General features: G+C 39.3%; 1 long non-coding RNA gene and 1 pseudogene across 1 annotated transcript; one reads left to right on the top strand and one right to left on the bottom strand.

Moving 5' to 3' along the window:
• Positions 1 to 29,840: 29,840 nt before the first annotated feature.
• Positions 29,841 to 29,958, bottom strand: LOC126870800 (5S ribosomal RNA; annotated as a pseudogene).
• Positions 29,959 to 40,303: 10,345 nt separating this feature from the next.
• LOC126870328 (uncharacterized) lies at positions 40,304 to 61,370 on the top strand. Its single transcript, XR_007691301.1, has 3 exons — positions 40,304 to 40,810; positions 43,856 to 43,970; positions 59,862 to 61,370. It is a non-coding gene; the product is annotated as an uncharacterized LOC126870328 (long non-coding RNA).
• The last annotated feature ends 10,719 nt before the right edge of the window (positions 61,371 to 72,089 follow it).

Here is a 72,089-nt window from a genome sequence, read left to right as displayed (position 1 = left end):
TTTTCGAAAAGTTCAAGAATTGAGTGCGGAAGATTTCCCGAGAAGAGAGAATTTTACAGATGGATGTCTCGCAAAATTTAGTGTAACTGTAATTTTCCTGCGAAAATATTATTTACGGACAAGGGCTCATTCAGTAAATATGGAACGGTGGATATGCAGAATGAACATTTCTCGGCAAGTGAAAATCCAGACGTGTTAAGAATCAAATCCGCAAACGTAATTTCTAGCAAATACTCGAATAGGAATTTTAAATGATAGAATCGTTGGCCCAGTTATTTTATTTTCCAAACTTTTGGAAAAATTTATAACAAAGGAACATAATTTCCCGAGACAGTAACGCAGATGACAGCTATGGAAAGCTGTCTTCTTTTGTCGCTAACTGATTATACCAACCTGTCTTCTGCCTTTAAAACCGATAATTTGAAATCACTTTTCTTGTACTATCGTGATACCTGTCACGTCAACGTTAAAAATCTTATATGGTCGAAATTTATGCTTGTCTACAAGGTCATGAAACGGATGAAAAAATTTTACCAACATTGACCTTGTTAAGTTCCATGGCTCGTGCGACTGAAGCGGATTTTGCTGCACGAAGGGATAATTCAAAATACTGTTTCATAAAATTAGTTAACCAAACTTCTGCTAAGGAAAGCATCGAGGAAAACTGGAAACTCATGTTTTGTTTCTAATATAACAGCGAAACAGTTTGACGCTGCGAAAACAAACCTGCCCTCAGGTGACCATTAACAATATAACAATTCCTAACAAGGATTCAGTCAGATACCTGGGCATGACTCTCGACAGGAGACTAACATGGAAACAACACAACATAGACCAATCGAAGCAACTCAAGGCTAAACTCAAAAAATTCTACTGGTTCGTTGGTCGACGTTCTAATCTAAGCACGCAGAACAAAATTACACTCTATCGGATTATACGGAATCCAACTATAGGGAACAGCAAGTAATTTCAAAATTGAAATAGTTTAACGCTTCCAGTCGAAAACTCTAAGGTCCCTAATAGATGCATCCTGGTATGTTACCAACGAAGCAATACATCGCCACTTCAAGATACCCACAGTCAGAGAAGAAATAACAAAATGTGGTAATAGATATATCATAATAGTCAACAACCACTGCGCCACGCCAGAGAAACTTACTCAAAATTCTCAATGCGAGAATTGATTGTAAAGTACTTGTAAATAAAAAGAAATTATCAAATAAGAAGGGACGTAAAGGTAGGAGACAGGTTGAAAGGCCCGTTGAGGTTAACGTCTCTACACAAACTTCCCCTCCAATAGTCTAGATTGGAAAAAGAAACGGGGACGTGAGAAACAAGTTTAAACAGCGTAACAAAAGGAAAACTGTGTCGCCGCTTGAGGACACGAAGGCCGATGGGATAAAAAGGGCGAAGAGAGGCGATCCTTCGTATGTGGAAGAGGGGCGAAGTTGACCCCAGGGATAGAGAAACCTACGACTCTGGAGGCGAATGGATTGTTCAAATAGGTAGAAAAGAAAAAAGACGGGTGAGAGAGAGGAGGAACAACGAGGAAAGGAGGCCACCGGTTAACGAAGGCTGGAGGGAAAGGTTGCCTAGAATTCGAAATAGGCCCTTTTGGTGAAAGTCCGGGAGGGTAAGGAATGTCTCCAGACCTATAAGGAGCCTATGGTAACGAAGGAGGTGCTGTGCGAGAGCACGGGCATTAAACGGACGAGGATATCCTCGTGAAACTGGAAGCGGGGGCATCAAAGGGGGTGACGTTGCCCTCAAGATAAAGAAAGTAACAGCGGACAGAGTTTTGTTTCCCCCCTCCAGTTGTGCTCTCCTGAACCCTGAGTCCGAGCTCTCATCTCCTTTTTGATACCTTCCACGTGTTTAGCTGATGAATGCATTGAAACCGGAAGGACGAACGAGCGAGGCGCGTGGGACATCGCCTCGTAAGAATAACTAGGAACAACTCGTAACGTATTGTGATCCAGACCTTGTAATATCGTGCGTGAGATTGAGATTTTCATCTACGATAAGACTTTAATACGGAAAGAAGCGTCTGCTGATACGACAGGAATATTAAGCCGTAACAAATAAACTCTTATACATTTTTTCTTTTCTTGTTTAACCATAAAGCAGTAACATTGTACGTACATCACATAATAAATCATTGAGACCTGCTTTTCCAAAATTGTAACATTGAATATAATTTATATTATATTCGATAACGAGATATTCTCACAAAACCGTCGGATGCCGGCATATTTATAATACTTCCGTTCTAAATTTACAAAGAATAATTTCATTGAAATTAACAGCTACTTGGCAAATTCCAAACGATCCATCGATACATCGTGAATAGAGAATTATCTGTGAAACATCTTTGACCCAGACGTAACACGGCGAACAAGTATTACATACATTGTTCCTGAAAACGATAACTGTAAACCTACCTGTGATAACTGTAAACCTGTAAATCTAATGGTGATTTTGTCTGCTTACGAGTAGTCCATTTTCATTCTGGTACGTTCAGAGTCTAAAAAATTCCCAATTTCTATTCTATCAGATTTCGTTTGTTAATGGAGGAATTTTACAGTTTTTATTATATTTTTTACGATTAATTTTATAACTATAATTTTATCTGACATATTAATTCTTATTGCGTTAAACGAATAAACGTTATGAAATTAATTATACGGAGAAAATTTTATAGTAATATTACGTCGAATGAAACAGGTCCATTCGCGATTTTAAAACTTTATACCTATTAAAATCCATCATTCCCTGCACTCTCTGCATTTTGTTCGCCAAATAAACCAAATTATTCGTAAAATATAAAGTTTCACGTTATTTCGTAATCGACATTCAAACTTCTTGAAACTCGACCCTCTAAAACAGTTTTTTTTTTCATAAAACGAGCAAATATTGCCTCGGTTCATCGATTTAATTTTCAGTTGCACCTCCCTATTTTCCTTTCTGTCGAAAACGAGTGTATTACCAGCCGCGCGTCTACATTTCGACGACCATGTTTTTCGAACGTACTGCAGAAGTCAAAGAAAAATGTCAAAGAAAAAGGAAAAGTAATACCGAGAAGTTTCTCACGTTCCTCTGGCTTTCGAGATCAAAAATGTTAATCGTGCGACCTGTATTCGATTTTATTGGAGATCGTGCACTCCATTAATTGTCCCTTTCGTCGAATCAGCAAAAGGAAATCTAACAAAGGATACGTTAATTACTGATTACAATTTTTTTCAGTTTTGTATCAAGAGAAAAGAGCACAATGCAGAGGACTGTATTTTATGGATGAGGTCAGGCCACGGATGTATCGATACCAGGGATTGCAGCTGTCAAGTGATTAATTGTCGGTGTATTAGTTACCGCTAGTACGTAACGGCGTCGATTAATTTCCGGTTCGACGCGCCTCTTCGATTGACGCCACACCGAAAAACAAGCTTTGGTATATTGATATTGGCGTCCCTTGAAACAGTAATTATCGAAGCTACGCAAATAATCGCCTGATCTTTGGAACATTTATTAAACGACCACGCTTCTGCGATTTTTCAACGGGAAATTTCAAGATACAAAGTTATTTTATGCCGATAGTAATTTTCGAATATTGTTCGAACGAGCGTAATTAAATATTTTATCTCGATTACGTTTTACTCGTTTTAAAAAGGTAATAAAAAAATTAAATGCGAATCCTAACAATAGGAAGACTAAAAATTTGATAAGTGAAAAATCCTTGAATTTTAAAATATCCAAAATAATTATTTTGCTTCGTGTTATTGGATTAGTGAGTTCTTAATGAGGATTATTAACTTTCGAAACTCAAATATTTCCTTTCCATTGTATGCAAACAATGAAAAGTATGAAGAAAGTTGCTTTTAATACACTTCTTTTCGTTCATTTCACCAGCAAAATTGAATAAGTCGAAAGATGTTTTTATTCTAGCAAAAAAATTTGCAAACGGAAGAGTAACTATTATAAATTGTATTGAATATTACTCTCGAATAATGTCCCAGAAATATCCCAATTTTTATTCGCTTCTTGTTCCTCGAAAACTCTTAAATTTACGATATCGTTCTTCGCTGTTGGAAATATAAACTCCGACAGTTCTAAAAATTGTTCTTTCTTCGAAAGTAGTACAATCAAACAGATGCAATAAAATTATATAGTTGAATTAAAAAACTAGCATGTTTCGTCTCGATCATATTATAAACTCCGTTAATCGACAAATCTTAACAGCGTGACAATTTCTGGAGAATCACCTTCTAAAGTGTCTCGTTTATCTCAGACAGCTCTGAAGAGAGAGATCTTTGAAAGATCGAAAAGAACCGCGCGATTTTCCGGATTTTGTCCCGAGTCAGAATAGGTTATGTTTGAATTCGAGGAAACGCTGTTGTTTTCGATAAATAATGTCCTTGGTAGCTTGCGTAATTTATTTAAATTGAGATTTCACTTCACACTTTCACAGTACAAAGTACAAAAATTAAGACGGTAATTATTTCTCTGTTACTTTATTTCGTCGAGCGCTAACGACGTTATAGGAATTAGCCAGACAGCATAAATTAAGATTTCTTTAAATTCTCATCCTTTCGATAAAAATTATTAAAAAGTGAAAGTTAAATTTTAGTTTAAGTAGCGTCTGAATTAAAAAACGACAATATTTGCCAATATTAATATCTGAAAAATAAATCAGATGGAACAAAAAATTAGTGATACTTTCATTAGAATTTTATTCGAATAATATTAAGCTAGAATTATCGATGGAATTTATTTGCACGTCCATCTCGTTGGAATGATTTATTTACGCGATGTATCGTCCCGGTAGAATGTTAAGAATAAGCACTGTACTTTACAATAATTCACGCGTTACCGCGTGCTGCACGTTACGTGGAATCTCCTTTCGGGAACACAAAAGAAGTTTGACACGAGCTCTAAAGTGTAATCGCCTTTTGTGAACGAAAGAACGGCGCGGTGTCGACGTTGAAGCGGTAAATTATCAAAAAGAGTAAAATAAGGTCAAAACGTAAAGTTTCCTGGGAAGAGCTGGGAAAAAACGACGAATTAAAAGAATTAAGGAGCAAAAAATATCTAAAGAGCCCTGGCTAATAGTACTTAACGAAATATCTCCTTAGAAATATTAATTTAACGTCTTAGAAAATTACTCACAGTAATCAACAGCAATTTAACAAGAGACTTGATTAATTGTTTAACATTTAACACTTTTTGCAGGTTCTAAATGAAATAATTAATAGTTTACTTTTAGATAATTACATTTTATTATAGTATATGTACCATAGCTGAATGTTCTTACAACATCCATTAAAAACGAACAATCGTCTTCAATTGCATAGGAAATTGCATATACATGAATTGCATGATAAAACTTACAAATAAATTTTCGGTTATCCAAAAAGAAAACAAATTTCTCGCTCATCAAAGTGCAACTAAATCTATTCAGGACTAATTATAATTACTTTCAGACGTTGCGCTCGTGTCAATATCTCCGGGTCTGAAACAGAATTTCTCTGCTACGTATCTGTTCCGTCGTATAATTCACAAATCGCTAACTAACTGCACTGTATTTATCTCTAATTGAATCTGTGTTGCATTTACATTAGCGATTGAGTTGCGAGAATTTCAAAGCTTACTGTTTGGCAACATTCGTGCCACTGTAATCGTTACTTCAATCTTGCCCTTTGACCCCAAATTTCACGTGGTTAAATGCGATCTTTGCCACAATTATTTCTAAGCATAGATACGTTCTACTATCTTTAATGAAACTAATTGCAACATTCTTACTTTTAGATATTTTTTCTACGAATATATACTTTACATCTGCAGAAATATATCTTAACATACCGAATTTTACCGAAGAGTTAATTATCAATATCAATATCCTTTCTCGTTTTGATATGTCTCAGTTCCCTTATTTTTTCTTAACTTCATCTTGTGTCTTTATACTCACTGACTCTTCGATCGAGAAACACTCACTACGATTTCTTCTTAGACTAAACATTTATTGTCTATGGCAAAGCTCGGCATAACAAACGTTTCGACTGCATTAAATGTTACAAGAAGTCGTTATGAAACCTGTACTCTAAACTCTAAACGAATCACCAGTCTGCAACAGAAACTCTGAGATACGTATCGCACCATTTTAGTTAACAACCGAAGATTAACGATTTGTTCTACCCAGAAGCATCCGGCTGGCCACAGTGAATAGTTTCAGGCATTTGTCCTTTCGCCGAATCTAGAAATAACATAAAAGGAGATGCACGAGTACAAGCTATTCCATCCAAGTTTGATCTGCAGCGGCACATGAGTCAGAGGACAATTCAAATCATGTTGTTGTTTTGCCTCGGAGTATCAAGATCGTTAGGACACACGTAATATAAGAATAAATAGACTCCGGGTAAAACAATGCCGCCGTTACGTGCAACCATCGAACAAAGACGGATTCGAATTTTTCGGCTCTCCCCCAACCAGTATAAATAAACGGACACGACCGCCAGCGAAGCGATAATTATACGAGTTATACGAATTATACCAGTTATCGATTAATATCTACGAGTTATCTGCGAACGATTATACACTGTCTTTGAGAATGCGTTTGTACCAGCGACTTTGGACATTATCTATATTTATTTATAATTTATTTAATTCATTTCAAATATATTTGACAGGTTGCAACAGTAAGTTCTCGTTGCCGTTTCATCAATCCTCTACAATTCCGCCACAAATTGGTGACATCCGACGTGATTTGGAACGAAGAAATGGCAACCGCTAACGAAGATAGCAAAGTCACAGCTAGTGTAGCAATCACTATGTCTCCTCTGCTACCTTCAAACATCACCGTGTGGTTCGCCTTATTAGAGACGCAACTTCGCACGGCGGACATCTCGTCGGACAAGATAAGATTCGCGACTCTTGGAAAATGTCTCGACGGTCGACTTCTACAACAAATTGAGGGCGTCATGACGGATCCTACAACCACGGGACGGTACGCGGAGTTAAAAGGCGAACTTATTCGTATTCTAACGGATACGGACAGTGCAAGGTTGAAGAAGTTGGTGGAAAGCGAAGAGATGGGGGATAGGAAGTCATCTGAATTTTATCACCACCTGAGAAAACTTGCTAACCCCTCCACGCCGGACGATTTCATCCTCACAGTGTGGAGGAATCGACTATCCGTTCGCATCAGGCGTATTTTGACCGCAGTAGATGACACGAACCAAAGAGGACGAAAATCTCATTTTTAGTGGACACTGGTGCCGACACATGCGTGTATCCGCGTAACAAGATACGCGGATCCGCGAATAAGGGCGACTATGAATTGTTTGCGACCAACGGAACGGGGATTGCGACGGTTAGGTTGGGGTTAGGATGGCACCATCACCGTGTCCCTCAACCTATCACTACGTCGATCTTTCAAGTGCCGTTTTGTCGTTGCCGATGTGCAAACGCCCATCATCGGTTTCGTCTTCCTGAGTCATTATGAGTTGCTCGTAGACCCACGAAACAAACGGTTCCTTAATACGATTACATAACTGTCGACAAAGGGATTCGCCGCCACCACCGACATAGCGTCAATCAAGACCATCGACGGAGAATCATCGTATCCCAATCTACTGACGGAATTCCCTGATTTGACGAAACCGCCCGTTTTCCGGAGAAGTTTTCTACGACACGGTGTGCAACACCATATCAGGGCGACGCGGGGGACCCCCCCCGTCACGCCAAACTACACCGCCTCGTCCCCGATCGACTCAATCTGGCCGGCTCAATTCGCCGCGAAGGCGAAATTCGAAGTCATGATAGAGCAAGGCGCGATGCAGCCATCGAGAGGCCCATGGGCATCACCCTTGCACATCGTTCTAAAGAAGGACGGATGGATTCGACCTTGTGGCGACTATCGGGCCCGCACCACTCCGGATAGATACACACCGCCGTACATAGAGGACTTCGCGCAGAATCTGTATGGTAGACGTATCTTTTCTAAAATCGATCTCGTTGACGCTTACCATCAAATTCCAATCGCGCCGGAGGACGTAGAAAAAACCGCGATCACAACATCTTTTGGCATTTTCGAAGCGACCAACATGACGTCAGAGAAACGTGTCAGAGATTCGTGGACGAAATCACGAGAGGCTTTGATTTCGTCTACGCATACATAGACGAGTTTTTAATCGCATCCGAAAACGAAGAACAACACCGCGAATACTGGCGGATTTTGTTTAAACGCCTTAACGAGTACGGGGTTGTAATATATATCGCGAAATGTGAATTCGACGTGAGCGAAATAAAATTCCTCGCCACTCCCGTAACGTCCGATGACTTCATCCTTACCATCTGGGAAGGCCGGCTGCCGGTTCACGTGCAGCATATTCTGGCCGCCGTGCAGGATAAGAGCCCCGAAACGCTGACCCGGATCGCCGGCAGCATTTACGAAATACACTCGGAACCAGGACAGGTTGTCGCGGTCAGCACAGACCGAATGACTGCGGTATCTAATCCACCTGCACAAAACGTCGGAGCTAGTGATTCTACCGCTGCTGCCATCAGCGCGTTGAGAGAGCAGACGATCCGGATGCAAGCGCAAATGAACGTGCTGCCCATGGATAATCGTCGACGACCGCGACCACGATCACGCTCTCGTACGAGATACCGCCGCTGTTCGAGATCCTGAAACACGCTGCGACAAGATGGTTTAGTTTTTACCACGCTACGTTTCGGGAACGCGCGAGAAAATGCAACTCACCGTGCAACTGGAAGCCGGGAAACGGCTGTAAACGCGGCAAACGACGACAGCTTGATGTTCCGCCGCATTTTCCTATTCGACAAAAACACGCGTATCTCGTATCTGGCAGACACAGGCGTCGACATTTGCATCTACCCGCGCAGCAGAATCCGAGGACATGCGAGATAAAGCGAGTACGAGTTGTTCGCGGCTAACGGGCACAAATCGCAACGTACGGGACCGTCGCGGTCCATCTTAACTTGTCCCTACGGCGTGCCTTTAAGTGGTATTTTATTGTGGCCGACGTCCAAACACCTATTATCGGTATGGATTTTCTAAGTCACTACGGCTCGTGGACCCACGTAATAAAAGACTTCTCGATACGACGACCTAGTTATCTTCGAAGGGATACACAGCCACGGTCAACGTTTCATCTATAAAAACCATCTGCGGTAATTCAGTGTATCATCAACTACTGGCGGAATTTCCCGGCCTCACTCGTCCGCCGAATTACGGGAACATCGAAACCACGCTAGGCCCGCCAGTTTACAAAATACACCGCCGCCTCGCACCGGATCGGCTCAAGCAGGTGAAAGTTGAATTTGAACTCATGATTGAGCAAGGCGTGGTGCGACCATCGAAAAGCCCGTGGGCGTCACCTCTGCACGTCGTACCGAAAAGGTACGGAAACCTGCGGCCATGCGGCGACTATCGTGCGTTAAACGCTCGCATGATACCTGATAGGTGGTACACGCCACCACACATAGAAGACTTCGCCCCCATCTTCTTCAAAAATTGATCTCGTTCGCGCTTACCACCAAATTCCAATTGTGCCGGAAGACGTGGAATAAACGGTAATTACAGCACCGTTCGGAAATTTCGAAGCGACCAATATGATGTTTGAAACGCCGTGCAAACGTGCCAGCGATTCGTCGACGACATCACCCGCGGTCTCGATTTCGTCTACGCGTACATAGACGACTTCCTTATCGCTTCAGAAGACGAAAACTAACCTCGCGAACATCTGTAAACAGTATTCAACCGCCTCAATGATTACGGTGTAGTCATTAATCCCTCGAAATGCGGATACAACGTGAACGCCGAAGGAATCAAGCCGCCGACTGAACGTGTCGAAGCGATAATCAGAATCCCGAAGCCCACGGATGTTAAACAATTACGCAGGTACTTCGGTATGGTTAACTTCTACCGACGTTTCATATCGGGGGCCGCAAAAATTTTACAACCGTTTCACGACCTGTTAAGAGGCGCGGAAAAGGGCAACGCGCCCATCGAGTGATCCAAACAGGCGGAAGACAGTTTCGAAGAATCAAAACGTGCCCTCGCGGACACCACGATGCTGGCGCATCCGATACCAGGTGCGCCCATCAGCCTTACGGTAGACACGCCCGACTATGCAGTAGGAGCCGTTTTACAACAGTACGTGAACAACAAATGACAGCCGCTAGGGTTTGCCACGAAATCTCTAAAACCCACGCAACAAAAACATGGCGCCTACGATCGCGAACTGCTCGCGATGTAAACCACCGTAAAACGCTTCCGACACGCCGTTGAGGGTAGAAACTTTATAATCTATACCGACCACAAACCCCTCATATACGTATTTCGACAAAAACTTAAAAAATGTTCGCCACGACAATTTCGCTATCTAGATTATATAGCACACTTTACAGCGGATATCCGGTACGTTAAAGGCGTAGAAAACGATGTAGCCGATACGCCATCTCGCATCGGGATAAGTATTGTCAGTCTTAGTTAACGGGTGCTTTCCTCGGCGTCAACTTACCCGGCACCCGGGTACCCCTAGGACCATAGGGGCTGGGATACGCCCAACCATCGCGCAAGGCACCCAGTGCTACCTTGATTAGCTAAGCCTGCAGGGGCTGTCGCTCGTTACAGGTCGAACGGGGCGATTGCAAGCCCTACTGTCTCACCAGGACGGTTCCAGAGCAGGCGGGACGCTGCTCACCCACTGAAGACCATTCGGGGCGAGCCATTACCCCTTCAATCGGCCCTCTTGCCAGCATCTTGGCCATCAATCACTGCCACCACGAGTCCAAACCCATAATTGGCCGAGCAGAGGGGTCGCTACTCCCTCCGGGCTTACACTCGACCCCCGTGGTACCATCCTAAGTCATTGGTGGGACTATCATGTGGATGTACCGCCACGTCACTGCCGGCCGGCGAGCTGCTAACCGTACTCGACAGATCCAGATGGGACTTACGTAAGCGGGGGCCTCAAGGTACAAGGTACCCGGGAACTTATCCCGACGGTCCCATCCTTGGCATCGGGATCGTGGGTGCGCTACTACCCAAGGCCACATACAGACAGCATAAACGAGCCTCTCGCTTACACTCCCGGCGACCTTCCCTGCGGTGTACATAGAGGACTCACGTAAGCGGGCCGCTGGTCCCGATGGTCCTCCCTGACTGCGGGAACGTGGGTTTACCAGCCCCCATAGACTTACATAAGCAAGTCCTCTCTGCGGAGCTCGCATCGGGACAACTGAAAACTCGGTAGATCACCGAACGTTAGCATCAGCTCAAGAAAGTGACAATGAACTACGCCAAATCCTCAACTCTGACTCTCGCGCACTGCGACTAGAGAAGATTCGTTTTTCCGAAAAGAATGTGGAAATATTTTGCGGCATTTCGACCAGAACCTTGCTGCCGTTCGTACCGAAACCGTTACGACGCAACGTATTTCAGTCGTTAGCCGGACTTTTCCATCCGGGGATACGAGCCACGCAAGAACTGGCCACAACGCGCTTTGTCTGGCCGTCCGTAAACAAAGATTGCCGTACGTGGACGCGACAATGCATACCGTGCCAACGCAGTAAAATCACCAGGTACGTATTTTCAGCACACGTAGACATTATCGTAATGCAGTATTCGGAGGGCTATCAATATTGTATAACGTGTATCGATCGTTTTTCGCATTGGCCCGAAGCCATTCCCATCGCTGACATGGAAGCGCCAACCGTTGCCTCGGCCCTCCTTTCAACTTGGATTTCTCGTTTCGGCGTTCTCTTAAAAATAACAACTGACCAAGGACGCCAATTCGAATCGCGTCTGTTTGAAGAGTTATGCCGGTTGCTCGGCGTAACCTACCTACGCACGTCGGCCTATCATCCCGCGTCTAATGGGATGGTACAACGCTTATATAGACAGCTTAAAGCGGCGATCAAGTACCACGACACGAGCAACTGGGTCGAAATTCTGCCGATCGTACAATTCGCCGATTATAACCGCGATACAGGAGCGCCTTAACGCAACGGCGGCCGAAATGATCTACGGCACCGGTATACGATTGCCGGCGAAGTTCTTTTTACTAATCAGCGGGCCAACTTCGAATTCGCGAACCTGCTAAGAGAGCGGATGGAGAAAGTCAGGCCATACCCGGTTACGCGTCATGGCGAAAAGAAAATTTTCGTTTTTAAAGATCTAAAATCATCGCTGTATGTTTTCTTGCGCCATGACGCGATAGGAGGCCCTTTACAGCCGCAGTACGACGGGCCGTTTAAAGTGTTAGGGAAGTGATACATTTACACTGTACATAAGAGTGTGTGTGTAAGGGTCAGAGGGCGTCCAGGTCTTAGTTGAGACAAAAGACTGCCGTTAGAAGATTCTGGATAGTCGGTTGACGACAAGCGTGCGTGCAAGACGTTCTTCAGAGTGTAATATAGATGTATAGCTGTTGTGTGTGAAATATAGTCAATTATTTGTATTTCCAAATCCTCGAATTTCCTTAACATAAAGTTGTAAAAAGGGATGAAAAAGATTATATTATAAAAGTAAATAATCGCGACGTAACGGTTTCCATAGACCGATTAAAACCCGCGTGTATAATACCGGACGACTTAGAGAAAAAAACGGCCGAAACTCGTAACATACGTATTCCGGTAGGACAAACGAACGCCCGCGACGAAAGCGGTGCAAATAATAATGATCGAACGACGGAAGAAAACACCAGGAATAGGTCCGTTAGGCGGTCTGGGCAAAGAGTCCGTTTTCCCGATTGGTTTCAGGCAGGTTTCGGTTGAGAGTCGTAAATTGTCGGACACAGGATGTATCGTATGTATCGAAAGTATGTATTTAACTTTTAAAATAGCGACTACCAAGAAAAACAGTGTAAATAATTTTTTGAACATAACCTAATAGAAACGTTATCACTGGAAGGGGGTGATGTAACGGCACATGAGTCAGAGGACGATGCGAATCGGGAGCGACTCATGTTGTTGTTTTGACTCGGAACATTGACACAGCCTTGACGCATGAAATGTAACGATAAATAAACTCCGGGCAAAACAATGTCACCGCTACGTGTAACCGTAGAACAAAGGCGAATTTGAATTTTTCGACTCTCCCCAACCAGTATAAATAAACGGACGCGATCGCGAGCGAATCAGTTATTAACAGTTATTAACGGAGTTATACGAGTTATCGAGTTATCTGCGAGCGATCATACACTGTCATTGCGAATACGTTTGTATGAGCGTCTCTCGACAGTATTTATATGTCGGAGATTAAAGGACACCGGAGCCTTCCTCCTGGAGCCTCGGAAAAAACCCATAAACTTGTAATTTTAATTATTAGCTTTAGCTTACAGTTATAACTAAACAATTTGTCGTCACTGGACCCAATCCTACCTGCTTGCGACTTACGATAATAAACTTGGGCTCAAGGCGACCATCAGCCGCCGAACGTAGCCGCGCTCAACGGGACGGGCGTTCCGTCCAACAAAGGCGCGAAGTTACAGTATGACCCTCATTAAAAGAAACACCCATAGAGGTATTTGATAGTAAAACATTCCAACGGTCCCTTCGGACAATGAATACCAGACGTGGAGGCACGTACACAGCACAAGTTCAGCCAGCCCGGTGACCCGCTATAAAACCGGGGTTTTTTTCGGCAATTAAGATTTTTGCAAACGGACAGGCAGCTTTTGTCCCAAATCGACCAATCGACAGCGACGCCGATCGGAGAAGCTGGCATACCTAGACACACTACCAGAGGTTGTTTCGGTGGTGACGTTGGGACGAACATTCATTCCTCCGGGAGATCTCATCGACGAAGGGACCAACACCGCTTGATCCGCGAGTAGTACACGTTCGAGTCAGTGTCAGTCTATCTCTCCTCCCGTTGACCGCGGATTCGTTACCGGACCTAAGACTCGCGGCGTTCACACTACGAGATATACACCGCTGCTATTGATTGCCGCGTCGGGAGTGTTCATTCGCGCGTGAGAAAACCGTATCCGCGCGCGCCTCCGCGACGATGGCCAACACCAAGGAAGCTCACAGCCCTGCTTGTGACCATTCTACGTCATATATTTATTAACTTATTTAATTATTTCAAATATATTTGACGGGTTGCAACAGGAATCTCTTGTTTCCACTTTATTAATCCTCTATACTATCCACCACAAAAACAACTAACTATTCGGAATAAAATATTCTTTATATATGTCGGAGATGAGAGAACACCAGGGCCGCCCCTCCGAAATTTCGGGAAAATTCATAAAAATTGTAATTAAACTATTTGCCGTTATTCTACCCAATTGTATTTATTTGAGATTTGTGACAATGAGCTTGAGCTCAAGGCGACAGTCAGTTGCCGAACGTAGCCGCGATCAACGGGACGAAAGCTCCGTCTAACAAAAGCACGGAGTAATAACATAGCCCGTATTAAAAGAAATACCCGTAGAGGTACTCGACAGTAAAAAAAAAAAAAAAGGTTCCAACGGTTTCCTCGGGCAAAATGATTACCAGATGTCGATGCATCTGCGCAGCATAAGTTCAGCTAGCCTGAGGACCCGCTTTAAACCTTAGGATTTTGTTAACTAAGGTTCTTCGAACGGACAAGCAGTCTTTGTTCCAAATTGACCAATTAACAGCAGCGTCAATTTCCCTCAGTTTTCAAATGAAGACATCTCTCCACTAATCCGAGAATGTCGTTCTCTTAGACACACCCATCATAGTTTTCATTGACAGCGCTACCGTGACGGAAAGTCACTTTCTCACCGGTACGCGCTCTTGTACGAGTTAACTAACGTCTTGCTGGGTAACCATTACATCTTAGACTTGGACGAAGAAACAAGCCTACTAACCCGTTGACCGTGGATGCGTTATCGAGTCTTAGACCAGAGTCACAAGTCCACATTTGTACCAATAAACATTAGCTACACCCGCGATGGTAAAGTAAGTAAAGGTTCATTGAACGCCCCAAAATTCCAACCTGACTCCGACATATACAATGTCTCAAGAGCGAAAAGAATCTCCATCTGAATTCCATTTCTATGGTTCTATTCATAGAAATATAAATTTACAGTTTACTTCCAATAATTCTTCTTGTTTTCCTCGAAAAGTTCAACTTCCACTTACATCTCCATAGACATCGGCAGTTGCTCCGATTTCGCTTTTCACAGATTCGCTATCTCAATTCACACTTTCGTCTTTACTTGCCTTATCGACGACTGACCGTTTTCTCGCGCAAATATTGGATCGAGAACGGTTAGTCGCGGCGTGGCAAGCGAAACGCATCGCATCTCCTCGATATTCGAAGAAATTGCTCGAGAATGGTTACGAAACAATCTGTCGATAGGGAACAAATGAAATTTCGTTGGTTGTGGTCGATTTGTAAATCTAGACGGAAACTTTGAACGTCGTGGTCGGCGGTCGAGGTCAACGATAAGCGGTAGTCGTTCTCCGATTGATAAGAAAACTCAGGGACAATTTGCTATGGCTGGTGATAGCGCTCCGTGACGGGAATAAATTGTAATTGAGGCTGGATGTACGACAGACAGACGGAGAAACGATGTTAATGGGCATAGGGACTGACAGGTTTGTCAATTTGCCTATCGCGACCGCGACCGCGTTACGTGACGTAAAATATTTCAGTTTCTAGAATCGGGTAGTAACACCAAAAATGGTGTTTATGACAGTCCTTTTGTTCACGAAATGTCAAAAGATTTGTGTTACGCCACGAGGCTTACCACAGGCTGTATTTTCTAACCGTCGCTCGCGGTCCTACAACGTCGCAGGCAGATCGTCTTATCTGCCCGCCGGATCATATACAATGTATCGACGAGAGCATAGTTGTCGCCAAGTAGCGAGCTCTAGAAACGTCGATTTTTGACCGTTACGTTTTTCACACAAGAAGAGGCATACGTGATCATAGGCGCGAGCGGTGGCGTGACCCGAGCATAGTGGGGGTCGTCTTCCAAATGAGACAAAAGAATAATCGAAGGGCGTTCAGTTCCTTCTGACGAGTCAAACGTGACACTTCGACAAACCTGACGAGCAAACGAATTTATCTAGAGATATCGCAAAGTCGAGTCAAATTTCTGTAACATCTTCGTCATATTATTGTAAAATATATTGTTCTATGTTAACCTGTTAATACAGTGTTACATTCATTAAACCACCTCTGTTATCCTAACCGAAACAGGGGAACGACTATTTCGCGGCGTCGATTAACATAATCGTAGCGAGAATTTACGCCTCTCGCTGACGCGATCTCCTAGCGACCGCGTCTCTCCGCGAACGGTCGTAACAATTTGCGAATTCATTAAAATGATCACTCTCATTTTCATAAGTTATAATGAAATTTATTCGGATTAAAGTAGAGTATATTAGGATTATTCGGTGACTATACCAAATCAGATTAATATAGATTAATGATACAAACTATAATACTTTTCCTACTACTTCTTCTATATTATTGATTACATTATAATAATAACTAGGGATTTTTAAAATAAGAAGTATTAAAATAGAAGTATTAGAACAGAAGTATATCGGAGATTTTTAAAAATTTGTTATGTAAAATTATTCTTTTAAGATGATTACAAATTTTTTGTCAACGAATCTGAACGAATATAGAAAATAAAGTGTGAAATGTTGTGTGTTTATTGAAAGGAATAAGAAAAAAGCTTGTTTAAAGAGAGACAGAGAGGAAGAGTCGTGTGAAATTTTAAAGACGTCATACAACATAAAAATGCTATCAATATTTTTATCAGCCCGAGATACAAGCAGGATGACCAGCGTGTATGGCTAACGCCATACGCGTTTTTTTTTGTTTAATTCTTTTCATTCACAATCTGTCTAATTTGGACATTTGGTAGGACATTTTTTAACTGTTTGATTATCATGTGGGTGGCTACCCCCAGCGGGATACCATCTTCGTGTTTGTTAGGTTGTGTCCTTTGTGAGGTTTGCTGGGTGTTTCCTTTTCAGTCTTCTATCCATGTTTGGGGTGTTGACCGTTTCCACAGCTAGCCGGTTTGGGTATGTTCCTATTCTTTCTTTGTATTTTCCTGCGTATCTGTTAATTTCCTCTTTGACCGTTGGTTACTTCTCTATTATTGGTTTTATGCGGTCGTATATTATTTTCTCTAGTATTTTGGAAAACACAGGAAGTAGTGATATTGGTCTGTAAGATGCGGTTTGATGTGGGTCTTTGCCTGGTTTACGTAACATTATAATCTGGCTAGTTTCCATAGTTTACGAAAGTATTGGATTCGTAGTATTGCATTGAATATTATTGTCATTAGTGTTATGGCTTTTGGCGGAAGGTTTTTCAAGATTTTACCACTGATTAGGTCGATTCCTGGTGCTTTATTATGTTTTGTTTTCTCGATTATGTTTCTAATTTCTTGTGCTATTGTTTTAGGTATGATGTAGTGTTTGTCAGTTGAGGTACTAGTGGTTTGCGCATCCTCGTCCGTATGGCATTTGGGGCTGCTATTGTTGATATTATGTGGTGTAAATGTGTTGGAAAGGTGGTTGGAAAATTCTTCAGCTTGCTCTTCGTTGCTTCTTGCCCATGTATTGTCTGCCTTTCTGATCGCTGGGACTAGTTTGGTTGGCTTCTTTATTTTCTTCGTGGCTTTCCATAGGGAGCAGTTGAAGTTCTCGTGTGCAGAGAGTGTCTCTATGAATTTTGTGAATTCGTTATTGTTGTGCTCTTTTATTTTGTTTTTTATTTCCTTTGCAAGTTTGTTTAGGTGTTTTTTGTTTTCTAGTGTTCTATGTTTTTGCAATTTTGCTTTCGCTTTTCTTTTTTCTCTAATGTTTTCAAGTATGTCTTGGCGGAATTATTTTTATTTGTCTGGTGGTTGGATCAGGTATAGTGGTTGCCCATGCTGCTTCTTGTATAGTTTCTGTCAATGTTGTTACTGCCTGTTCGATGTGTTCGGGTGTTTTCAATTGGATGTTGCAGTTGGTTTTGCTCTCGATTATTTCTTTAAAAGTTTGCCATTTGGAGGTTTTGTTGCATAGTGTCTCTGGATTGCTATAAAGTATTGGCTTGTTTCTGTATGCAATTATTATGGGTGTATGATCGGAGCTAAACTCGAGGCTGGGTGTTATTTTTAGTTTATTTGCGTTTAGTCCCTTTGTAACTGCAAACTTGAGTAGGTCAGATATTTTGCTGAGGTCTGTCGGCCAGTCTGTTTGTCTTCCTGTGGGTAATATATTGAGGTTCTTGTTTCTAGTGTATTTTTTCAGGGTTCTACCTCGAGATGTAGTAATTCTTGATCCCCATAGCGTGTGCTTTACATTGTAGTCTCCCGCTGCGATATACTTGTCATCTAAGTGTTGGAAGTACTCTTCCCACATTTGTGATGTAATTTTGTGTCGTGATGGTATATATATTGCTGGCAAATGGGAGTGGTTGCTGCTAGTTTGTACCGTACCGGTGGTTGCTTGGGTATATTCCTTTCTAAATTGGATGTGTAAGTGATGTTTGATATCGTTTCTTATTATTACCTGAGGGGTGTTCGGTATCATATATGGTGTAGTAAGGTATTTTCATGTAGCTTTTTGGACTGAAGTGTGTTTCTGAAACAAGTAATATGTCTATATTGTTGTTATATAGGAATGTTTTAATTTCTGGGGCCCATTGTTGTAGGCCGTTTGAGTTCCAGGCTGCTATTTTCAGCGTGCCCGTTTTTATTTTTTGCTTAGCATGTTTGTAAGAAGTTGTAACATGACTGTTATTTGTTGCGTTTGCTGTCTGAGAACTGCGTTTTGTTCGCTTATCATTTTTGTTAGCATTTCGATGTTTTTGATGGATTGTTTGAGCAGTTCCTTGATTTGTGTAGTGTCGTTGCTGTTATTATTCTGATTTTGGTTGTCTAAGGGTGGCGATTGGTTGACTACTTGCGCGTAGCTTCGGCTACCAACGGTGTTGATGTTACTGTGGTTATTGTGCATTACGTGCTGTAGATTTGGTGTTGTTTCAGTTTCTGTGCTATCCTGTTGCGCGTGAATGTTATTGTGTGTTCTGTTTCGAAGCGGCGGAGACAGTTTACATTGCAGTTGTTTTCTAACTACACAGCCTTTGTAACTGGCTGGGTGGTTTCCATTGCAGTTGTAGCATTTTGCTTCATTTATTTTTCCTATGTATGGACAGTTTATTGTTAGGTACTTTTGACGCACACCGAATTTCTGTTGCAGTAAATTTTTGTGTGTCCATATTGCTGGCACCGCATGCATTGCGGTATGTCTTTTTTATGTCTAGGTGGCTCCACTGTTACTATTGTGCTTAGAACTTTTTTAATTTCAAACATTTCTTTGTTATTATTTTTAGGTTCGAGTTCTATTAGAAATAGCAGTAATGCTTGTTTAGTATCATATCTCGTTATGTTGTTTATTGCTCTTACCTGGTGTCCGATTTTGGCTAGTTCCTCGCATATGTTGTTTGTATTTGTTTTTGGGTGTAATCCTCTGATTACTGCTTTGTAACTTTTATCAGTTTTGAGCTGGTAAATGTGATATCCGGCGTTTTTTCTTTTCGTGCTTTTGTCACTTTTCTAAAAGTTTCTGTGGTGTTAGTTTGTACTTTTACCTGGTCTAGTTTTAATTCTTTTATACTGTAATTTTCTTTTCCTGCCGTGTTGTTCAGTAGTTCAATGAGGGGGTCTACTATTTGGGCTTCTATGTAAGTTGATGGTGGTTTGGCGATGTGGGTTATTGGTTTTTCGGCTGAGTGTATTTTTTTCTCTTCTGGCAGTGCGCTGAAGGAGTTTCGGAGAGTGATTTCTTGTAGCCGTTGTTGCTTTTCTGCTTCTATAGCTTTCCTAATGTTTGTGTTTGGTGTTATTTTACGTTTTTTGTTGTAAATTGCGACCTTCCATCTTTCATCCTGGTGGGTTACTTCGTTGTTGATTTTATTCTCGTCATTATTTTGTAATGTTTCCATTTCTATTTCATTCATAGCTGAGCACTCCTGTTCTTCGTTTAGTGACTGACTTGGATTTGTTATATTTGTAACTTTGTTTATGAAATATGTTTTGCCTTTGCTTGTTATTTTTATTGGCGGTATTTGTTGTTGCATTTTGGATTTTCCACCATTTGGCGTTGGGTGTTGTCGTTCTTCTCTTACTTTTCCTCACTTGCCGCACTTTCACTGAAGCACTGTTTCACACGCCCGTTTAGCTCGGCTGCTCGGGCAGAACTGTGTGTACAAATTGCAGAGGAATTATTAGGTTGTCCGAAAAGTTTCTTTAGTTTTTTAAGGTGATAATATATGAACAACAACTTCTGTTTTATATTATTTTATTGAATTGGGTATGATCCATTTTGTTATATTTCTATTATTATGTTCATGCATAATTCAATAAACTAATATAAAACAAAAAAACATTTGATTGATTCCTTCAAGAATGATATGATAATTTCTTTAATAATGATGCGACGATTTGCTTAAAAATTCTTTAAAATTCAAGATGAAAGTCTTACTTGTTGACGATTACACCGCGATATTGCGTCTGCAAGAACGCCCATCAATATAACGATAAAATGAAATTCTTATACTTCATTATTGTCCTTACTCTCTTGATTTCCCTCTCTCCAGATAACTGCTTCTCTTACGAAAATTAAAGTTGGAATTAAAACTTTTGTTGGATGGACATCTGATATTTAACTGATTGTTACAACGAAATGAAACGTAATTAAGTTAGAAGAATTTTCGACGATTTCTAAGCTATCATGTGAATATCATAAGCAAGTCCATCGGAAATTATTTAAAAAGCAATAAATAAAAAAAGATCTAGTGCGTCGTCTTTTGTGCGTCCATGTACTTTACTTTTTCCTGGTCTCGTTATTCTTTTGCTGCACTTGTGTATATTGGAATTTTGGGAAAATACCTTAATACTTTAATTTAGATTTTACCATAGCCGCAATTAAGCAATTGTCGTTATTGAATCCGATTGTATTTGTTGGAGACTTGGAATAATGAGCTTGGGCTCGAGGCGACAGTAAGTCGCCGAACGTAGCCGCGGTCACGGGATGAACGCTTTGCCTAGCAAAGGTATGGAGTAATTCTATAGCTCTCCTTAAAGGAAATATTCGTGGCGACACGCGACAGTAAACATTCCAACGGTTTCTGTCCCGTGGCTCGCCACACGCAGACCCTATTCTTCGAGTAAGATGATTGCCAGATGTCGATGCGTCTCCGCAGTACATGTTCGGCTAGCCCGAGGGCCCGTTATAAATCTTAAGGTTTAGTTAACTAAAGTCCTTCAAACAGACAAACGGTCTTTGTCCCAACTACGGGAAGATAGGGGAGACATATTTTTCAACGAGCGCGGTCTCCCACTAGCAATTTTCCCTCGAGGGCGGCTAGCATCTTTTTCTAACCGCCGATATGGAGATTGACCAATTAGCAGCAACGTCAATTTCCCTTACTTTCTGAACGAAGGCTTTTCTCGACGAATCCGATGATCTCGTATCCTTAGACACACCCCATCATAATTTTTCCTCCGTGGCATCGTTGGGACGGAAAGGCATTCTCGTTCGCGATCTCATTGATGAAAGGAGTAACCCTTTACGACCAGTGAATATCACGCATCCGACTTAGATTTTGTGAGTACGTTCATCTATCATCCCGTCGACCGCGGATTCGTTATTGAACCTAGGATCATTGTCATTAGTCTCTCGAATATCTAATAACCACGGTTACTTGTCCGGTTCTATGGTATTTGCACTAGTCAATGTCTTCTCTATTGCATAACGACAACGTGTAACCCAAACGAAGATTCGTTTCACGCCCCTAACCCTAATTCTAATGTCCGCTCCGACATATATAATAATTTTAATTAAATTAAAATTATTATTAATAAATATAAATATAATAATAATAAAAAAGAAATTTTAAATATAAAATTTATTTCTAATAAATCACAAATATATCTTATAATCTTTCCTATAAATTTTTCTAATAAACCTTTTTCAAAATAAAATTCATAATAAATTATTTTATTTATTAATTGATTAATTATAAACTTATAAAAAAATTCTATTATAAAAAATCTTTTAATAAATATTTTTCTTTTTTTAAAAAAATTAACATTCAATATTAATACTGATAATATTAATCCTAATAAAATCATTTTAAATACAAAATATTTATAAATATAAATTAAATATTTAAATGATAAAAAAAAATTAAAAATAAATTTTCTTAAAATTAATATTATTATTAAAATTATTGATATAACTGTAATTATAATGCAATCTTCTCTTAAGTATATTAAATTTATTATATAATTATTTCTTATTATTATAAATATTGAACGAAAAGAATATGATACAGTAAAAATAGTTCCAAAAATTAAATTTACTATACTAAAAGTTCTTTTAATTCTTAAAAAATAATATTCAACAATTAAATCTTTAGAATAAAATCCCGCTAAAAATGGAAAACCACATAATATTATTAATGAAAATATCATTAATAATCCTTTTATAGGATATAAAAAAAAATATACCAGAATAAAAACGAAAATTTTGAATACCATTTATATAATGAATCAATCTTCCAACACATATAAATATTATAGATTTAAAAAACGCATGAATAAATAAATGTAAAAATGTCAAATCTGTTATTCCTAAAGAATAAATTCTCATTATAAAACCTAATTGTCTTAATGTTGATAAAGCACTAATTTTTTTAAAATCTATTTCAAAATTAGCTATAATTTCTGAAATTAATATTGTTACTCTTGAAATTATCAGAATAAATCTTTTATATTTTAAATCAATTATTATTTCATAATTAATTTCATACCTATATCATTTATTAATTTACCTACACCAATTAATATTAATTATTTATGAAATTTTGGATCAATACTTGGAATATTTTTAATAATTCAAATTATCTCAGGATTATTTTTATCAATACATTACTGTCCAAATATCAATATTGCATTTAATAGAATTTCAAATATTATAAAAGATATAAACTCAGGATGATTAATTCGATTAATTCATATAAACGGAGCATCATTTTATTTTTTCATTATATATTTACATATTGCACGAAATATATTTTATTATTCATTTAAATTATTTCAAGTTTAATCAATTGGAGATTCAATTTTATTTTTATCAATAGCAACAGCATTTCTTGGATATGTATTACCATGAGGTCAAATATCTTTTTGAGGAGCAATAGTTATTACTAATTTAATTTCAGCTATCCCATATATTGGACAATTTACAGTTGAATGAATCTGAGGTGGATTTTCAATTAATAATGATACATTAAACCGATTTTATTCATTTCATTTTATTTTTCCATTTATTATTTTAATAATAGTATTTATACATTTAATTATCCTTCATGTTACAGGATCATCAAACCCAATACACTCAAAACTAAATATTTATAAAATTAATTTTCATCCATATTTTTCAATTAAAGATTTAATTACAATCATTTTAACATTTATTTTATTTATATTAATTAACTTACAAATACATTACATCTTAGGTGATCCAGATAATTTTAAAATAGCAAATCCAATAATTACACCAATTCATATTAAACCTGAATGATATTTTTTATTTGCATATTCAATTCTACGAACAATTCCAAATAAACTAGGAGGAGTAATTATACTTTTTATATCAATTTTTATTTTATATTTAATTCCATTAATTAATTTAAATAATTTAAAAAATAATAAATTTTATTTTATAAATAAAATTTTTTATTGATGATTTATTAATATTTTTATTATACTTACTTGATTAGGAAAACAAATATTTGAATACCCATATACTAATTTAAATATATTACTTACATCATTATATTTTATATATTTAATTTTCTCATTTTTTATAAATAATATTTGAGATACATAGAGAAAATTAATTTTAACTTATTAACTACGAAAATAGGAATGGGGAAGTATGAAAGAAAGTAGGAAACTAAGAAGTATGTTTTCATGCGGTCATAAAATTTCCTCGGGTATAAAGCCAGGTATAATTCCTTAGGAAATTTTGAAAACATTTGGGGGAGGGGGTGCAAATCCTTGGAGGCGGAGCAAAAGACACTTTTGCAATGTCCGTCTATTGCGATTCTGTCCTGCTTCTGTCGTCCTGTTTCTTAAAAACTCTATAATTTTCACTGCTTTAATACTTTTCTTGAACTATCAATATTATATAGCAGTGTATTATATATCCAATTAATAATAATAGTAGGATACATTGAATTAATAATAAATTTAAATCAAGAATCTCAATATTAATATCAACAACTTTTTTAGGATTTTATTTTAATTTTATACAAATTTTTGAATATTATAATTCATTTTTCTGTATTAATGATAGAATTTTTGGATCTATTTTTTTTTTTATCTACCGGATTTCATGGTATTCACGTTCTTATTGGAACATTATTTCTATTATATTCTTTAATCCGAATAATAAAAAATCATTTTTCAATAATTCATCGTATTAATTTTGAATTTGCTATTTGATATTGACATTTGGTGATCTAATTTGATTATTCATTTATATATTTTATTACATCATCATAAATTAAATTAAATTTTAAATATATAGTATAATAAAATTACATTTAATTTCCAATTAAAAAATTTAATATTAAATTAATATACTTAATTAATATAATTTATTATTTATTAATTTTTATAATTTTAATAATTATTTTTTTATTAAATAAATTTTTATCAATATACAAAAAATTTAATATAGAACAAAATTTACCTTATGAATGTGGATTTAATCCAATTACAAAAATAAATATTCCATTTTCATTACCATTTTATTTAATTTCATTAACATTTCTAATTTTTGATGTAGAAATTGTTTTACTAATCCCTTTAATTTCATATATTAAAACATTAAATTTTCTATATTTATTTATTTTAATAATTTTTTTATTTTTTATGCTAATTTTTTCTTTATTAATAGAATGATCATGTAATTATTTAAATTGAATGTTTTAATTATATAACGATTTATAAAAATAAATCAATCTTTAAGTCGAAATTAAAAGTAAATTTTACTTCTCATATAAATTAAATTTATAAATTAAATAAAATAAATTTTAAATTGAAGCCAAATTAGAGGCATTTTATTGTTAATAAAATAATTGAATTTAACATACCAATTTATTAATACATATATATGTCGGGTTTTCATTAGAATTAGGGTTAGGGGCGTGAAACGAATCTTCGTTTGGGTTACACGTTGTCGTTATGCAATAGAGAAGACATTGACTAGTGCAAATACCATAGAACCGGACAAGTAACCGTGGTTATTAGATATTCGAGAGACTAATGACAATGATCCTAGGTTCAATAACGAATCCGCGGTCGACGGGATGATAGATGAACGTACTCACAAAATCTAAGTCGGATGCGTGATATTCACTGGTCGTAAAGGGTTACTCCTTTCATCAATGAGATCGCGAACGAGAATGCCTTTTCGTCCCAACGATGCCACGGAGGAAAAATTATGATGGGGTGTGTCTAAGGATACGAGATCATCGGATTCGTCGAGAAAAGCCTTCGTTCAGAAAGTAAGGGAAATTGACGTTGCTGCTAATTGGTCAATCTCCATATCGGCGGTTAGAAAAAGATGCTAGCCGCCCTCGAGGGAAAGTTGCTAGTGGGAGACCGCGCTCGTTGAAAAATATGTCTCCCCTATCTTCCCGTAGTTGGGGCAAAGACTGTTCGTCTGTTTGAAGGACTTTAGATAACTAGATCTTAGTGTTTATAACGGCCCTCGGGCTAGCTGATCACGTACTGTGGAGACGTGTCGGCATCTGGTATCCATCATACCCGAAGGATAGGATCTGCATGTGGGGAGCCACGGGACAGAAACCGTTGGAATGTTTACTGTCGCGTGTCGCCACGAATATTTCCTTTAAGGAGAGCTATAGAATTACTCCATACCTTTGTTAGACAAAGCGTTCATCCCGTGACCGCGGCTACGTTCGGCGATTGACTGTCGCCTCGAGCCCAAGCTCATTATCACAACTCTCGAACAATTACAATCGGATTGAATAACTACAATTGTTCAATTACAGCTATAGTAGACTCTAGGTTACAATGTTGCGGGATTATCCAAAATTTCAAAGGCTCCGGTGTTCTTTCATCTCCGACATATAAATAAGCGTAGCGACATAGAAGAGAGAGAGATAATTCCTTAGTTCAGAGTTCCTCAGTTCCCCAGTTCTTGTTAGTCTTGTTAATCGACGTGTTTGCATTTGTCAATTTGTAAATTATTGTAAATCTATCAAATTAAAATCTTGTAATTAATAAGAGTGAAAACGTATTGCGAACGATTCGAGTAACTTCGAGTATTTGAAATTTCAACGACAATTCTGACAATTTCCAATTAGAATATGAATAAACATTTTTTGTGAAGAATATTTGTCTAATAATATAATAGGATTAAGCGAACATTTATTTTCACCAACTTTAATCCTCTCCCGTGCCAGTACTCCTGCGCGTAGCAGGTCACCCGAAACGTGGAGTTTAATTGTCAATCGCATTAAATAACAGACAACACTACAATTTAATCTGAATTCAAAAATTAACGGCAACACAACCGAAACGAACCAAACAAAAACGTAACAATATTGATTTCTGATCCGGAGTCTAATAGTAAATTTGTCTTAGTTTTTAAATCTGGGGAGACTATTCTAGCGGTGGGAGTACTTGGAGTTTCGTTCATTTTTATTGAAACAATCCGGAGAGTCCAAATCTGAGTCCGATCCTTGGTGATTTTCTTTTGTCAATTCTTCTCGTATTTTCTTCTCTTTTTGATCCAGCAGGAAGGTTTTCCCACAGTATTTGGTGGTGGTTCCGTTGGTTTTACAGCCGGCTTTACATTCGCTCTGGTTTTTGTTGTAGATCGTGTAGTTGATTTTACGGGGATCGCTGCTCGTGTTTGTTTTACTGGCGTAGGTGCCGGCTTTCTTGCTACTGCCTGTACTCTCGGGCGATTCGGAATATCGTTCCTTCGTGGCTCGCCCCATTCTCCCGAAGGACGTGCCCGGTTTCCCGATTGTTCCGATGCATAGGGTACGATTATCCTAGCGTCTACTCTGGCTTTGAATGTATAACAATCTTTTATCAAATGCCCAGGTTTTTTTGCAATAATTGCATGTTAGCGCATTTTGTCTCGGAGCGTTTGGGCCATTTTGCGGCGGCGATATAGGTATTCGATCCTGGCGGTTGTTTCCGATGTTTTTACTATTGCTCGGGGGACGAACGTTGTTACGATTGTAATTGTTCGGAGGTGTCGGACGTTGGTATTGCGTTCTGTCGTTTGCTCGTTTTAATTCTCGCGTTGCTTTAACAGCTTGGCGATACGAGTTCTTCTAAAGAATGGTATCCCGCTATTTTTACTCGCAAATATACCTCGTTTGGGAGTCCCTTAACGAAGGCCTCCCTTGTGTCCCAATCTATTGTGTCTTGAACATCCTGAGATATAATACCGTAATCACATCTTTCTCCGTCCATTATTGCTAACCTAAGGTTTCTGACGCGATCTATATAGTCTAGTATGTCTTCCCCCGGTCGTTCCAATATTGTTCCTAATTCTCCCTTATATTCGTTAAGGGATTTCCCTGGGCCGAACATATCCTTTAATTTGTTCCCGAAATCGTCCAAACTGTTTAGCTGACTGTCCTCTACGGCGAGGTACCCGTGTCCGCGAAGCTTATTCATTAATAATTTTACCAATTGAGGCTCCTGATGCCGCGGAATCATGTTTCGTGCGCGCTCGCATGCTCTTAAAAATTGAAATACTGAGGGTCGATGTCTGTCGAATATTGGTACTGACTCGATCGCGTCTTTTAACTTAATTGGTTGGGGGCTACCGTCTGTCGGTATTGTCACCTGAGGAATTATCGGCAGTGATACGGGTGTCTCGATTTCCTTTTTTGTTTTGAGTGAACGCATGTCGTCTTGTAATTCATTGGTTTTTGTACTCATGTCGGCTCATTACTCGAAAATTTGCATCACATGCTCTTAGTTTTTTTGACAATGTCAAGAGCATGTTTTCGTTCAATGATTCTAATGGAGTTGCCATATTCTCTATTATATTTTGTCAATACCCGTAAGAACTTTAATCCTCTGTGGAGCGCATCCCACCGCTGCCACGAAAAAAATATTTGAATTGTTATTGTTACGTTTTCAATTGAGTTGTTGTTTTAGTTTTTCTTTTTTTTTTTATTCTTACTTTCTTGGGCCCGTTACTATAGTAATTTACAATTATATGTATATGTATGTATGTATATGTATGTATATGTATAAATATGTATATGTATATGTATTTATCCGTGTAAGTTGTCGATAATGATATTGTAGTCATCTAGGGGGACAGCGGGGCAAGTTATCTTTCCAAAAGCCAGAAAACTTTTTTCGGTTTCGGTAAGATCCATGTAAGCGTTTATACACTCAGTACTGGATGTCGCGGGTTGTATCTGTGACATATCTATATCGCACATTCGGCAATGCTTTGCTGTAGTTCGCTCCGGTACTCCACACAGCAAGTGTGTTGGCGTATCTTCGTGTAATTCTTGATCCTCCGGATCCAATCAGTCTTGACAAATAAAAACATATTGGAACTAGTAAGCAGAGCGGATTAGATGAACGCAACAACTGAATAACAATTCCTCGTAAGCATCCGGGTAGTCCGTAGGTAAGATTCCATCCGGAAGGTATAACAATTGGTTCTTCTGATTGTTAAATTCAACGCCCATTCTGTGTAACAGAACAAAGATATTTTATTATTAACATGTCTCGCTTTATTATGAAGTTTTTGTTGATTCATTTTGTCAGTGCGTCACAATGGGATTTTCCTTTCGGGGTATTGCCTTTATCTTTCAGTGTTTCATATATTCCTTCTAATTCGTCAATCATGGACGGGTTGATAGCTGATTACGATCCAGTTTTCCTTTCTCGTGACTGTTCGTTAACAGATTTTAACATTTTTGCTACTGTGTATTGTATTAATTGTCATTTATTATTTCTTCTTAATCCGTTCACCATGAGTAGTTAAGGGTTTAATAATTTATTATAAGGTTTTAATCCATGGTTTGTTTCTCGTGGCTGGTTACAACCCCTCTTCTTCTCGCGCTGAAATACTACTTGCAGTGAATAAAAAATGAACGAAAAAGGATAAACTAAATAAAAGAAAACAAAACAAGATATGCACTGGAACAGTCCGCATGGGAACCTCTGACGAAGATACCTCCGTATGCATCATTAAACGTTAATATCGAAATGACCAAAACCTATGTTCATAACAGTAAATCAAATCAAACACCGGAGGCAACAATCACATGGAAATAGTAATCAAAATCTACGTAATGATAATATACCAAATCAACAATCAAGATGCACAACCCGTCATCCGGAAGCCGACGCTACTCACCGCGTGTCAATGCAAGGGAGAAAAACAGCAAACAAAACATATCTTATTAAATAAAATATAAGAATATAGACAAAATCACTCCAATAAAATAACACCCGCTGGGAACACATTTAGGCATATATACACACATGAATAAATAAGGCACTGTTACCAAGTAAAGTCAAAATCTACACACGGAGCATCAGGATACATTTCAAGAAACCTATCTAAACACCATGAGAGTACTTCAGGACAAGTACCTCCGCTTGATCTGAGGAATGGTAGCGTAGGAAAGCCTCCAACACTTGATCAGGAATCTCCTCTGAGAAACGAACCTTCGCGCTGGCATCCGTATCAACCACCGCATGGGGGGGGGGGGGCGCGGCGGGCCCAGCGCGCTCTGCCAACGCCACACGGAATCCCAGGCGATCACCCATCCAAGTACTATCCGTGCCCGGCGCTGCTTGACTTTCGTGATCTAACGGGAACGAGTGCACTCAGCGCGGCCAGGGCATTGCCTACTTTCACTTGAACTGGAATGCATTTAACTATGTGTACTGCTTCTCCTGCGACCAAAGCCATGTGTCCTGGAGTTTTGGTTATTGCATACGCAAATTCATCAGGTAATATAGTTGCTAGACTTAATGCATTCTCTATTATTTTCTTTTCCGAGATGCATCTTAGTGTCAATATATCCTGATAGAGTGCCGTTATTTGTCTTCTGACAGTTTTTCTACGTAAATGAATTTTGAGTTAACGTATGCGAATATATCCAAATTTTTGACTGCTGTTTTACGTTTGGGTATAAATGTATTTCCTTTAGTCGTTTTTAGGAAAAAGAGCTTGGGGTGTTCTGTGGATAACAGGGTGTATCTGCACAAAGGCTGTTCTCCAGTCTTGGTTAGCACAAAGGTTATTTCTTGAGTCGCAAAGGCAAAACCCGGTAGCGTCGGGTTGCTATTGGTTTTTATTTCTTGAATTTTTGTGGCGATTCCTTCGTACAAGACGTCATATTGCTCGAACTTACATAGGAATAGTGGATGTGGCTGCCAATAGGTGTATCCATCTTCTGAATCCAAACAAGTTCCTTTATTAATAGCGCATTCATTGAACTATTCATTAGACTTATTCATTAGACTAGCACTATTCATTAAACTTATTTAACGAATAGTAAGTTTAATGAATAGTATGATTTACGAATAATAAGTTTAATGAATGCTATTAACAACGTTTTTGTGTTTAAACGAATCCACGGTCAACGGAATAACTCTTTACTAAGCGTAGACTAATCTTAGACGCAAAAATACGATTGTTGAAAATGCTCGATGTGTTACTCTCCAAGACAATCGCACGAATGCCAGCCTCGTGGAGATTTTTCTCGCTGTACGATTGCATTTGCTTTCTATACTCGTTTGGAAGCATCGAGAAAGTTCCAAACGCCGTTGCTAGGCAGTTTCTGCCTGAAGTTTGATACATACTCGTTGGAAACATCGAGAAAGTTCCAAACACCGTTGCTAGGCAGTTTCTACCTCGAGTTTGATTATTAATACAATGTATGTCCCATTGTATCGGCACCTCTGAGGCAACATCACACGTGGCTAGGCCCGCTCCCGAGGCCGCATGCCGCCACTACCACATTTCTCGGAAAACCCATACAACCACTCCAGACCTCCGTTAGGCAAAACGTCCATCCCGTGACCGTGGCTACGTTCGGCGACCAATTGTCACCTCGAACCCAATCTCGCTATCACAAATCTTGAACAATTACAGCTAGGATAAAATCTAGGCTAGAGTAGAGGATGTTCCCAAAATTTCCAAGAAAAGGCCTTTGGCTTTCCTTTCATCTTCGATATATATAAAAAAAGATAGGCGAATGAACAATACTTTATTCAAAAGGCGAAGTTACACTTCAGTAGCAAAATACAGACTGACTTACTTACTAAAGAACTGGGATCTTTGCCTGCTCACTATGATTCATATATCTCACGGGTGGGAGTTCGGTTACTGTCTATTCTCACCGCTATCGCATGACCAGGTGTTGTATGCATATCCTGAGGTCGGCGGATTCCTGGCTTCTGGGCGACGTTACAAACTGATCGATCCCCTGATTTCTGTTACGATAATAGGGGTGGTTCAATTGAGTTTACACTAAATTAACAGGTATAAATTAATGTTTATTTCAACAACTTCGTAAAGAGATAGTTACGCTGGTGCGTATGTACAAGTTAAGTAAACGATTGATTTAAGGGTAGAAACCCGATAAAGGTATGTTGACTATTCTAACGATGAAAAATAAGTAAAGTTCTGTGACGATGCTCTGTCGGAGGAAAGCTAGTGATAGGTGTGTCTAACCATCGGATTTGTTGATGATAATGTTGGTTAGGAGAGCGAGGACAGTAGACATTGCTTCTGATTGAAATTGAACTTCGTATAAGTTGATGGAAATTTTATTGTATAAATTCAACAGAGTGTCGGTTCAAAGTGTTACAACAGAATAATCTGTTGAGCGCTAATTTAGGAGGGTTTTTATATGGAGGTTTTAGTCCCTTTGGAGGGGCTGTTTTGTTATTATTTCGATAGCTATGGCATGCAGGATGTTTCGTCTACTTTATTACTGTTTCTGAGCGGGTGGCCTTTCTTGAGCGTGTGACACTTCCACCGGCATGTCGGTTGACGTCCACGGTTCGGCTAGCGAAAAAAGGAATAAATCGTAAAACTAAAGGATCGTTCAAAATTGACACTTTATACGTTCGTTCAAGTTTGTATAACGAGATTGCGATATTAATTACACTATGTTACGTAGATATTAGTCTATATTCATTATTTACTGAAACTGTAGTAAGACTGACTAAACTTCGATTTTGATGTTTTTTGCGTATGCCGTGCAAATCTATATTTTGAAAAATCTTTTCCTATCCATACAAGGACTGAACTTGCTTAATTTCCGAGATATTCGCGAAAAACTGCCGGTATCGCTTGAATGAATTCTGCCTATAGTTGTGCGTCCGTGCAACCTATGCGTAGGTTGCTACCGGATACAGTATTTTGTTCATAGTATATGTAGGTATGATAGGGGGAGATTGAAAGATTACGGGAGATTAAAAGATTACGGGAGATTGAAAGATTACGGGAGATTGAAAGATTACGGGAGATTGAAATATTATTTAACTGCCAGGTAAAGAGAGACGTCCGCTTGAACTCGCTGACTAAGCCCTCTTGTCTTCATGTAGGCATTCTCTGCAAACACACACATACATTCCTTTATGCAAAAACTGCCTAGGTCGAGTTCACCGTCAAGCCACAAAAACGCGTGTGCTCGGCAAAAACAGAATAAGCCGATGAACCACCAATCAACGAAATAAACTTGATCATTACAATAGACAATATAGAGGAAATTTATGTCGATTTTTCCCTAACAATAAATAATGTCAATGTTTGCGTACATTTATTGTACAATTACATTATTTATATAAATGTTCTTATGCTGTACAATTACATATATATCGAGTCAAAGTCCGAATCTGGGCCCGAGTCGTCCTCTTGGCGGAGGCTTGGGACAGGTAAGGATTCCTCACTGAAGCTATTCATTTTTTTACACTGAAGTTATTTTTATTGACACACACAAAAATGTTACAGAGTTGACACAGCTCACAATGATCACACGCTCGCGACATCTGTGACGTCGTTCGTGGAAAAATAGGTCTCTCCTGTCTTCCTGTAACTGGGACAAAGACTGTTTATCTGTTGAAGGATTTTAGGTAACTAGATATTAGTGTTTATAACGGTCCTCGGGCTAGCCGATCACGCACTGCGGAGACGCGTCGGCATCTGGTAAACATCCTGTCCGGAGAACAGGATCTGCGTGTGGCGAGCTACGGGATAGAAACCGTTGGAATGTTTACTGCCACGTGCCGCTACAAATCTTTCTTTTAAGGAGAGCTATAGAATTACTCCATACCTTTGTTAGGCAAAGCGTTCATCCCTTGACCGCGGCTACGTTCGGCGACTAATTGTCGCCTTGAGCCCAAGCTCATCATCACAAATCTCGAACAATTACAATCGGACTGGGTGACTACAATTGTTTAATTACAGCTATGGTAGATTCTAGATTACGGTGTTAAGGAATCTTTCCGAAATACCAAGGGGAAGGCTCCGATGACCTTTCATCTCTGACATATACTTTAGCCTGCCACGTGATTCTAACAACCTCGATTGAATTTATGTGCAAGTGCAAGTGCATTTTACGCAGTTTATCAATAGTTAGCGACTATCTCCACTCGAATAACTCTACCAGTGCTATACAACTCTCAGGGTGCATGCCGTGATCGCCCACTCCTTATAATAATATCAAACAATCCCATTATTTACATCTACAAATTTAAAGCCGTCGCAACAGAATACCCATCCACTAGGTAAACAAAACAAAATAATACACCCGCCAAGCACGAACGCTCTGTAGATTGTTATCATCTGTTCCATTCGTGCTTTATAGACTAAACACTCATTCGTTAGATATTTAATTATTAAATTCAAATTATAAACTGAATTTCAGCCACTGTCTAATAAATACTGCTCGCAAACCATCTATCATTTCTTAAATCAAATATAAGAATTGTTTATTTTATAAATTATGTTGTGTGTCTAAACACAGCCCACTCAAACATTGTATCGACCGCGTGACATCGATTGTCAACAAGTCCTATAAACTAAGATCTTTCAAATTTCTTTTGTTTTTGATAGACACAACCGCTAGCCGATGAGTTATTCCGGTATATTTGGCTTGTTCTTTGTTATTATACAATTACTGCCATTTTTTACGACTGACCTCCTTTCTCGTAGTGACACGACACTATGCTATATTTAATCAAAACTCATAATTGTAGCGATAAAATACTTCCTATCAATACAATATTATTTAATACAATAATATAAAATTTAAATATCCTGGTTTAGGGCTGTTAAAGGATATAGGTTTGGGTTTATTAATTAATCGATTCACGCAGATTCGATTTTCTCCAATATATTTGATCGCCTCGTACAACACGTCTTAACACACAGAATACACTCGGTCAATTAACACGTGGTCGACTTCTAAGACAAAAGAGCGTCGTTAGAAGTCGTACCAACTTAGCTTGTAGTAACTAGCGATCATGCCAACCTAACATTTCTCTACAAGGACGACATATCCAGTGAATTAACGGCGGCTGAACAATTGCATCTCCTTAAAATTAACGGGTAAATCTATAACATAAGTAACAAAATTATTATCTAATTTCAATCTAGTACCCAAAAACTGTTCAACATAAATTCACTATGCTCAAAGTGCATTCCCTTACAAATGATATCGATGTTTATGATATTTATTTGCTATATTATTGTTCATATTATTTGTTATAGGGCCAGACCACCGACCTCGGCCAGGACTATCCTGATTCGCCTTCAACATGGCCACAACCAACATAATATTAACTACGATAAAAAACCAAAATTAATAATTTGCCTCTAACTATCGCCGCTATAATACGACTGGCCTGTATACATATTAAATAATTTATAATAAATAACTTGTTTATAAATACACCTTGTCATATTTATCTACACTATCCTTCATCTTACGAACTACACCCACCTTGACCTACACATTATCGGTATTCCTTTATATTGTTCACAAACCGTTATAGCGCAATATTTCCAAATTCTATCATGTTTAATTCGGAAATATTATAATGGAACTTTCGGGCAGCCGACTATATCAGCCCAACTGTCTCGGGGTTCAAAGTAATTTCCTGTGCTCCCAGGTTTTTTCTTGTAACGCGGCTTGGCAAGTAGATAGTTGTCACTGTACGACACTATATAAAATAAATTAGAACCTACTCTAATGTAGCTACAGCTACAAACTCACATCGAAATACTCGAGGAACGGCCAAATAGATAGAAATAAACTGAAAATACGGGTAAATGCAACCTCACTATATTCACATTAAGGAAAGGTACCACATCTCTTATTATTCTCAACCACCACATCATACAGCAAATCAAAACAGTTAGATAATCAGGTCTTTGCCCGGACCATCTACATCCAGACAAATTTGTTTGGAAACAACACATAAATAAAGAAATCGAGCAAATCAGACTCAAAAGGAAGAAAATGTACTGACTCATTGTAGACATTCTACCAGTGAACAATTACCAAAAAATAAACTATCGCTACATAAAACAAGTTTACTATGAATGTTCGTAAAAACCAGAAATTCGTTCGAAGAATAGAAAAGCACTGATCTGGTATATGGTCAGTTATGACCATAGAATAGGTGCTAATGGGTCGATGTAGATTAGCGGTGAATTCGCATATAGTACAGATATACACATTTATATTATACAGAGTGTTTTTTCAAATTATTCTTTCGGATAACCATTGCGATGAAAACAGTTCTTCTTGTACAAAAGCAACAAAGCTTTTTCGTAAGGTGAAAATGCGTCGTTCAAAAGACAATTTTTTTCAAACGATGAAATTAAATGCAAATTTATCTTCATGCTTCATGGTGAATTTCACATTGTTAGATTTGTAACCAATCAGGCCAAAGAAAATGCTGATGCTCTGATTGTAAACACAGTCAATCGATTTTCTAATGAAAATAAATCCGTTATCATTGTCGAATAAGATATTAATTTGTTAATGTCATTATGACGATCGATCAGTTCGTCGAAAACGACAGGACCGAGGAAAAACTGAAGCAAGAAAGAGAAAAGGATAATCCGAACTTATTTAGTGATTAAGCTCAATTAAGCGGTTCAATGTAACAGAATCCTTTATTTTGTTCTTTATTTTTCAAAATACTCCTAATTTCACAAATAAATTTGAAAGACGTATAAAATAATTATATTTAAAATAATATAAATTGATAGTCTCGTGATTATCGCATTCTCAATTTAGTTTTCGATATATTTATCCGCGAATCGACGAACTTTAGTGCAAATAAAATTATTATCATGTAACTACTGTGGGGGAAAGGGGCCGCGCCTTCGACAAGCTTGAGAAGTGTTTATCCAGCGAATACTACACGCATGTAAATACACCGTAAATAAGCCGCAATAATTACAAAAGATGAGGTTAGAAAGGAGTTAAGAGTGAAAAATTTGAGTGCACTCGTAGGTTACACGCGAAATGATTAGCATAAAATAATAATTGTTCTATTTCGAAAAATAATATCAATTATCAATTCGTTCAGTATTTGTATAATTAACTTGTTTTTATTTCAAGGAAGCTATTAAAAAGACTAACCCTAACGCAATACATTGATGACATTTACATTTAATTGGTTTACAATAGACATTTCTTACAACCTATGCAGTTATGCACGGGACATTGAGTTAGCCCAATTCTCGTTTATATATACTATAAACAGAAGATAAGAGATAGATTTGTGGTGGACTTGGGCAACCAATACTGACCCATACGCTGCCTCAGCACACAACTATAGGCTGACTACACTATAGTACTATCGACAGTTATTTGCGAATATCTCGGATACTAATATATTCAATATAATAATATATTCGGATAATATATTTAAAACCCATCGAAATCGAAGAGGAAATAATTTTTTTCCACAAGTCCACTCATTATCATATGTTTATCTATGGTTTAATTCAGTACCTATATATATTCCTCTATACATATGTAAATAATAAATCTCTGAGATAGAAATACTCGTAGAGTTGCAAGCATTATAGATGTCCGACGTCCAATTAAAAAAAGTTTCACGCATCTCAATAAAAAATCAATAGATAACAACGTACTGCTCCCAATCTACATAGTCCAAGTATATTCTAATATTAGTAACTTACCAAAAATTAGCCGTCTGAATTACTTTAGGGTAAAATGGGGAAAAACCAGAAAAAATTACATGACGCAATGCCACAAATGCCAACTGTTATGTCATATCTCACAAAACTGTAACCTTAATTATCGGTGCGTAAAATATATTGAGTCGCATTGACCAGGCAAGTGCAAAATAAAAAAAGAAGACGCGGAAACAAAGACAAAATCAAACCTGCGACCCCTCCTATCCAACATAAGCTAAGTATTCGAAATAGTCATAAACAACCCCCTAGTTTCCTTCCGCACAAAAAACAACGTAATCCAACACAATCAAATCGGCTTCCGACACAAACATTCCACACTGTACGCAATAAATAAACTAACGTCAGACATCTGGTGGGCTCCCAATGCAAAGCAACGAGTAGCCGCCTGCCTTGAAAAAGCATTCGATATAGTAAAAATTTTCGGCCTTATATACAAAATATGTATTTCTTTGGGCAATAAACGTTATAATTAAAATTAAAAAAGCACTCGTTTTCGTTTGATCACGAAAGTTAAGCAACGCTAGGCACGAATGGTACTTAGATGGTTCACCGTTTGGGAACTGCGTGTGGTATTGGTTTTTTCATTTTTACAATTTTTTTTTTTTTTTTGCTTTCCTTAATAATCTATTTTTAATAATCTATAATATAAGCATCGAAAAAAAGAAATATTTTAGTACTACGCGACTATTGCCATACATTGTATCATTCTCATTTTTACATACATCTGTTTTTTTAATATTCTTTTTTTCTTGAATATTAAGAGCAAGTAACAAAACTACTTACTTCAGCCAACTCTCATACCACGTTGAGTGCACTCGTTCTCGTCCGATCTCACATCATCGTCATTAGCATCTCGAGTATCTAATTACTACGGCTACTTGTCAAATTCTGTAATAATCATATTTGCACTAGTAAATATCTTCTCTATTACATAACAACAATGATTAATCCAAATGAAGATTCGTTACACTCACCTAACCCTAATCATAATGTGAACGCGACATATATATGCTCGAAATAATATATATATTAAATATAGATACAAGCATACAAATAAATTAAAATAAACGTTCCAGCAAGTGTTTTAAGGAGACTGTGATTTGCCAAAGTTGATCTATCTTCGAATAAAAGGAGTTAGCATGATTTAGCTCACGATTAAAGCAATATGTGTTGACCGGTGTAGAATAAATTGTTGGTTCTAAGACATCTTAAAGGGACATTAAGAGAAAATTGCTGGTTTACATTAGAAGAAGAAATAATACCGTCTACTATTTTATTTACAGATAAGATGTCAAACATTATTCTCTTAATTTTATATAAAATATAAAAAAAGGATTTATATGTTTATGATACCAAACATACTTTTGCATGAATATAACGAAAACTAAGACCGAGCATTCGTATCTATAAGAAAATGTTGTTCAGAATCATGATCTCACGATATATTTCAAGGGCATCGAAATCGATGAGCAAGTAGCTCTTCGACAGGTTCACCTGCTCTAATAATGACATTTCATTAAATTTTTAAGACGTCGTATTAAGAAAACGAAAATTTGTTATGCCTATGAAGCGGAGATACACGTTGGCATAACACCGAAGTTATCTTTTTCAAAAAGCACTTTTTAGTTATGACTGATCAGAGAATATTTTCAATCGGAGAAAGGTTCATGCAAATTGAGCATTGAGCATGAGTCTGTACCATTCAGATTTCTATATAACATAACAATACTAAAAAATATGAAAGCAGAAGAACCGATTAAACACCGTATGAATTTGGACATTATTTTAGAAAATGAAAATCATCGAAATGTAGATAGAAGCGATATGCTTAATGAAATAAAAATATTTTGTGACATATACAGTAAAAATTTGTTGTATATAACAGCAATGCAATGTTCGAATATGATACATAAAATTAAGGATTTGTTTTCCAATTTTATGTTACTTTAAGAATATTACTAATTATTCCAATCGCTTCTGCAGGGCGTGCTTTCTCTAGATTAAAATTAATTAAAAATTATATACATACTACTATGTCTCAGGGAAGACTATCTAATTGATTATTTAATTTGAATAAGTTATGTGAAAATTGAAATTACGAAGATATAATTATTGATTTTGCACGAAACAAAGCGAGAATAATAAACTTTATGAAATAATTGTACCTCACTAAGTTTCAAAATAATAAACATTTCAGATACGGGTATTTTTGTTAATATGTACTCAATCATCGAGTCATTATTTTGTTATTATTATTACTAAAAACTTTATAATTAGAATAGGAATAAATTTTCGTCAAAGAAAGTTATGAGCTACAGAGGTACATGTCTTTTCTGTTTCTAATTTGTAATGCTATACATGTGTATAATAATATTATTTTGTCAGAGCGAGACTTTTAAATATAATGTATGTAAATATGTAATTTTAAAAATAAGATTTTGTTTACAAAAACTGTTTGTTATAGGACTAGAAACATTCTCGAGGACGTAAGGTTCTAAACAAACGTTCTCCTTTCTTATTGAATGTCAGAGATAGGGATACCTGACACGAAATATCAAGGTCTAATATCGACAGTCAATAAGGAATAACGAATAAAATTTTATCAGCTATTAGATTTTCATACCTTATTCATTTTTCTTCCTTTAGGAAAGACATTTCTTCTTCCGTTTTTATTCAAAATTATTATTTGCAATTGATTTTAGAGAAAAACTTTCCATTAGTCTATTTGCAATAAAAAGATCCTTCCCTTATGAATCTTATGAATCGATTTGCAACTGACAACTAAATTGTAATGAAAGAACATAATGAACGATAAATCCAAATTCGTAATCTAGAATATTGTATAACTGTTACGTGTTTTGAATGTAGGTACACACACATGTAATATATTTTGCATATGCACACATTTATATATTTTATTTTATATACATTTACATATTTTAACATACTATTTACACATAAAATTTCGCATTATAATAATCGTTATATATAGTAATCGATATTAAAATAATTATTAAATATTTGTTTAATTAATCCTAAAATTGAAGTATAATTATGAAAATGTTAACAAAAGAATTACGTTTAGATTTCATAAGCATATCGCAAAGTGACCGATTTAACCAGCGATCGTACAGAGGTCCCACATGTAGTCCTGAAGTATAACCAATCAGCAAACAACGCTACCTCATCGTCGACATTATATCATGCTAGCGCATCATCATAGAGTTCAGTACTGTTTAATCTGTTGAGATAAATGTCATGTTGGTATGATCACTAGTTCCTACATGCGAAGTTGGTACGACTTCTAACGACGCCCTTTTGTTTTAGCTTCTGCCACGTGTTAATTATCTGAGAGTATCCGGTGTGTTCATATGGCTGTACATGGTGGTGAAATACAGAATATAAAAACTGAATCTGTGTGAATCAATTAAATATCGAACTCCAAAACCTATTTAATAACAGGGGTAGTGCAGTAACCGAAATGGAAATTATTCTACATGCAAAAGTAAGTCGTAATAACAAATACAGTTTTCTTCTTTTATATTTTTTGTATTTTTACTGCATTTTTGATTTTCATATACATAACCGTCTTTCATTAAAAGAAGAATTTAATTTCTGAAGGATTTTTCATACAAATTTGAATAATAACTGCTATTTTTGTTGTCTTATTTCAACCTTTGTCCTTGTTTGGGCTACTGTATCGCTTATTTCTTTTTAATGTTTGCATTGTTCATAGGCTGTGCTAATTTTGTGTAAGTAATTTAGAAATATATGAGGTCTTGCAAATCAAATAATTTGATGTAGGAAATTCTTGATTTTCATAAAATAGTTCTGAACTGCTATGACTGTGTGGAAACGAAGAAGTTCGGAAATGAAATATAGAGTAAGTAAACTTCTTCGCAATCGTATGTTGAGAGAATACGGTACATGTTTCATTTCTCCTTTCGTATGATCTTCTTGTAGACTAATCATGTTTCTTCTAATAATCTTTTATTTCACGTATCTGATTGGCCACAATTTTTTAAGAATAAATTTTTATAAATTTCTTTTTTGTTAAAGTTATTTTTTCTTTTTTAATTTATCTTTTATTACAGACTGTCACATTTCAATAAGAAAAGTTCTATTTATTTAATATTATTTATGTTTATTTCTACATAGAATTATTTATGGCATATTTATACTTAGGCTAAGTCTTTAAATTTGTTGGTTACTGCAAAACAAACATAACAAAGTATTTAAGTTGTTCTTAGATTATTATAATTTGTGAATTTGTCTGAATTGCTATTCTTCTATGATAAAATGATCTTAGCTTAATGCTGCTTTTGCTTTTTAATAAAATTTGTCAGTCCTTGTAACTATTTTTCTTTGTCAGAAAAAAAATCACCATCCTATTGTTGTTTTTTAATGAATTTTGTTGTAAATTCTTAATATTATCCAATATATTTTTCTTACACATATTATACATTTTGTTTTCATCTGTTTTGTATTTTATGCTATTTTCTGCATTCACTGATCGTTCCTGTCTCCCAGCTACTCTAACTATGATTATCCTTTTAGTTATTAATAGCAGTTTCATATGCAAGAAACTTTAATTATTTTTTTCTATATTTTTAGCATATTTATATACTTCGCTATAAGTAGATTATTCTATTCTTTCTTTCTTTTATCCAGCAAGTATTTGTGTTATTTCTTCTATTATTGTTCAGTTTAAATTTATTATTATTTCTGTACCATCGGCTTCATAACTCTATTTGAGTTTATTATGTGTGTATTACTTTTTGCAATGTTTTCCTGTCTAATTATGTGTTCTCCCATGTTTGCCAGTTTTAACATGTAGTTTATGCCTCATTTTATTATTTTGTGTTCCAAGACTATTCTTATTGCTTTTAATCACATAATCTGGCATTACATGGTATTTCAGTATGTATAATATTCTTTTTAGGAAATGTGTTTGTGTTTTATCTATTCTTGTTGAGTAGTGGAGAATCCATATTCTTATACCATATACCTACACTGTGTATGGTTGACTTTGTCTTTATGTCAGATTACCATTAAAGCATTAATTTCTGTCCATAACATGAATGTTTTCGCTATAATATAAGTTGGGTTATATATATTTTTCCCCTCGTACAAAATACCAAAAGTTGCCTTTGCCAAATCAATTTATATATTGATCACTACTTGTGAAACAATTGATCACTAAACTCAAAACTGTTATTTTTCGTTCTCATATTCATTTTCATATTCATGAAATAACATTAGAGGATATAAACAATGACCAGAAAAGAGTGATGCCCTGAAACAAAGTTTAATCTATTTATGTTCAATTTCATTTTGGGTTCTTCTACTTTATCTCTTATTTACAACCTTTTTATAATAATAGTTTTTCCTCTCTTTTCTTCTTTTAATTTTGTCTGACTCTTCTATTACCTCACTTTTTTTTGTTAGTTTGCTTCTTTCTTCTGCCCATTTTGCTTTGTTCGTCTGCTCATTTTCTTTTCCTTTCTCCTACCTTTTTCTATATTCTGGTATCTTTCTATTATAATATAAAATCTCTCTTAATTAATGATAAATTTTTCTTACCTTCTTTAATTTGTCTTTCATATTCTTTGTTCCCTTCAACATTATATGTACTTTCTGTAGGATTTAAGGTTTGATTTAAAATCATTTCTTCATTTCCTTTATTGTATAACTTATTTTCCTTGCTCCTACTTGTTGTTTGTTTTTTGTCTTCTACTGCTATTTTACACTTTGTAATTTATTTTAGTGACCTTTCTCTTGTGTTTCTTTCTTATTGTTATGGTTACCGCTGCCCTCTCGAGCTTCTTTTATTTTGCTATAGTTTCCTAACGTCTGTCTTACTTTTTCTTGATTTTTTACTAAATTCACTGTCAGAATTTGTATTTTCTTGTTTTCCTTTTATTACACTCTATATTGTTTCCTTAATGTCAATGGCATGAATTTTGCAATTTGGCCAATTGTGGAAATTTACAACTAAACATGAAAAGCAATTAAATAACTCCGGAAATCAATGTATCTGAAATTTTCTTTCAAACCTTACTTTTCATACCATATTCAAGTGTAATTGTGAAATCAATTTTAATTTTTATATCCTTATTTTGCATTATACATCATATATATATATAATTCTTTGTATCATAATAATATAAGGAAATGACATTTTGATAAATAAACTAAGGAAAATGACTACTATTTTTGATATTTATATATGAATATATATTATTTTGTCATGAAATTCAATGCACACCTCAATTTAAACAAAAAAAGAAAAAGATGTAGAATTTGTTACAAAAGCGGAAATTTTTCACATTTATGCTCCAGGCATGAAACCCATGATATTTTCTCTTCACTTTTTAATTATATTTCCAATTATTTCGATTTTTCTAAATGCCCTTTCACGCATTTTTGCACACGCTATCTTTCCCTTGTTACTATTTCTGTTAGAATGTTAAATTATCTGTTAAAATATTACATTGCCTGTTAAAATTTAAAAAATTGAAAAAAAAGTCTGTTAAAATTCATTTTTTAGGAAATTTGAAGAGTTCTCGTTGCCAGAAATTTAAGGTGAATGGATTTTGTGATATTCAGGCAAACTGACTCCCGAGTAAGATAAAACTTCATAAATTCTTTCCTATGGTGCTTTGGTAAGTTCGTTTCTTTATTCGCTTTTAATTATGGAATGCATTATACCATTTAAAGAAGGTGATAAACTCCATGTATGCGTTATGTTTTCTATGCGTTATTTAAAATTACAAATGAAAAGAATACGTTTCATTTTTGTTTTGTTATATACATATTTGTATTAATGGGATCATAATTCTTGGGATCATAAGATACCAATATTCTGTTTTGAATGAACCCAAAAAGAAAACAGTTTACCTCACGACGTTTATGAGGTTGAAATTCTGAAGGTAGGTCTCTTTTATCTTTTCTTGTGGTTCTTACAGCTGAGACCTTCGGATTTTAACTCGTAAACAAGTTCGCTTAATGTGCGATTTATAAATATTTACATAGAACTGTCCAGTCAATAAAGTTGTTTTCTTCCTGAAAGTACAAACTGGCACGGTCGAATTACGATTAAATTCTTAGCTCGCGTGCTAACGTCGAAATATCTGCACACGCGAGGTTTTTGAATAATTTCTATCGAATTCATTTTCTTTGAAGATTCTCCACCGGTACAATATTTTGGGACCAACATTTATATTTGATAAAATATTACCAACGCTACCGTATAACATGGCTAAGCGCAAAGCAAAGATAACTTTTATATTATCATTGTTTGAATTGTATGTATTGGGAGAAAGATTATTTATTTCCATTATTACCTTCTTCCCTAACCAATGCCTCATTTTCTTTCATAAATACAAATTTAATAGATCAGCAATAAAATATTGACGAGGGTTCAGATTTTGACCACAGCACTTAATTATATTCATCTAAAAAGCAAATACAAACAAAAGCAATTACAAACAAAAGTTCTGTTTCAGATGAACTTTGTGTAAAGTGACTTGGAATCCAGCTTTAACTGGTTTAAAACATGCATGGATTATACTCTTCGCTATTCCTAGGACATTTACAAATTATTGTGTTTGTCCTTCTCAAGTTAGAAATTCCACTTTTTGTGAAAACGCTATTGTAATTATCCGAAAACAGTTTATTTAACATTATTTGGCGTCCTTTAGCCTTGTGCCTATTCGTTTCTATACATGACCAACATATTCTTTCTTTTAAACAACAATGTCTTCGTATGGATTAATGTCTTTATGTGTTTCGCTATCTCCATCTCCAATACATGTACTATACTTGGCATGATGTTTCTTTCCTGATCTCATAAACATTTCTGTGATGACATAAGTTTCCACTTTATCAGCACTGATATGGTTTATAGTGCAATTATCTTTGTCACCTTCATACTAATCATTGTGCTGTTCTATGCCCGTTTTATTCTCCCATGCAACGCTGCAAGATTGGGAAACCTAGATTTTACAATTATATCAAGCACATTCTTACTGTGTTTCCCGAGGAGTGTAGCAAGCCCGAACGAAAAATTCAATTCTCTCATTTTCCTGGCGTTCTCTCTTCCGAAACGCTAACTTTTCTTCTGTCTTTTTCGGTAGCTCTCGAAATTGGACGATTAGATACCCGTAAGACAACAGAATGTAAATTTTCCGGACAGCCATAGTATCTATTGATAGCCGATCCCTGAAAAATATCCATTAGCCCACAAAATAAATTTATCTTTTCCATTCCGTTCTCTAAAAGTCGCCAACACAATCCTGCGATTTATTTCAGATGACTTTTGGTATGGATTGGCATTGCCAATTAGTGGAGATGAGTTGAAAAATTTCATCCGGTACTCACACTTACTTGCAATTTTGGAACCTAAGCCGCGGTTTCTGGTTCTAGAAGATTGAATTTTTCTTTTGCAATTCTTGCAAATAACACTAGTCGCTATCATCGAAAATACAGCAACAAAGTTCAAGATATATTAACTAAGATCACTTGCAAACACTTCATTGTTATCTCTATTTTACAATTTTTTAGTTGATACGCTTGTTATTCGGTTCAGCAACGTGTATCATTCGAGTTACAGTTGATGTACACGCAGAACGCCATATTAGACCTGATGCAATTTTCGTGAACCCATCTGCTGCTATATACGTACTGCAGCTAGTTCTCATTACGAACGTTATCGCTATAAGGTTCATTTCATATCAAGCATTCTGTGCAAAGCAACAGTAATGTGTAATGTTGCCAATATTGAATCGCTTCTTTAAGAGGAAGGCATTCGAGATAGATTGCTTTCATCTTTGATTCTGTTTGGTTTCAGTTTTCTTGAGAAGTACGCAATCGGGTGTAACATACCGTTATCTTGGGGTTGTTTTAAAACGGCTCCTAAACCATCACCATTTGCATCTGTATAAATGAATATTTCTTTGTTTTGCTCATATGTTGCTAGGGCCGGACTTGAACAGACATGTTCCTTGATCCTCTGAAATGACTTCTCACATTCTTCATTGCAGATGAATTTGACATTTTTCCTTAATAAGTTATGAAGTGGTTCCAGGAATTTGCAGGCATCTTCCATAAATTTATAATAAAAATTAATTTTCCCCATTAATTGTCTTACATTCTTTTTTGTTCTTTGGGCGTTCCAGTTCCCCCAAGCCAAGAAATGTTTTTTCGGCTTTCAGCCCTTTTTTTCTCTTTTCCAAATCGCTTTCTTCCTTCCTTTAAATTTTTTAATCCTTTTTTCTCTTTTTCTCTTTCTCTAGCTATCTGCACGATAGGCCAATCATGTCCACACATAGTTTGTTTCTACAATGTTTAATATAAAGAGAATGTCCCGCGAATGTGTACGACAACATATGCCCAGCGAAGTGCACTGGTACCGATTCTCTAAACTGATAGATTCGAACGGACTTGAAGTGACTTGACGACTAGGCAGATAGAAAGGAGCGCGGTATTATCGTTCGACGCTCTCTTAGAGTAGGCCGCGGGACGACCATGCAATTTCAAAAACTCGTCGTTCTGTCGATCACCCAATGCAATCCATGTCTTCATGACTTCAGCAGTGAGTGTTGGAGTAAGACGCCTTATCAGTGCATCGGTTGGCAAAACAGTTAAAAGACGCTTTATGAGAGATCCAAACATTCTGTTGATGGTGTGCATGAATATATAGGCTCCAAGACAGACGACAACGATACGAACTACAATAAGCTAAGTCTATGAAGGGAAGCTAAACGCTACGATTAAATTTTACAGATAACTCACACTTCATGGACATAACCGGAATAAGTTGCGATACGACGTAAGAGATCATATAATTAGTCTAATTAGAACAGTGCTAGTTAGTTAAACCATCAGTCCTCAACATTTATGCAAATTTCATGTACCCATGTTCTTGTTCGACCTGACTTTTACATTGTTCCGAGATGATTGTTACAGTGTTCCCTCTTTTCTTTGTTTTTTTCTTTACTCTTTCCTTTGCTTGGCAGATAGATTTGATTATTATTTGATTATATAAATATAAATGCTGAAGGCTTTGCATCCTTAGACATCACTGATAGCGTTCCTACGTCCTTAGAAGTGAATAGTAGCGTTTCTACCTCTTATGATAATAGGGCTTACTACACAATGTTGATCGCCTGTTGGTCTGTTGGATCCTCTTGTATTATTCTTTTATTTTATTATTGCTTAGTTCGTGCCTTTCGGCTTTGAATGAACTTTCGGTTTTACATCTCTTACATCTCTTTTCCACTCTATTCTATTGCACTACCTTGCTAATTTTACCTCTAAAAACTAAAAGTGGAAACTACAAATTAGCAACTAACGACTAAAAAACTATTGCAACTTTGGTCTTTAGCCTCCTTGCTGTGCATCCTTCCTGTCGTTTGCTCTTCTCTTCTCTGTTATTGCCTTCAGTTCTGTTAAACCTTCTCCAGTCTCATTTAGCGTTTTTCCTATGTCCTTTGGTCCTCCCGTTATTTCACATTCTTCTATTACATGCCTCAGGTCTTCTTTCCTTCTAGATAGTCTGCATCTTTATCTCCCTCTTCTTTCTAGTATTCCCTTGCTTTGGTCTCGTTTCCGCATCTGAATCTTGCCAGTATTTTTCTGTCCTTCCACTTCATCCTCCCTTCTAAGTATTTTGGTAATTTTTCTTTGGTTATGTTTCTGTAGTGTATATTATACTTGGATTCCTTTATCCTTTTCTCCCTCTCTTCTGCTTCTTCCTTTCTTCTTTCTTCTATAATTTGGTCTGCTGTCATCTTTTCTTATTCCTCTCCTGTTTCTATCTGTATCCTTCCCATTCTCACATCTTCTAGTCCCTTCTTTCTCTTTCTTGTTCTTTTCCCTTCATGGCCATGAGTTGGGATGTCGTGATAGGTGCGGAAGAAATACTCAGATGTATTCAACAATCAATATTTATTAACAGTAATATTCGATGAATACACTTGTACTAATCCCCATATTCCTCATTTTCTCCTCCAGTTTCTCTCTGTTTAGTCTGTCGAACGCCGCTCTTAGGCAGGTATATAATTTCCCTCTTTCTTCGCCTATGAGGTGGATAGGTCGTGATAGGTACTGAAGGAACATTTGGATATGTTTAACAACCAAGATATTTATTCACACTTATGAGGTGACAGTCCGTGAAGGTGACCGTCCGTGAAGGTGACCGTCCGTGAAGGTGCCCGCAAGAAAATACCCTTGATTTTCAACAATAACGTTTATTAGACTCTTAACAATTAACAACAAATAACGTTTAACCACGGTTTACGTTTAGCAACAATTAATAACAAGTAACGATTAAAACTGAACTCTCAAGAGTAGTTTTAACGACTCGTTTCTCTAATTGTGTTTGCTTCTCTTAACCTTTCGCACTTCGCGGCTCGGGGCAAAATGAATCTTTTTGGTTCAAAACCGAACAGATTCTTTCCTTTGTTGCCCCTCGATATCCCCACTACGCGCGCGTTTATCAGAAGTCCGCGACGGTTGCCACGTATGCATTCTACCGAATATTCGGCGAAAAAGTCGTAGGGATATCGATGGTACATTAGGCCTGTCGGCCTTACGCTTTGAAGGTATAGAGCTTTGTGCCGCGAAGCTGTTGGAAATTTCCGTGGTCGAGTGTCGCCACATCTAGCTGCTTGTCTGTGATGTGGTTTATTACATAAACCGTATCGGTCACTTCTCTTCCTTTTCTGAATCCGAATTGGCTCTCTCCGTTTCTTTTCAATCTCTGCCTTCAGTCGTTCGTCCAGTATCCCTGCATGATAGTGAGTGGTACCATCCGCTTGATGCTCCGATCGAACGGTAGCCGTCCGTATGATGCGTCTGCGCCGGGTTGGACCTTGATGATTCTGCCCAGTGGCCATTGCATTGGGGGAACGTTGTCTTCTCTGAGAATGACGATGGCGCCTTCTCGTATGTCGTGACTGCCCTTACTCCATTTGTTTCGGATGTTCAGCTCGTTCAGATACTCTCGATGCCAGTGGCGCCAGAAATGTTTGAGTTTTTGAATATGTTGCCAGCTGGAGAGACGATTGGATGGAGTGTCCCTGAAATCTCGTTCTCGGAAGCTTGTTAATGAATCACCGAAGTGACCGGGAGTAAGGACAAGAAGATCGTTTTGGTCTGATGATATTGGAGTCAGCGGACGGGAGTTGAGGATAGACTCGATTTCAATGATGAGTGTGTTGAAGTTTTCAAATGTTAAGAGCTCGTTACCTTTTTTTTTTTTTTTTTTCGTGGAGGAAACCTTCATACGCGCCCCGCGCCCTCCGGGGAGAGGGCGCTGGGTAGTGCCGGATTCGTACCGGCTAAAACCTCCACGGTGACCTGTCCTGACGCCTGAGTCGAGATGCACCCGGGATCTCTCCCGAATTACTACCGGTTACCCCCGGGCGTCTATCTCTCCTTTTTGTCGAAGGGAGGCGTCCTGCTCTTCTTGGACCGCTGGGGGGGGGGACCACGCCCCCTAGCGCCTCGCTCCTGCCGCGTCATCCTGGGGACCCCGTCCCCTGACGCCTCTTCCTGGTTCTTCGCGCTCCTACGGTGGCCGCGGCGGCGCCGGTGGCGGCGTCGCGCCCCTGCGGCGCGTTGTGTTTCTCGGGTGCTGCGATGTCCTGGACGGATCGCGAGCTCGCTCTCGGTTTCTTTCCGCCCGCTCCTTCGCCAGCATGACCTGCTCGCAGTAGGTGCGGATGGCGGCGAACTCCTGGCGCCCTCTGAGCATGGCCGCGACGACCACTTCGGGGGCTAAGCTCTCGCCGATTTCGAGCCGTAGGACGCGTCGTGGTTCCGCCCACGCCGGACAGAACTCCAGCGTGTGTTGCGCCGTGTCCTCCTCTTCCTCGCAGTGGTGACAGACGGACGTCGCCTCTCGCCGAATCCTTAGCAGGTACTCACCGAACACTCCGTGGCCGGTGAGCACCTGCATCATCCTGAAGGTCAGCGGCGCTCCGCCTCGATCCCTCCAGGCCTCCCAGTTGGGAAGCACGGCGCGAACGGCCCGGTGCGGCCGCACGGCGTCCTCCTGGATCAGCTGCGAGCGCCATCGTTCCCACGTCTCCTTCTTCGCCTCCTCCCGGATGTTCGGGGCCGGCTGGCTGGCGGTCGATGGCGTCGGGCCCCTCTGGTGTTCGTACACACGTTCGAGCGCCAGGGCTTGCAGCTCGAACGGGGGGATGCCGCCAGCACGGTCGCCGACGCGTACGATGTCGTCCTGTAGCCTCTCGCTATGCGGATAGCGGTCGTCCTCTGCAGCCTCCGCAGCAAGGTCAGGCTGCGGCGACTGGCCGTCAAGCTTCTGGCCCAGACGGGTGCCCCGTAGAGGACTCGGGACCAAACCACTCCCTCGTAGAGTCGGCGGATTCTCGATCCTGCTGCGCCGATGTTCGGTAGGAGGCCGCACAGGGCGTTGGCTGCGGCCGTCACCTTCGGGACCAGTTGCTCGAAGTGCGGTCCGAAGGTCCATCCGCTGTCGATCGTGAGACCCAGGTACTTCATCTGGCGTTTCACCGGGACCTCTTCTCCGCCGATGTTCACCGACTGTCCGGGAGGAGGTGTTCCTCTTCGTCGCTGGTCGAAGAACCACAGTGCCTCGGATTTGGCCAGCGACACCGTCAGGCCGAGCCTTCGAATGGCGCGCACCGCGCACGCCACGGCGTCCTCCGTGCGATTCGCCGTGTCGTGCCACCGCCGTCCCCCGGCCATGACCAGGGTGTCGTCGGCGTAGCACACCATGCCTGCTCCCGGGGCATCGGACATCGGAGGACGGAGTCGTAGGCCGTGATCCAGAGTATCGGTCCCAACACCGACTCCTGCGGAACGCCGCGCTCGATCCGTTTTCTTTCCTCCCCGTTCTTCCAGGCGTAGACGATGTATCTGTCGATCAGGTACGCCCGGATGATCCCTACCAGGTACGCCGGGACCTCGAAGTGTCGCAGGGCTTCCACGATCCTGACCCAGGGGATCGAGTTGAAGGCGTTGGTGACGTCGAGTGATACCGCTACTGCCACCCCTTCTCGAGAGACCTTGTCCTCGGCCATGGTCTTTACCCTCTTCACCGCGTCCAAGGTCGAGCGGCCGCGGCGGAATCCGTATTGGCTGTCGTGCCATCCGGGCGCCCTCTCGCTCATGTGAGCCTCCAGCCGGGCGGCGATGATCCTTTCGAGCATTTTTCCCACCTCGTCCAGCAGGCATATCGGCCTGTACGCGGACGGCGAGTCCGGCGGGCGGCCCTCTTTCCGCAGCAGAACCAGTTTAGCCGTCCGCCATGACCGGGGGTAGACGCCCTCCTCTAGGCATCTGGTGAACAGGTTTCGCAGGCGGGGAGCCATGGTGACGATCGTCTCCACCCACGCTCGGCCCGGTATTCCGTCCGGACCGGGTGCCACGTCGCGGGATGCCATCCTCCTGGCTGCTTCGAAGAGTTCTTCTTCGGTCACTCGCAGTTCTTCGCTCCATCCTGTTGCGGTCGTCGTCGCTGCCTCCTCGTCGTCGTCGTCGTCGTCGTCGTCGACAGAGGGGGAGGATGGCGCTGGTTGGCTCGTGTCCGTGTCCTCCAGCGGGAACAACGTCCCGATGACGTTGTCCAGCAACGCCGGATCCATGTTCGAGGTCAGTGGGGGCGCCAAGGGTCGTAGCTTCTTCGTAACTACTTTGTAGGGCCGTCCCCACTGGTCGGATTCGACCTCCTCGATCAGTTCCGCCCAACACCGAGCTTTCGCGGTTTTGATCTGCCGCTGAAGAGTGCGTCTCGCCTCTCTGTACTCCTCGTAGCAGCTGGAGATCTGTTCCTCGTCGCGCGTGAGCCTGCGACGGCGGGCCCTTAGGAATCTTCTGCCGGCCCGAACGCAGTTCTCTCGCATCTTCGCGATCTCCGGAGTCCACCAGTACGTTCCTTGGTCGCATCTCCCCCCTCGGGACGGAGCGCGGCATCGAGGCGTCGCACGCCGCGCACATGTATCTTCGGAGCTCCTCCGCCTTCTCGTCGATGCTTTCCTGCTCGGTTGTCCGTCGGGCGTCCCAGCTCCAGGCGGATACGATCGTGGCCGCCCGTAGCATCTCCTTGTCCCTTTCCTTGAAACGCCATCGCGGTGGCGGGCGGCGGCGGTTTTCTCCCGGTCGTCGTCGTCCTCCGGCGTCGTCTTCGGCCCCCAGGGCCACCTCCATCAGTATGTAGAGGTGATCGGATAGCGTTTCCACCCCTTCGGCCACCCTCCAATCGTGGATTCGCTTGAGTAGCTCCGGGGTGGCCCACGTGATGTCCACTACCGAGGATCCTCTCCATGCCACGCAAGTGCTCGCCGAGCCCCTGTTTTCCAGTAGGAGCCCCAGACCCGCTGCCCAATCGGTGAGCATCCTTCCTCGAGAGTTGGTCCTGGGATTTCCCCATTGCGTCGAGTGGGCGTTGAAGTACCCGAGGACGAGTACTTGGCGGGGGAGGCATCTTCCGATGCACTCGCCTACTCGATCCAGGAAGTCCCCGTACGCGGCCAGGTCGATGTTTGGGGAGACGTATACCGCCACCACCGCTGCTCCCTGCCACTCGACCGCGACGAAGCCGCTGCCACGGTCCAGCAGGAAGCCCGGGGCTGCCGTCCACGTTATCCCTGCGGATCCGTCCAGGTCCCCGACCCAGTTGGGCGAGTCGGGAATGCGATGTGGTTCGGCCACCGCCGCCAGGGCGACCTCGTTCTCCCGGATGGTCTGAAGGAGCAGATCTTGCGCCCTTCTCGACCTACCGAGGTTGCATTGCAGGAGGCGCTTGAATTATGTGGTCACCTCCATGGCCTCCTCCCGGCCGTCCGCCGCTGTTGGTTCGGCGGCGCTTCCTGGTGTCCCTTCCGCGCCTGCTGCTGCTGCTGCTGGTTGGCGGATCGGTCGCTTTCTCTTGACTTTCGGTGGGGTGCATGCCTCTCCGCCCATCCTGTGGTTCGCGGGCGCCCCGAGCGACTCGCACAGGGGGCACTTGGGAGTGGAGGCGGGACAGTCTCTGGCGCGGTGTCCGTTTCCGCCGCACCTGTAGCACAGATGCCCTCGGTCTTCGCTGGATACGCAGGTGGCGCGTACGTGTCCCAGTTCCAGGCACCTGAAGCACTGCAACGGCCGCTTCGGGATGGCCCTTATCCTCGCGGTTGACCAGCCGATGTCTATCTTCTCTGCCTGGGCCAGCTTGCGGGCTCCTGCTGCCGGACACTTGATCCATGCCGTCCCGAGGCCGCCTCTGGTGGCGCCGATCTCGCCCACCTGTACCTCCGCGCTGCCGCATCCTGCCGCCGAGGCCAGTGCTTCCTGCAGCTCCTCCCTCTTGACCGAGATGTCTATCCCGGTCGCTCGTAGCTCCGCCATCCTGGTTGGAGTGGCGATTCTCACCGGCGTCGGGTCCAGCGCCTCGGCCAGACGCGTCGCCAGTAGCGTCGCCTTTCCTCTGTCCTTGTCTCCAGGGACTTTGATTATGATGGCCCCCGTCATCGCCTTTTTCATTTCTAGACGTTCCATTCCGAGCTCCGAAAGCGGGGTCCTTGTTCTGGCCGCTTCCAGGACGTCGGCGTACGACATCCTCGCTCCCTCGTTCAGCGTCAGGGTCACCGCGGATGTTCGCGGTGCGCGAGGGGGCGTGGCCACCTTGGGTGTCTTCAGTGGTCCTTTCTGCGTTGCGGGGGCACTCTGTTTCGGTGCGCCTGCCGTCCTGCCGGGCTGGGGCTGCTGCTGCCGTGCCCGCGTCGGTGGTGGCGCGGTCGGTCCTCTTCTTGCCGTCTCTCCTTCAGCGGCGACGGTTGTCCTTGTCCCGTTCGCCTTCCTCCTTCTCCTTCTTTTCTTTTTTGTTTCCGCCAGTCCCAGCCCCCATCCTCCTGTTCCCTTGGGGGCGACGTCGGTTGGGCGGCGCGGGGATCGACGGAGTGGTCCTTGCTCGGTCGTGCTTCGGGGGGGTGTTGCCATCGCGTGTCCCCGAATGGTTCCTCTATGGTCCTAAGAATGGAGGATCCCAGTTCTCGGACTACTCTTTCTAGGGCGTCTAGGCGTGTCCTGTCGTTTCCATCTTCTCGTGGAGGACGGTCGTATTCGGGCGTCGCGTTGGCGCATCGCGGGCATTCGTGGACTCGAGCAGCGAGTCTCCTTAGTTCCTGGCGGAGGGCTGCGTTCTCCTTTTTCAGCACGGACAGCCTCGTGTCTACGTCGTCGGTGCCTCGCGCTGGTCTCGTCCTCCTCGAGGATTCCGTGTTGCAGGCGGCGGTGATGTAACTCGCCGCGTTCTTCAGGGATCTAATGTAGGTCCCCTTGAGGTTTGAGGACGTCGTCGCGACGTGCATTATTTCGGACACGTGCATCGTCAGGCCCGCGCTGATGTCTGCCGGGGAGCTCGTCCTCATCTCCGCCTCTAATTCTTCGGACACCTCCGGGGTTGTGGCTGCTATTTTCCTCTTCTTCTCCCTGGATGCCGCCGAAGCCGAGCGCGAGGTGATCGAGGCGGTCGGATCCTCGTCGTCGGACCTCGCTCGCGCCCGTGATCCATCCTCCTGCCATCGTCCAGCCTCGCTGGTGTGAGAAAGACGCCCTCCGGCCTGTCCGCGGCTCTTAGCGAGCGTCTTGTCACCCTCCTCGGAGATTCCTCCGCCGTTTCCATCCTGTTGTCCTCCGGTTGTCCTCCGGTTGTCCTCCTGTTGTCCTCCTCCTGTCTCCTGCTCCATCGCCAGGCGTAGAAACACGTCCGGGGGCCTGGCGGTCCACCCTCGAACGGCCGTGGTCGCGAGATGTCGACGCAGTGGGGCCCACTTCACTACCCACGGCTGCGCCGGTACTGGAGTATCCCTCCCCTGCACCGCAAACTTTGTTACTTAAGTTTTCTATATCCATGTTTCTTGTTTTTGGTTTTTTTTTGCCGAGGTCGTCAACGGTGTGTCGTGTCCTGGTGCCGCTCACTCTTCTTCACACCCTGATCCGGTCAGAGCTGGTGCAGGTGTGCCAGGGAGCCCCTTGTGATGAGGTGGTGAGTGGTCCTAACAGGCGTGGGGGCCACCAACTTCTCCGAAATTTCCGCACCGGATCGGCGAACTGGCTAGTGCCGCGGACACCGGCCAGCCGCCACCCGACTATAAGAAATATCAGATCCATCGGTGTTTCCCAGGGTAGTCCTGTGTCCCGGGGGCTTCGCCTGCCTCGTGCTCCTTGGATAGTCCCAGAAAAATGGCTTCGGTGCGCCTCCTTCCTCTTCGTCAGCGCCCGCCGAACGGTCACCCATCCTTGTCCGTGCCGCGGCGACCATTGCTTAACCTTCGTGATCGATGGGAAACTAGCGTTTCCACCGCGGCTAAGCGGGCGCTAAGAGCTCGTTACCTACGATACGTCTGAGATGTGGTTTGAAGGATTTCACTGCAGCCTCCCACAACCCGCCGAAGTGATGTGAGTTGGGAGGAATGAAGCGCCATTCGATCCGTCGGTCGGTTAAAAAGGACTGAACCTTTACCTTATGATCGTCGGACTGCAGAAGGTTTCAGAGCTCTCGTAATTCGTTGTTGGCGACAACGAAGTTGGTACCGTTGTGTAGATAGAGTAGTAAATCGGCCGATTTGAAAGCCTCGTCTCCGATGCAAGGAGGTAATTTTGTCTGTGTTCTCCATTGGTATAGTAGATTGTGAAGACAATGCAATAAACGAGCTTACCTCGTGGTTGTGAGTTTAAATGTTACTCGTCACCGTGTGTGTCTCGTTTGACGTGTAAGACGTGTTCTTGCGGAAGTTGACCCTCTAGTTGTTGGCGCGAGGCTGCGTGGTTGCGTTCTTCAACCACCGGGTTATGCCTCTTCAAAAAACTGATGGACTCTGGCGTTACTGACTTCGCTGGAGTGATAACGCTTCTACTGCTGTTTGTGTTGGATTCACGTGGCACTGTATGGCAGTGGGTGTCACTGGCGTGCACTTTTCACTTGACACGTGATCCGGTTCGAAGGACCAAAATGATTCGACCGGTTACGTGTTCACACTTTTCACTTGCCACTGAATCCGGCTCAAGGGACCAAAATGTTACGATCGTTCGCGGAGAGACGCGGTCGCTAGGAAAACGCGTCAGCGAGAGGCGTAAATTCTCGCTACGATTCGGTTACTCGACGCCGCGAAATAGTCGTTCCCCTGTTTCGATTAAGATAATAGAGATGGTTCAATGAATGTAACACTGTATAATAAGTTATAAATCACAATTTATTCCAACAACTTTGTAAGGAAGATAGTTACGCTGGTGCGTATGTATAAGATAAGTGAGTGGCTGCTCTACGGGTGTAAGCCCGGTCAAAAGATGTTGACTGTTTGAAAGATGGAAAATCAGTGCAGTTCGGTGACGATGCTGTGGTGGAGGAAAGCTAAGGATGGGTGTGTCTAGCTCACGGGACCATCGGATTTGTTGATGACGATTTTGGCTAAGAGAGTGAGGGAAATAGGCTTCGTTGTTAATTGGTTATTTACTATGGTGGTGGGTGAAGAAGGATGCTAACCGCCCTCGAGATAAATTCCTGAGATTTACGGAGGGCACTTGAGACTATTGAGGGTACGCAGTAAGGATCCGAAGACATCTGGCTGCCATCTTGCCCGAGGTGTGTGGCCTGGTTTACAGTGTTGTCCGACGCAACATCTTCTCTCTCCTCCGTTATTTTCTCTTCCTCTCTATGCCCCGTTTTTCTGCCCTCTTTGTGCTCTGTCCCTTCTAAAATTTCCATAAAGTGATTTTTCCACTCTTCTTCGCTTATATCCTCATCTATACCATCTCTACTTCTTCTGTATTTATTTATATATTTTCACGCTTCTTGTTCTGTTTTGATCCTCTTTATTTTCTACATTCCTTCTTCTTCGTGTCTTTCCTTTTTTTGTTTACACCACTGCTTGAATGGCTTTTTTCCTCTGTGAGCGCTTCTCTGCTGCATTTTCCTTTCATAAACTTTGTCATCTTCCTTCTCATCTCTCTTTTCCTTTCTTTTCACTCCTTGTCGTACCACACTTTCTCCCCCATGCCCCATTTCCTTATCTTCACTTTCTGCTTAGGCATTGCTTCATTTATCTTCTTTTTGATTTCAGTCCACATTTCCTCTACTGTTCTTCCCTTGCAGGTCCAGCCTTTACATTCCTCCAGGTATTTTTCCACACTTTAGTTTGTTCATTCCCTTTTCTCCTTCTCCTCTTCTTTCTTTTCCTCACTTTTTGTAATTCCGGCCCCCTATTTCTATTTCTAACGGCATGTGGTCCGACCCTGTTCTTCTTCCTACTTTCATGTCGATTATTTCTTCTGTCGTCTCCTGATTTCCAATCACATAATCTATTACTGAGTTTCCTCCCTCCCCATATATGTCCACTCCTCCCCTTCTTTATCTCTTCCAGTGATTATCATCCAGCTTCTCTCTTCCAGGTACTTTAGCAGAGTTGCATGCCCAAGTACTTTTCTAGTACTGTTCTATCATTGATCCACGTAGGGCAGTGGTACAACGCATGCTCCGCATCATTTTCTTCAGCATTATAATCCCAGCATCTTGAGTGGGCCTCCTTATTAATAGCCTTACGATATACGTTAAATATTCCATGTCCACTCAAGTTCTACATGGTAAAGTCTTCAATATTCCTTCTGTACTTCTTTTAAAAATACAAGCGTCATTCATAAGTCTCCTTGTCCAATTATCCTCCCTGTAATATCTCCATTCTTCTCTCCACTTTTTCTCCATACGTTCTTCCACTGTCCTAATCCTTTCTATAAAAATTGAGGCGGTTCCTGACCTAGAACGGGTGTTATATCGCTCCTGTTATTCTACCCTTCTTATCTCATAGTTTTCCGCCTGCAGCTGTGTTTTAAAATATATCGATATAGTGCCCGTAAGCATACACAGTGCTGACACGTGTTGCTTGCTGTCTCCCGGTTCCAGCAATTCTGTTGTCGTTATTTTTAAAGATCAAACTACGTTACGTTTTGTTTCTTTCGTCGTGAGTGCTTGTTGTTTTCTTGGTAGTTTTGTATTTTTATTTTGTTTACCCGGAGTTTGTAAATAAAGTCCCGCGGGGCCTTGTTTACTTCTGTGATCACGAATCTTCGTCTAGTATTCAGGCCATGCCAAGTCGTAAATACGAACAACGTCTTCCTCTAATATCTTCCTCTAGCGTTGACTTGCTAAGAGTATTTTTATTTGCATATTGTTTCAAAAAATTTACCAATATCACGTTATGTAAACACCTATGGACCATATGCAGTTACCATTACTTCGCATCAATCAGTATAAACGTTATTTTGAAGTACTATTATATCATGTGTCACTGCATAAATCTTCTGATTTTGCTTCAGCATTTCTGTTGTATACAATAGTATTGGTGTGCTGTTTTAATCGAGATTTTAGTTCACATGGAACCTAAATCACAAGAATAATAAAAAAAGAAAAATGTTACTTGCTTCCGGATACGACGAAATAAACCACTACTTTTATGGCGTTTACGGGCCCAAATTGGAAAATGTGGACGAATTTTGGATCTATGTTATTATCGTTTTTGGCTGAACTTTGCTTTAGGGCAAAACCAAAAATTAATCACTTTTTTGCAGTCTATCAGTTTTCAAAACGGGGAAATGTAAAATTATGTAAAATTTGTGTGGTATTTTACATTTTATTTTAGCAATAAATTGGATTCTGGAACTTTCAATGAGTACCGTTTATGGAGCCACTGACTGCGCGTGGATGGTAATCATTTTGACCTATTGAGTCAAACGTGTTTGATTACATGTATTTTGTATACATGTATTTGGTTTTTCATTCTGACGACTCAAGGACACTTGTATACAGCAAACCCGGATTAGTTCGATTACTTTTTTTTAAAAAAGGCTGTGATATTACTGTTTTTTCATACTCTTTTTTTGTTTTCGGCAAATTGAAGTGTTGCATAAGTAATCTATGAATTGAAATATTTATTCCTTTTTTTAATAAAAATCATTAATATTGCAAGTGCCTGGTCTTATCCGTATGTTCAGGTTAGAGAGTTCTCCCATTACTGGTGAGATCCACCTTGAAGAACGGTAAAACCTGTTGCTACTTGATGCGACCGGTACACAGGTGCTGAACCTTCTTTGGAACATGTACCCACCAATTATTTCTAATTTTCCATTCATCTTAAAAAAGTGGCAAATCCGAAAAATCGGATGTCCACCCTTAGGAACTCGCTTTTCAACATCGTTTCAATCATCGATCTGTAATAGAACTTTATTAAGTAAACTTATTTAAGTATTTTTCTACAAGTCTGTGCATGCATCCTCCTTTTTTTCCCAGAGCTGCCTTTATGCTCTAAAGAAACTTGGTTACATTAAGTTGAATCTCGAGACAGTTCAGTAAAAGTTCGCGTGAACGGCGCATTGCAACAATATCAGTGTCAAGGCCTGTAGGTAACAGTTTTTTCCAATGCGTCCAAAGAATTCATTTGCGTTTTTTCACCACTGCGTTGTTTTTTCGCTCTCTTTTTATCGTGTTATGCACCTTTTCGCAGTTATCGAATGTTTCCTGTATTTATTTTCAGGTTGACGCTAGACGGCCAATTGTGTTAGTACGAACTAATTTTTTGCGAATATAATATACTCAATGTAACATGTATGCATACTCAGGAAATAGAATTCATTTAGAGACCAGCTAAGGATGGGGACAAAGATGAGGATTGTGCGAATTTTTATGGCGACGTCAACTCATTGAATGATATAATGGACATAAGCTCATTTGGCGCCAAAGAGAAATGTAAAATACTCTGAAGATGTTTTGCTTTGCATAGTCATATGGTATGCGTCATTGGATTCCGTAATTTCAAACTTGGATTTGTGGATTCCACACATTGAAAACTACAAAATTGCAGATAAAAAAGACAATGATTTTTAGTTCCCTACAGTAAAGTTCAACCCCATTTTTTTAATATAATTGCCAGTTCTAATGCATAACTGACAGAGCAAGATCGCTACTTTGGAGTATGTTGCTATAAACAATATATTAAACTTTAATATTATATCCAAAATAAAATGTTTAACTCAGTAATGAAAAATATATAAAATAGCACGATATTGATCGAAGGGCTGCTCTGAAAAGATATAGGTTTGCTTTATCTCTAAGAGTCCAGGATTGCACGTTATTATTTTGTGATAGACACTCTTGAGTTTGCAATCCTTCAATCATCCGCCTATAATAAGTGTACAATAACGATTATTCTATTTCCTAAAATAATATCAATTACTCATTCATTTTTTATTTTTATAATACACTACGCATGCTATTTGTATAATTAATTTGTTATTACTTCACGCAACCGCTTGCGCCCACCTTGCAGCGGTCGGCGAGAACTCTAACCCACACTTAAACCTAATAAATGATGATATTCTCTTTTTATTGAGCTAGTATATAAGTTATAGTAGATAAGTTATAGCAGGCATATGCTGCACATCGTATATGTGGTTATCGTTATCGTATATGTTGTGCCATTATTTTAAGCCTTTGCTCGCCTTACTCTCGTTTATAAACAAAAGGTAACCTACAACTAATACTGACGTTCCCATTGCCAAATACGCATAACTGTAGTCAAATATACTTTGTAGCGATACCGGCATTTTTTACGAATATCTCAATAAGGCCGATCCCCGGTTATATAGTCAGGCCGGAAAATATTCGGACACTAGAACAACTTTGATTTCTCTGCCCTGTACTTGAAATAAATACGGAAAAAACAACAAAAACATTTTGCAGTATACTGAACTATATTGCATAGGTCTCGAAGTAAAAAACTTTTGATTTAAAAGAAAGCGTTTTTTAAATATAAGAAGTGTTGAAAAATGTGAATTTTGGTGTTATAAAAATATCTGAACATTTTATAAATTAATGTTAGAAAAACTAATATGGCAATACTATTTTTCATAAAAGTCCAATATTTTGTCCGATACCCCTTTTGTTCAATAATGTGTTAGTAGACGATTTTCCAGATGTTGAAGATTATTTTTTATTAATAATCGATACTGTAATTTATTTCTCTATTAAATGAACTTTCTTCAGTGTTTATTGTTATACTTTTGTATGATTGTATTTTTTACTAATTGTGCGACGTAGTTTATTCTATAGGGACGGTCGTGCTTCTGTGAAACACTCGTTATCTTAGTTTGATATCTTAAATCTGTATTGCATTGGAGCATTCTCGTAAATTTTGAATTCACTTTCCGTCGATCTCCAGAAGAATGGAACGTTTCTTCAAGTTCGCTGTTCATTTTATTTCAGGAATCGTAATTAATGGATTGTGCTTTATTTCGCGAACGATACGAATATCTTGCCGCAGCGTCATTTTGCGTTTTCTACCCGTTCTTGGCACATCTTCAGCGAAACATCTCTCTTTGACTGAATCACATGGCATTCTTTTTTTTTTAAGCTAGAAAAATTTACGGAATGTCCAGCTGAACAAATTGTAAACTACAAATTATTTATTATTTATTATTGCTTAGTCCGCGCCTTTCGGCTTTGGACGAACTTTCGGTTTTACATCCCTTATACCTATTTCGCTTCTTATATATCTACCTCCCCTCTTATCCATTCTATTATATTGCACTCCCTTAATTATTCTATCTCTAAAAACTAAAAAACTAGAAAAAACTAAAAACTAATGACTAAAAAGCTATTGCAACTTTGCGCCTTTGCCTCCTTGCTGTGCTTCCTTCTTGTCGTTCCGCCCCTTCTTGTATTACCCTTCTCCTCTCTATTATTGCTTTTAGTTCTATTAGTCCTTCTCTAGTCTCATTTAGTGTTTTTTCTATGTCCTTTGGTGCTCCCGTTATGTCACATTCTTCTGTTACATGTTTCAGGTCTTCTTCTTTCCTTTTACATAGTTTGCATCTTTTTTCTCCTTCTTCTTTCCAGTATTCCTTTGCTTTCCACATCTGAATCTTGCTAATATTCTTCTGTCCTTCCACTTTATCCTCCCTTCTGAGTACTTTGGTAATACTTCTTTGACGATTTTTCTGTAATGTATGTTATATTTGGATTTCCTTATCCTTTCCCCCCTCTCTTCTACTTCTCTCTTTCTTCTTTCCTCTATAACTTGGTCTGCTGTCATCCTTTCTTGCTCTTCTCTTGCTTCCATCTGTGTCCCTCCATTTCTCACCTCTTCTGGTCCCTTCTTTCTCTTTCTTGCTCTTTTCTCTTCTTGGCCATTTCCCCAGTTTCTCTCTCTTTCCTTTATGCACTCCTTTACTAGTTCCTTTTTTTGATACTAAGGCTTTCTCGTCATACCTTGCTGCTCTTTTTAATGCTTTTTCTTTGATTTATGTTAGCTTGCATTCTTCTATCAATATATATTGATAGAATTTGGTGTTGTCATATCTAAACCTAAGATCAATTTCACATATCTTCTTTGTATTCTATCCAGTCTTTCTTCCATATTCCAGCCCCATACCAAACCGAAAGTCCTCAAACTACAAATTAAATAATAAAAAAAGCATTTTTCTGACTCCCATTTTCGAGAGCTTATATTTTCCAGGCATTGCAGACAAGGAATATCCTTTTTTTCTTCGCTGAGAGATCCTCAATCTCTATAGTTCTCTTAGTTCTCTACTGCTTACCATAACCAATAAAATATTACCGTTATTATTCCGAGGTAGATTATAAATACCGATGAAAGTAGCGCAAGTGTTTTAATATATTTAAAAACAGTTTCACAATAAATATTGCAATAGTTCTTTACAAAAAACCAAGAATTATGCAATCGTTGACTTATCTTCCGATGATGGAACTCGTTCTTTCTACATTTTTGACTTGTATGAGTATGAGAATTTTTTGCCAAAACAAATGATATATATAGTATCGTTCAATTACTGATTACATTGATATAAACTATCTTATACTTTTATTTGCGATATTTTATACATAAAAATATTTCTTGCATCGTATCGTACAATTTTAAATTACTCTCAGTGTTATAAATAATTCTGTATGATAGTTATGTAATTATTTCATTCTGATCGGTTGTAATTAATTGTAGATGATTCTCATATATAAAAGCACTGACACAACAGATGATGTATAGAGGTTGTGTTGCTTCAAAAAAGAGACATCCTACTTTTTTACATTGGTTACTTGTATTTTCCATTTTTTCCAGTAATATTATTATTCGTTATAGTGCAACCTGACACTACATTTGATACAGACTACATCATGACGCATGTTAAGGACTCCAAGGGGAAATGTTAACATGTTCTACAAGGGGAAATGTTACATATATTTTATAAATTATATATATTATGCTAAACGCACTGGGAAGATCGCTGTCATATGTTGTAGAATATTATATGATTAATATTATATGAAATTTATGGAGGGAAACATAATAGAATCTTGTTATATCTCTTATTAATTGCTGTTGACGTGTTTTGATAGCAGAGTAATAAAGTACAAGTCTACTCAATATTTTATTGTTTTATTCCTTAATGAATTTTGGAAATAAGTCTTCCTTCATTTGTTAGTAGAAATGGAAAGATAACAGTATAATTGCTTAGAAGTTCTACGAAATATAACACAAACAAGAGCAGAGAGCAATCGCTTTGCCAAAAATTTATTTGCTAAAATAGTAGATTTTGCGATAAACCGTTCAACGTATTTTGCAGCGATATAACATTTGCAACACTGCAACGTTAGATATCATTCACGTCTCAACGTAAAGAATAATGTATAGAATTCATAAAGATACGTGCACAGTATACAATGCAGGAAACATTAAAGAAAAATTGTACTTAGCGATGAAAAAGCAATCCGTCTAGATGGACGGAATTGTAGAATATGCAAGAAGTTTCTAGCCAACAATGTACTATATATTATGTTGTAATTTGTCGTATATCAACATATGTTGGAAAATCTATAACAAATCTAAAGATATTGATATTGGTCGAGAACTTTATGCAGATTGACCAATGACACAGCAACGTGTTTTGAACTTGCAATATCTATTTATACGATGAGGAATTTTGAATAGTTTGAAGAACTCGTACTCAGAGTAATCAGGCAATAAAAATAAATGGTGCAGTACAAAACGATCATTAGTAAAAGAAAACGAAGAAAACATAAAAGTGAAAAGATTAGAAACGATAAACTTGCGTTTTGAAGTTTGAGACGGAAACGGAAAGAAGATGCATGTGATATTATATGTGAAATCAGATGACCACGTGAACAGAACACGCGAAGGAAATGGATCCAATTATTGCTGTCAGATATACAATGCAGTACACATCAATTTTCTAATCATGAAGAGGAGATTTTCATTATTTCACAAACGAATACATTTGTATACTTGGAATCTAGAATTGTGCTTTATCTGTAAAATATATGTCCAGAATTTTAACATATTTCTCTTGATACAAGGATTGTGCAATGTAATATAGTAACAACAATAAGAAATAATATCAAGTTTCAATTTGGATAAATGAACAAATGAAACATTTGCTTGCCTAATACTTACAAATAAAGCTATACGCAATGAGATCGCAATCAATGGAAAAAGGTTGTAAGATGCAAAAGCTTCTGGAAGAAAGTTGATGAACATCTCAAAAACATTCGAATATTGGATATCTTAAACATGTCCGCACATTTATCGAGAAGTAGGTTGTTCATGACACATTTTCTATAGGCGTATTTGCATTTTGTTGCATAGAAAAATGCAATTCGCATAATTTGATCTCCAGTTGCTGAACACGAGCACAAAATTTCACCGCTATGATTACAAACAACACACTCCGTAATTTCTCCATACAATAATCTTTGTACCGTTGGAAACTAACTATAATAATATTATAGGTGACAATACAATCAATACGATACAGTGCAGCGGATGCAGTGGATGCTTTGTCAACAGCTATGTTTCTCACCAAAACACAGATGTCGAATTCATTCAAATGTTATAGCAAATGTCAGTATTATTTCAGAAATAATATAAATAATAAAAATAAAAAGTAAATAGTTTTTAAAAGTTTATAATTGAATAATAGAAGTATCTAATGCTTCTTTCTTCTCGGGCTTCTGGCGACAGTTTTATTCACAAATCCTTCGAGATTTGCAAATATGAAATTACTGCATTCAAGACTGTCAGTAGACAACATGCAAAGAAAATCTTGAAGACAAACAATCAAAAAAAAAAAAAAATTGACACAGTCAACACAAATAAAAAGATCATTTAAGTGAAAACATATTTAGCGTTTTCACTCAAGGATGAAATCCTTATATAAAAACTACAACTCTGCTTATAAGTGCAATTTCAGCTTGTATTTAAGGATCCTGTAAAATATCCTTTCTAACATCCGAGTCTATTGAAACAATCGCCTCATAAAAAGTTCCTTATAATATATGGAGCATATTATCCTGAACATCGAGAAGCTTTTTGTCAAGTGTTCTACCAATTTCTTAAACTCAACTCAGTTTGTGAAACTACTTAAGCAAATGTTGCATCGCATTACGCTAGTAAATTTAGATGCTCAAAATTTTATCTATATGAACGTTTGCTGAACTCGATGTATTTATTACCGTTATGAAACATTTGCACGCTTTAATAGGAATACTCTTGAGATGACGATGCGTAAAGAAAAATGTATCAGAATTTCTTCAATCTCTTTAATGACCGAATGGCGAATACGTATTGAAGTCGTGTACAAGTATCCGCAAAAGTGACGACACGTTCAGACAAGATTGCTCGTTAGGAATCAGTGCAAAAAATGAGTCTCTAAGTAGATAGAAAAAGAAGAGGGAACAGATAGAACACAAATATCACAGTCATCCGTGTTGCGTGACGATTAACTATACCGTCCTTGAAGAATATTGTAACAGATTCCGGTGTATTTGACAATATTATATTTCGTTGTATACTATTTCATCGATCACTTATTTCCATCAGAACAGACAGAAGAACAGATACTTATCGTGATCTTAGCTTCAGAAAGGAGGAACTTTCTGTGATATAAATTCGGAGCAGGAACATATATGAACCTGTGTCATGACTTCTCCATTGTTAAATTAAACGTTGTTTAATCTAAACGAAATTTATATTCGAAAACGTGGCAAGTAAGAGATGAAACAAAACGCAATTTTCAGAAAAAAATTTAATTAATTTAAGCAGTGAATAGAATTAGTAATGATATAGTGCTATAAACAGTCATAGATATATCAGTTTAATATATGGAAGATAAGAAAAGCATGTTAGTCGCATTGAACGGAGAGATCCTTTCAACGTGATAATGTTCGATACACTTAAATTTACTGAAACTATTATCTTTTTGAAAATATTCAAACCTTGATTTGTTTCGCAAATTTAACAGATCTGAGTATTACGGAAAGTGTTCGGATAGATTTAGTCAGGAGTGTTTTCACAAAAGGAAGTCAATCATTTCAAGCAGTAAGATTAAATTCAATTATGAAGTTCTAGGAAAATAATATAATTTAGCAGAAAGATATTCGAAAACTAAGTATATAATTGAAATATAATAAATATCTTACAAGGGAACTAAAACATGAAATATTATAAATAGCGAATAATATATTCGTTCTACAACACATATTAAATAACGTTTCATATAATTTTGTTACCTCCGGCTTACATTCTATTTATATTTTCCTCTATAATTTTCACAACGTATTTATGAGTTAAATATATTCTCATAATCTATGTTCTACTAGCGATTTTCTATATGTTCAATGAGGTGTGCAATATAGAAGATGTATAGAAAATATATGTTTTATTTTTCTACAGCTACAAACTAGAATATCGAGCATGTTATCTCTTTCCTACGGATTGCAAATTGATAAATTGTAATTAATGAATTGATAAATTGATAAATTGTAAAAGCATCACGACTAATTTCACCAGTCTAGCACTTGTTCAAGATTTGTCAACCTTCGAACGAGCAAACGCAGATGAACTGTTACAGTAGCGAACACGCGATAATGGAATGCCCGAGCGAGATACACCCGAGCTTTATATTTAGTTTTATTGTGGATCCAATCTTCATCGGTCCTATTTATATAGATCTCGATTGTTCTGGATTACCTGGAACGTAGTGTAACGTCCATACAGGTTACTGTGTCTGTTATTGATAACGTCGTTCCCCAAAGGCTGGTCATGTGTTCAAGAGTACTATGTGCGAACGTGTTCTTGAGCAAACTTCTTCGGCAAACTTTTATGGCCGTTGCTCGCGAATACTGGTAGTTCACGTTTTCAGACCCCACGAATTTTATCCTACGTACCTAGATAATCTGACTAAACTCGTGTCATAATGATATAATAAGAAATGTGAGAAAACTCAGTAATTCAGTATCAGATGAATGATGTTAAAAGGTGATCATTCGGGTTTTTTATTTATTACGGAACGTCATGAAGGAATGGGAAAGAAGAGATGCATGTATGAAAATTATAACTAAACGGAAGTATTCTTCTCCGGAATAATCAGTTTTTATTACTTTAGAAATAAACGTCTTATTTTTTAATATATACACAAAATGTCTTTTATATATGTCGGAGATGAAAGGACATCGAAGCCCCCCCTTTGGAACTTCGGGATAATCCCCTAACGCCGTAATCTAGATTCTATCATAGTCGTAATTAAACAATTGTCGTCTTTCGATCCGATTGTATTTGTTCGTGATTTGTGATAATGAACTTGGCTCGATGCGACAGCCAGTCGCCGAACGTAGCCGCGGTCACGAGATGTACGCTTTGTCTAACAAAGGTACGGAGTAATTCTATAGCTCTCCTTAAAAGAAATATTTGTAGCGGCACGCGACAGTAAACATTCCAACGGTTTCTGTCCCGTGGCTCACCACATGCAGATCCTATCCTTCGGGTATGATGGATACCAGATGCCGACACGTCTCCACAGTACGTGATCAGCTAGCCCGAGGGCCGTTATAAACACTAAGATCTAGTTATCTAAAGTCCTTCAAACAGACGAACAGTCTTTGCCCCAACTACGGGAAGATAGGGAAGACCTATTTTTTCAACGAACGACGTCTCCCACTAGGAACTTTCCCTCGAGGGCGGCTAGCATCGTTTTCTAACCACCGATGTGGAGATTGACCAATTAGCAGCAACGCTAATTTTCCTTACTTTCCGAACGAAGGCTATCCCCGACGAATCCGATGATCTCGTGTCCTTAGACACACCCCATCATAATTTTTCCTCCGTGGCATCGTTGGGACGGAAAGCCATTCTCTCTCGCGATCTCATCGACGAAAAGAGTAACCCCTTACGACCAGTGAATATTACGCGTCCGACTTAGATTTTGTGAGCACGTTCATCTATCATTCCGTCGACCGCGGATTCGTTATTGAACCTAGGATTATTGTCATTAGTTTCTCGAGTATCTAATTATCACGGTTACTTGTCCGGTTCTATGATAATCGTATTTGCACTAGTCGATGTCTTCTCTATTGCATAACAACAACGTGTAACCCAAACGAAGATTCGTTTCACGCCCCTAACCCTAATTCTTAATGTAAACCCGACATATACATATATCCAATTTATTTGATTTAATTTATATCTTGGGAAATAATAATGTAAAAAGAATTCGGCTTCGTCAAAAATGTACTCCGTCTGCACCATTCAATTTTTCCTATCTATTGCACAATAAATTTGACAAATTAAAGTTGAAATATCTCTTAAACCCCTTTTATATAGGGATTTTTATCCATTAACTACCGCATAAAAATTATTATATTAACATATTATATGTTATATATTAATATATAATGTGTAATAATTAGTAGATATCTTAATGTATACATATTTTTAATTTTTTTATTGTTACTGAAGTTACAGTTATTGAAGTGTGCTATTCATTAAATGTGTTCAGGGAAAGTTCGATCACCGAGATCACGCTGTTGAACAGTTTGCGAACAATCATTGAATATATGGAAGGAATTACGGTTTAGGACCTGCATGGCCAAATTTTTATGTCCTCTGTTTGGAACCAACTCTATTCTATTCGCGAACAAAGATTCACGATGGAAGTATCCGTCAGAGAGGTTGTCCTCTGCAACTTTACATTGTGAACAGTCCTTGAAGCTGTTTGCGAAGTAACAGCAAGCAAAAGAGTTCTATTCGAAAACCAATTGGGGGGCAATTTACGAAGTTCAGTGTTTGGCCAGCGGGCACTGATCTTTAGACGAGCGCTTTACTCCAATGGTATCTCGTAAGATCGAAAGTGGTTAGCGATCGTGGGCGTGTAGAAATTTACAGGTTACTATCTTTAAAGAGATTTATCAAAGAACAGAAATATCAAATAACAATATTTGTACAAGGAATATAGTAATATTAATAGAATAGCTAAAATGGCAATCATTTTAATCATAATAATATACTATAATGATGGAAGCTAGAACACAAAAGTTTATAATATTATGAAAGGCTTTCGAATATGTAGAATAATTGAAATCCTTAAAATCTGTTTTATCAATCAATCCGTAGATAGACCTTAAATGGCAGACCCAGCAGAACTTAGAACTGAACTCTGCTCCTCTCTAGCTCATTAAATTTTGGGTGATTCTTGAATCAACGTCTGTGTTTAACCTGAAGTAAGTCTTTAAACCGCAGTGTTGCTAATTTGTTGCTAATTTATATATACAGTTACGTGCAAAAGTTTTTGATAACATCGTTTTACGATAGAAATCTTATAATATAATGGAGTTAACTTGCTCTTTGTCGTAAAATATTGTTGATATCTTGTAGCTATGCCTTTCGCAAGGATAATAGCAGCAACGTGGCCGGTTTTCTTTAGAGCATTATTTTGGCCAGGCCAGGTCAGAATTTCTTTGTCTTTGAAGGTAACTAGTGTCTAATAAGACATTTTCTGAGCGCCGACGTTGACATGCGAATGACATCTCATCGTCCGAGCTTCTCTGAGGCACCGCGATCTCTTCCCAAATTCATTGCCGGAATGACAAGACCTCTTGGAATGATCCACACCTCTTGAAGTCGCCCTAAGGTTGGACTCGCCACCGTCGCCTGGAAGAGATTAACCTCATTTTCGAGGATACGCATCGTTTCACGCAGAAGCGCGTATATTCTAACCGGTCGTACTTTATGGGATGGCTGCCTGAGCCTATGAACATAGGTAGCCTTCAGGCCTTTAGAAGGAGTGACAGCTGCACCTCCTCTATCTCCCGCATAATCTCAGCGCCAATGTCGGTAGTTATTCGGACAATTATAGCGCTCTTGACATTGAATACCTGTTCAGAGTCGTCCCCAGAAAGGATAATATGACGACTTAAACTTGTTTTATTAGTTATCAAATGTCCATATCGTAAATTATTATGATTAGTTTATTAATGATAAATGGATTAAACAGATGTTAATTAAACAGAAAACAGTGGTTATTAAACATGACCCAATTGCAATAAACGTATACTAATTAAAACAATTAGATAATTAATTAACAATTTTCGTCAACGCAAATTCAACTCTCTTTTAACAACACTATCTTGACAACGCAATCCGCACTCTCGGACTTCTCAATTCATACTCCTGTTAATTCGTTTATCGTCCCCTAGCATCCCCTTGTCTTTTGTCATAGCCCCAGTACGCATATGCTGAGCAACCGCTTGTTTATAATTCACACCTAGGCAACCGCTTGTTTACGATCCGCACAACACCCCTTAGGCCCCTCGTTCATGATACTACTTTCGGCCGTACCTGACAATCACATCTGCCCTCGGATGTGCTCATCATCACTAATTTCACCCTCACCTCTGACTTCAACAACGTCCCACCATTTCATGCGATTAGCCGCCGTGGTTGTTGTTCGTGACCCTTCGTGTTCGCCCTCTCGTTGTACCACATAGCAGTCATTCCGCAAGACTTTTACCACGCGGTACGGCCCAAGGAACTGCGACTGCAACTTCAGACCAGGACCTGCGTCCTCTCGATCGCCACTAAATCTCCTGTCTTATACGCTGTTGCCTCTTTACGTCTCTTGTTAAACGTCCGTCTGTTTTTAGCTTGAATTTCCTCGATCCGTTTTTTTGCCTTTACGCGTAGCTGATCTCGCTCCTCCTAGAACATCACGGCCCACTCGTCTTCGATCAGCTGCGCGCATTCTCATCCGCGTTCCAAACAAGAGTTGGAACGGGGTAACATTCGTACTTCTGCTGGTGGTTGCGTTCAAATACCTTTGCGCTATCTCTAGGTGTAACCACTTGTCTGGTGTTGGCGCAGACAAATTCGTCAATAGGGGAATAAGCGTCCGTTTCACTCTTTCTACTTGTGCATTGTAGTCCAGCCGTGCTGTATACCTTTCTCATTCCAATAATTCTCAAAGGCAACGGCTGTGAATATCGTCCCGCGATCCGAGATAATTCTTCTCGAATTTCCGAAACCTACAGACTGCTTCCTCAAATGGCGAATAACTTCCGCAGAACTTGTTGATTTTGTGGAATACAACCAAACGAACTTTGTGAAGGCATCAATCGCCACGAAGATATACCGGTACCTTTTCTTCGTAGATGGCAATGGTCCAAAATGATCGACACGATAAGTGTCAAATGACAACTCCTCCTTGTCAATAGGGTTCAGGAATTCCTCTCGTTTTCCTTATTTTTTCTCCGCAAGGATACAATCGATGCAACTCTGCACTACCTTATCCACCTTCTCGCGCATGCCCACAAACCGATAGTCCCTTTTTAATAACGCTTCCGTTTTAGTGATGCCCAGATGGCCGTGTTCGTGAGCTCGTCGAACCACTTGAGTCTGCATTGA

The sequence above is a fragment of the Bombus huntii genome, chromosome 10, assembly GCF_024542735.1.
Source record: "Bombus huntii isolate Logan2020A chromosome 10, iyBomHunt1.1, whole genome shotgun sequence".
Classification (NCBI taxonomy): domain Eukaryota; kingdom Metazoa; phylum Arthropoda; class Insecta; order Hymenoptera; family Apidae; genus Bombus; species Bombus huntii.
This window is presented reverse-complemented; position numbering and strand designations above follow the sequence as displayed.